At 38.2% G+C, this 69759-nt stretch overlaps 6 protein-coding genes, 1 long non-coding RNA gene and 1 pseudogene across 10 annotated transcripts; 6 read left to right on the top strand and 2 right to left on the bottom strand.

The window, feature by feature from the left end:
* The window catches only part of LOC133744098 (alpha-glucan water dikinase 2-like), a 5969-nt pseudogene extending 5527 nt beyond the window's left edge, over positions 1 to 442 (top strand).
* A 3204-nt stretch (positions 443 to 3646) lies between these two features.
* Positions 3647 to 8857, top strand: LOC133744092 (disease resistance protein RUN1-like). Its single transcript, XM_062172222.1, has 5 exons — positions 3647 to 4479; positions 4660 to 5761; positions 6042 to 6350; positions 6475 to 7301; positions 8663 to 8857. The coding sequence occupies exons 1-4, from the start codon at positions 3920 to 3922 to the stop codon at positions 6955 to 6957; spliced, it is 2454 nt and encodes an 817-aa protein (XP_062028206.1). The 5' UTR covers positions 3647 to 3919; the 3' UTR covers positions 6958 to 7301; positions 8663 to 8857.
* A 2012-nt stretch (positions 8858 to 10869) lies between these two features.
* On the top strand, positions 10870 to 12600 carry LOC133744099 (RNA polymerase II C-terminal domain phosphatase-like 4). Its single transcript, XM_062172231.1, has 4 exons — positions 10870 to 11042; positions 11507 to 11692; positions 11775 to 11815; positions 11948 to 12600. The coding sequence occupies exons 1-4, from the start codon at positions 10899 to 10901 to the stop codon at positions 12159 to 12161; spliced, it is 585 nt and encodes a 194-aa protein (XP_062028215.1). The 5' UTR covers positions 10870 to 10898; the 3' UTR covers positions 12162 to 12600.
* A 9389-nt stretch (positions 12601 to 21989) lies between these two features.
* On the top strand, positions 21990 to 37708 carry LOC133745707 (E3 ubiquitin-protein ligase UPL1-like). Of its 2 annotated transcripts, none has more exons than XM_062173825.1 (17): positions 21990 to 22211; positions 22407 to 22545; positions 24267 to 24362; positions 24446 to 24652; positions 24802 to 31345; positions 31433 to 32532; positions 32619 to 32915; positions 33000 to 33195; positions 33874 to 34145; positions 34261 to 34544; positions 34786 to 35902; positions 35987 to 36133; positions 36234 to 36314; positions 36398 to 36623; positions 36720 to 36859; positions 37150 to 37256; positions 37427 to 37708. In XM_062173825.1, the coding sequence occupies exons 2-17, from the start codon at positions 22450 to 22452 to the stop codon at positions 37527 to 37529; spliced, it is 11013 nt and encodes a 3670-aa protein (XP_062029809.1). In that variant the 5' UTR covers positions 21990 to 22211; positions 22407 to 22449; the 3' UTR covers positions 37530 to 37708. The 2 variants fall into 2 exon arrangements, with proteins under 2 accessions (XP_062029809.1, XP_062029808.1); XM_062173824.1 differs by having other exon boundaries at positions 33000 to 33204.
* A 760-nt stretch (positions 37709 to 38468) lies between these two features.
* LOC133707076 (kinesin-like protein KIN-14R) lies at positions 38469 to 44709 on the bottom strand. The gene is made up of 19 exons (XM_062132610.1): positions 44481 to 44709; positions 43938 to 44245; positions 43664 to 43832; positions 43495 to 43565; positions 43225 to 43408; positions 42942 to 43051; positions 42757 to 42856; positions 42592 to 42678; positions 42297 to 42473; positions 41887 to 42160; positions 41588 to 41749; positions 41276 to 41491; positions 41160 to 41197; positions 40879 to 41042; positions 40410 to 40649; positions 40248 to 40313; positions 39824 to 39898; positions 39232 to 39300; positions 38469 to 39156 (listed from the first exon to the last, which is right to left on the bottom strand). The coding sequence occupies exons 1-19, from the start codon at positions 44686 to 44688 to the stop codon at positions 38692 to 38694; spliced, it is 3183 nt and encodes a 1060-aa protein (XP_061988594.1). The 5' UTR covers positions 44689 to 44709; the 3' UTR covers positions 38469 to 38691.
* A 1450-nt stretch (positions 44710 to 46159) lies between these two features.
* LOC133745195 (HVA22-like protein a) lies at positions 46160 to 49615 on the bottom strand. Of its 3 annotated transcripts, XM_062173216.1 has the most exons (7): positions 49323 to 49615; positions 49076 to 49102; positions 48857 to 48979; positions 47978 to 48233; positions 47567 to 47659; positions 47329 to 47470; positions 46160 to 46722 (listed from the first exon to the last, which is right to left on the bottom strand). In XM_062173216.1, exons 1-7 carry the CDS (start codon positions 49376 to 49378, stop codon positions 46652 to 46654), a joined length of 768 nt encoding a protein of 255 aa, XP_062029200.1. In that variant the 5' UTR covers positions 49379 to 49615; the 3' UTR covers positions 46160 to 46651. The 3 variants fall into 3 exon arrangements, with proteins under 3 accessions (XP_062029200.1, XP_062029198.1, XP_062029199.1); XM_062173214.1 differs by having other exon boundaries at positions 46160 to 47470; positions 49323 to 49612; XM_062173215.1 differs by lacking the exon at positions 47567 to 47659 and having other exon boundaries at positions 46160 to 47470; positions 49323 to 49612.
* A 3985-nt stretch (positions 49616 to 53600) lies between these two features.
* Positions 53601 to 54255, top strand: LOC133742692 (uncharacterized). Its single transcript, XR_009862678.1, has 2 exons — positions 53601 to 53757; positions 53855 to 54255. It is a non-coding gene; the product is annotated as an uncharacterized LOC133742692 (long non-coding RNA).
* Positions 54256 to 68304: 14049 nt separating this feature from the next.
* Positions 68305 to 69174, top strand: LOC133744318 (SART-1 family protein DOT2). Its single transcript, XM_062172450.1, has one exon. The coding sequence runs from the start codon at positions 68314 to 68316 to the stop codon at positions 69172 to 69174; it is 861 nt and encodes a 286-aa protein (XP_062028434.1). The 5' UTR covers positions 68305 to 68313.
* Positions 69175 to 69759: the final 585 nt, after the last annotated feature.

Raw genomic sequence — 69759 nt, 5'->3', positions numbered from 1 at the left:
ATGACCAGTTCCTTGTTGATGATGTAGATGATGTGGAGCAATTAAATGAATTAGCCATAAGGCGTGATTCGTTTGGTCCATGAAGTAGAATTATAATAACTACAAGAGATCAACATTTGCTGGAGGAATGAATAAAGAAGAAGCTCTTGAGCTCTTTAGTCGGCATGCATTTCAAAATAATTGTCCTGAGGCAGAATTTTTGGAACTCTCAAGAAGTGTGGTTACCTACTTTGGAGGTTTACCACTGGCTCTTGAAATTTTAGGGTCTTTTCCCTTTGGAAGGAAGGGCATAAGAGATTGGAAAAACACATGGAAGAAATTGCAAAAAATATTCAGAAAAAGCTCAGAATAAGTTCTGATGCAATTGGTGAGAACCAGAAGAACTTATTCCTCTATGTATCTTGTTTCTTCATTGGAATGGACAAAAACTATGTCATAAAAATACTCGAGGGCTGTGGTCTTTCTGCAATAATAGATATCAGTGTCCTCATTCAGTGTTGCCTTGTAGTTGTTAGTGAAAAAAACAAACTCACAATGCACAATTTGCTTCGCGACATGGGCGTCAGGAAGTATACCCCAAAGACCCTGAAAAATGTAGTAAGAGTGTGGCGTCAGGAAGATGTACTAGATGTCAATATATCTGTAAGTACTTCCCACTCAAGACAAGCATATGCATCCCATATCCAATACTAAAGATAAGTTGCAAATTTCATTTATGCAAAAGCATATAGCACTCCATCGCATTTCAGTGCTCCACATCATTATTATTGTACAGAATCCAGTCGGCATTCATGACTCTTCGACATGAGCATAAATCAGTTTTCACATGCAAACAAGATTTTCTTACTTATTGCCTTCTGTTAACAGGGAACTAAAAAGATTAAAGCGCTTGCTCTAAATCTGCAAAGATCTCCGAAAAAGAGTTTCAGAACAAAACCATTTACAAAGATGAAACTGAAATTTCTCCAACTCAACTATGTAGAGCTGATTGGAGACTATGACCATCTTTCTAAACATTTGTGATGGCTCTGCTGGCATGGATTCTCTCTAAAGTTCATAGGAATTGATTTTCTTCCTCAAGGAAACCTGGTTTCTATGGACCTGCAGTACAGCAATCTCGTACAAGTTTGGGAGCATCCCAGGGTAGATTAAGCTGAACCGAACTTTTGAACTGTTTCTTTCTTATCTTTTTGAATTTTGATTTTCGTTTTCTATTGGTCTTGTTTAACAGGTGCTCGAGAAGTTGAAGATTCTTGATCTCAGTCATTCACATTACCCGACACAATCACCAGACTTTTTAAAACTCCCAAATCTTGAGTATTTGATCATGAAAGGCTGCAAGAGTTTGTCAGAGATGCACCAGTATTGCCGATGGTAAAAGACTTGCTTTGGTAAAACCTTAAAGACTGCAAAATGCTCAAGGACCTTCCAAAGGATTTCTATGAGTTGAGAGATATTGAAACTCTTGTTCTTTCTGGCTGTTCAAGATTTGAGAATTTTGTCAAGGACATAAGGGAGATGACATCACTGAAAACTATTGTTGTAAGTGGCACAGCCAAAAGTCAAGTACCACCCTCTATGGGAAGATTGAAAAACCTGAACTACTCATTGGAAAGCAGTAATGTTCATTACCTTCCAGAACCCAGTGGCCTTTCCCACCTTGAACGTCCATGTTTCTGTAATTGCACAAACCTTCCTGCAAGTGGAGATTTACCAACTAGGTCGAAGGACTTGGAATCAGATCACTGCACTGCACTTGCAATAATTCCAAATTCAAACTCTCTCTCTCCCCCCCCCCCTCCCCTCTCCCTCCCTCCCTCCTGCAACAGGAGACGGTGGGAAATGATTTTCCAAAGCAGTTCACGTATTGATATTGTATCTGCTTAATATGATATAAGGATTGACTGCAACGGGAGACGGTGGCATTTGTTTGCTGGGAAATTATTTTCCAAAGGCAGTTCACATATGTCAGAGAAAGTGACCAAGTCTTTTTCCAAGTGCCTCAAACTAATTTACAAGCTTTCACTGTCTGCGTAGTTTTTTCTTCTTGTTTTGACGAGGGCATGTCTCCAAGTGGTATATCCATTTTTGTTACAAGTTATACCAAGCTCATGCCATTAGCTTTGTTGTCAAGCCAACTCATCTCACTGAAATAACTTCACATGAAGTTATTTGGCGAGTAAATTTGTTAAATGATGAGTTCAATTTGGAAGGTGATGACTTTGTGGAAGTTGAAGTTGCAATTGGATCTGGTTTCAGAGTGAAGAAAATTGGGTTCAGTCTTGTATGGGATCCCAAACTTATCAGTGAAAATACCATTTGAGTGTGAGCCTATCCCATACGAATATTTTCCAAGTGATGCTGGTAATCAGTCAGGACCTAGCCATGAGTCATCTGATCAGCACTTTGAGTAATATCACATGCAGCAGCAAGCTTTTTGCCGCATAGTTTGTTCTCATCTTTGTTTGTTGTGTTTATTTTTCTTCCCCCAGTAGTTTAATTCCAGTATCGAAATGAGTACAGAAGAGAGAAAAAGCAGTGAAAGAGCTGAAAGGGAAGGTAGAGATTCAAGCAATAATTGAATTAATGCTCAAAACCAGAGAAGCTGCCGGGAAACTGATGATCAAGTTATGCAAAGTATTTATATTCCAGTCAGATCCAGAAAATATCTATATTCCGGATGGATATAGGTGCTGTTTGTTGACTATTTTACTTGTGTAATTTCTGTGTGTTTGCTAGGAAAACTGAATTGAGAAGAGAAGCAAACGCAGAGTTTGAAATTTTGTATTTTGATGTGTTTGGTTTGTAGAAAAGTAGAAAACAAAATGGGAATGTATAACTAATTTCAAGTAAGGTCAATCCATGGCTCCAACGCAGACAAACTCGGATGAAGGATCTTTGTTCTGTCACTAGCTATGAATGTGTTATTGTTTGAAGTAATGGATGGGGGTGCTTATACCTTACAAATAGTATCTCCTTGTATTCATAAGTCTCATTTCCTAATGCAGTTTCTTTACTACTGCCCCGTTGCTCCCTGTCTGTCTATAAACAGTAATACACCAAATCAGGTGCTGGGTTTTGGGAATGTTTAATTTATATTTTGATTCAAAGTCTGTATTTCGATAACAAAAAGTTTTGTTTATTGTAGTATATTTGTAGTGTCATGAATCAAACTACATATGGTGTCTACTATTGCAAATTGCCATACTGTCTTTTGCAGTTTTGCCTTTCTTAAGATATCTTGTTAAAACATTGATGTAAAATTATGTGGTTTGACCACTTCCAACAAGAGGAAGGGAACCCTGCTTTCTGGGAGGTGACCAGATTCCGATTATTATCTGCACATATCTCGGCTTAATTACCTTTTCCTTGATATGTGGTAAAAGTGTAAAACCGTTAAATCTCTATGCTGCTTGTATATCTAAATGACTAAATACTTGGCACTTGTTCATGCACGCATGTATGGACGCATAACTTCTACATTAATAATTACTTGTTTAAATTTAATTTTCAATTCCTAATTTCCTATAGAGTTGACTTTTCAATTTAATCACTCCCTTTTGATAATAGGATACTTGGATTTGAACTGCCACGCATATTAGGAACTCCATGGGAGAGCTTATTGCTACAGTGTCCAACAAGTCATTTCGTGGAAATCCAAGCAAAACAGAAGTCTGAAATTGGCCAAGAATAATAATTCCTGGATCGAAACAGAAGGTTCCTCGAACAAGTGAAATATAAGAGAAGAAACGCATAGAAAATTGTAGCCACAAACTCTGGAAAAAATATCTCGACTTGACTTTGACCTTGCTTTCTTACCGGTTTAGGGCGAGCATGTGAGAAGCAAAGCAAATTGTTTGTCATTTGACTCATTTCTCAAATCTGAACCACTGCATTCCATAGCCCTTCAATCACTCCAATGAAGCCATCGTCATCACCCTCATTGCCGCGGCCAATGAAGCTGCGGCCAGTGAAGCTGCGGCCGCCTCAGCCACTGCCGCCGCCGCCGCCGCCGCCGCCATCCCCATGGCCGTCCTACGATGTGTTCTTGAGCTTCAGAGGTGAAGACACACGAAGGACCTTCACGGACCACCTCTACGCGGCACTAGTTCGTGCGGGAGTCAGCACGTTTAGGGATGCCGAGGGTCTAAGAAGGGGAGAACACATAGAAACGGAATTGGTGCGGATAATCCAAGGGTGTAGGATCTCTCTCATCGTCTTCTCAGAAAATTACGCGGATTCGAGGTGGTGTCTCCAGGAGCTGGTACACATCATGGAGTGTAGAAAAACACAAAGGCAACGGGTTTTCCCAATATTCTATCATGTCGATCCTTCACATGTCAGAAACCAGACCGGTAGTTTTGGCAAGCCATTTGAGAAACATGAAGCCACAGTACATCAAGGTAGAGATAAGATAGCTAGGTGGAGAGCTGCTCTTAGAGGAGCCGCGGATTTGGCTGGCTTCGATATTGCTGATAGGTAATACTCTTCTTTTTTCCTTTTATATATATATATATATATATATATATATATATATATATATATATATATATATTACTTCCTATCGTTTCAGTTTGGTCCTTCTTTTCTCCTATAAACTTTAGTCAATGTGGTGATTTCTTTATGCTTCTTAGTTCTGCTTCTGAATCTAATTGACAGGCATGAAGCAGAGTTTATCAATAGCATTGTTGACGAGATATGCAGTCAGCTGACCACCCCATACTTGAATTTAGCTGTCTACCCAGTTGGAATAGAGTCTCGTGTTGAAGATATTAGCAAGTGTTTAGGTGTTGGATTAGATAATGATGTTCGCATGGTTGGAATTTGGGGTATGGGCGGAATTGGGAAAACAACAGTTGCCAAAGCCATCTATAACAAATTTTATCATGACTTTGACAGTAGAAGTTTCCTAGCAGATGTTAGGGAAACAGCAAAGGACTCAAGTGGTAAGATTGCTCTGCAAGAAAGACTTCTTTCTGATGTCTTAAAACCAGCCAAGATAGTGGTAGGTGATGTTTCCAGAGGCATCAATGTGATCAGACAACGACTTAGAAGCAAAAAGGTACTTGTCATTGTTGACGATGTAGATCGTGAGGACCAATTGAATGCATTGGCAATAAGGCGTGAGTCCTTTGGTCCGGGAAGTATAATTGTCATAACAACAAGAGATCGACATTTGCTAGAACTAGTGAAAGTGGATACAATACATCGGACTCAAGAAATGAATGAAAAAGAAGCTCTTGAGCTCTTCAGTCGGCATGCCTTTCAAAATTATTCTCCTGATGTAGACTATTTCGAACTCTCAGGAAGAGTGGTTCGTTATTGTGGAGGTTTACCGCTGGCTCTTGAAGTTTTAGGGTCTTTCCTCTTCAGAAGGAGCATAGAAGATTGGAATAGCACACTGAAGAAATTGGAAAAAATTCCTGATGGCACAATTCAGTCAAAGCTCAGAATAAGCTTTGATGCACTTGAGGAGTGGCAGAGGCACATATTCCTCCACATATGTTGTTTCTTCATTGGAATGGACAAAAACCATGTCATAAAAATACTGGAAGGCTGTGGTCTTGCTGCAGGTGTAGCAATTAGTGTCCTCTCTGAACGTTGCCTCGTAACTGTTAATGAAAAAGACAAGGTAATGATGCATGATTTGCTTCGAGACATGGGCAGAGAAATTGTTCGTGAAGAATCCCCGAACCACCCTGAAAGACGTAGTAGATTGTGGCGTCAGGAAGATGTAATAGATGTTTTGAGAGATGAATCTGTAAGTACTCCCAGCCCAATCAAGACAAGCATAGGCATCCTATTCCTATCTCTAATACTAATGGTGAAGGAGTAGTGCTCAATTACGCAAAGCCGTTCTATCTCCAACTCTAATAGTACTGCATCATTAATTGCATATTCTAGTGTCCGTAATCCACTCATTTCATTGTGGTAGTAAGAAAGTTAAAATGCATTCATGACTCTGCCGCACGCCTGTGGATAAATCATCTTCTCACATGCGAATAATCCTTTTTTATTAATTTAGTGCCTTCTGTTAACAGGGAACTGAAGAGACTGAAGGACTCGCTCTAAATTGGCAAAGATCATCTCGCATCTTGAATGTGAGTATAGGAGCATTTAGAAACATGAGGGGACTGAAATTGCTCCAACTCAAGTATGTACTACTCACTGGAGACTGCAACAAGCTTCCCAAAAAGTTAAGATGGCTCTGCTTGCGAGGATCCTCTCTATATGGCTTTTGGGATGCAAGTTACCTGGTTTCTATGGACCTGCCGTACAGCGAATCTTTTCCTTCCCTGGTTTCTATGGACCTGCGGTACAGCGGATATTTTCCTTCTGATATATTATGGGTATATTAAGAAAAACTTTCAAACATCTTCCTTCTGGTTTAATACGTTACATCACGCTCTGCTTTTCTTCTTTGTGGATTTTTGATTTTTTTTTCCTTCTTCTTCTTTTGGTGTTGTCTAACAGCGGTTTGGGAGATTGGAGATACTTAATCTCAGTCATTCACAGCACCTAACAACATCACCATACTTTTCACAAGTCCCAAATCTACAGTATTTGATCCTTAAATACTGTGTGAATTTGACAGAGATTCACAGGTCCATTGGACTTGTTTCTCAACTTGCCTTGCTAAATCTTAAAGGCTGCACTAAGCTCAAATACCTTCCGGAGGGTTTTTATATGTTGCGTTCTGTTAGGAGTCTTGTTCTTTCTGGCTGTTCGAAATTTGAGAAATTGAGCAAGCATATAGGAAAAATGGATTCTTTGAGAACTCTTGTTATAAGTGGCACAGCCATAAGTGAAGTACCATCCTCTATAGATAAGATGAGGAACCTGGACTTTTCATCTCGACAAGGCCTGAAGGGACTAAAACGATTTACCCAGGACGAGACATCAGGACCTAGCGAGGATGAGACAGCACGACCTAGGCAGCGTTTGAGGAGCTTGTAAGCTTCTTAAAGTTTAAGGAATGGACAAGCTGGTGTTTGGTATAAGTTGAAAACACTTGCTTTTCTATTAAGTCGAGGCTTTTTTAGAGCCATAAGCAGAGCTGCAGAAGCCAATGAAGAGTAACTTAATGGGAAGCGGCTTATCCAGTTATCCTACTGTAGCGGAACAAAGTAAATGAAACTCTAAAAATACCAGCTCAGCGTCTCATCCATTTCTCTTTGTGATATCCTACTGCGCGACAGATCTCGCCGACTCATCTCACTCTCAGATTTCGGTCTGTTCTGCCATGTCTCATGGATGAGAACGCTCAAACGGTGACTAATCACCAAGCCATTCAAATCTCAGTAAGTTCATCAATCGTGGTTCTTCTGGTACATTTTGTTTTTGAGATTTCAATTTTAATTTCTTTTTGCCGATAAATTAGGTTTTCATTGTGCTTTTGATTCGGGATTATCAACAATAGATTGTTTCATTTGTGGGTTTGATTTTTCATCTTATAAATAGGTGAGTGGCTTCTTTCATGTAACAGAGTTTTTCAATTTCCAGCAAATTTTGTAACTTTTTCTAGTGTTAGAGTGTACATTTGATTAGAATTTTAGATTTGGGAATTCTATGAATTTATTCAGCGAAATTTGTTGATTCCAGGCAGATCCAATACAAGTCATTTTCTTCTTGTTATTCTTCCAGTTTTGTTCGAGGAAGTTATAGGTATGAGGGATTGGGTAGAATGCATACCAAGTCGATTGTGCAATGATTTCCTACTCTTCAGCTCTTTCCCTAACTGTTCCTGTTTAATTAGTTACTTCCAAGATCATTTTCAATTAAACTCTTATTTGTTGATCTTTATGTGTTGTTTAGCCTAGTAGGAGCATCACGTTTTTCAAGTTTTTGAAAGAGTATTTCTTTTGAAGCCCTGAACTTTAAAATAGCCTTCCTACAATTTGAACCAGTTAATAGTTGAGAATTAGCCTCTGCTTATATCACCTCCCTATCAAAACCATTGTTGTACCTCTATAAGAACAACCTGTATTGTATCCTTCTATATAAGTGTGTGTTTGATGCAGCTTCAATTATGAAATAGAAATTGAGGCATAAATCTGGGGAGTATTAGTTCTGGAATAAGTGTGTCTTATAAAGCATTAGTTTTGTAATAATTAGATAATAACAGGCTGTATGTTGAGACATTAAGCTTTGATTTGAGATCTGTACTCTGTTTAAATTTGATTTTGTCCTAAAATAAATGCAACATTAATCATAAAATAAATGCTAGGCTTCTTGATTTCCTCCGCGCTTGACTGCTTTCTTTCACCCAAATCGATTTCTACGCTTCTTTCATTCCCGTAGTATTAATCGAATTGCTAGCTTCTTATCACTTGATATGTCTTTGTTTGGTACCAATTTGGTTGTTCATGACCTAGTTGCTCTTTGAGCATTGTGCAATAATGCATTGATCAGCTGTGAAAGCATATAAGTTGCTACCTTTCTACATTCTTTATTGTTCTTATTTTCTACAAGTAGAAATATTGGTATTTTTGCGGCCATAAGTGTTGAGAAGTTATGTCCTTTTGTTTTGGGGGGTTAAATATAGTAGAAATCTTGATCCTTTTTCTGTGGTGTTTTTTTGAGGTACTTTATGTGTATCTTCTATTTACGTCGACTTTGAGGTGAACATTTGTTAAAGTATTCGATTCCCTGTACAATTTAGATGAGTCTGGCCGAGTCTCCAGTACACTCTTCTAGCATTGATGACTTTGCTGGGTTGCTTGAGAGAGAACTACAGTCCGGTTCTTTGGAGTCATCACCAGGGGACGAAGATGAAGAAGATAAAGAAGCTGATGGTGATGGTGATGGTGATGGTGATGATGATGATGATGGCAGTGATGTTGAAACTGAGAGCAGGTGTGGAGATTTTCTTTGTCTCGTGTTTAATGCAGTAGGAGAGTCTATTAGATACTACAATTTGTGTAAAACTATAAGTCAAAGTTCTATTTGAAGCGGTTTAGATATGATTTGTGACTTGCATTACAGGATAAAAAGGCGCAAAGGAGATAATTTGGAAAGCGTAGAGGAAACTAATGGGTCGATTTCACAAGGACGTCCAGAACAAAAGTCAGGTAACATATTGATATCTTTTGGATTCTGTTGTGTTTTTGTTTTATAACCCCAAACACTGGAAGAGGACTTCTTGATACTGTACAAAGTGTTCTGAACTGTCTCAGATGACGCATACCTAAGACCAACTTAGTTGGTGAGGGAGCTTTTGTTCAAAGACTTACTACAGTGCTCCTATTCTCTCATTTTTGTTATGTTTATCTACCTATTGGTCTATTTTCCTGTATATTAAAAATTGGTGAAAGCTGAAAAGTTGAGTGCAGTTATTGTTGGCTATATATATATATATATAGATGTATAACAGATGTTCAAATATGAATCAAGTTTATTGGTTGTTTGTCTAAAGACTTGATGAACTGCTTTGCTGTTGGCCTTGTTTGTTTTGATGAAAAACGTTGTTTGGTAGATTTTTGAAATTTACACTTTAGAACATTTTTATGCTTCAGTTATGATGATGAAAAAGTTTTATGGTATTTCATAACAATGCCAGAAGAAGAAGAAGAAGAAAAAAAAAAAACTAAGGAAATGCTTATTTTCTGGCAAAAGTGTTCCGGAGGAAATGTCTTTCCTGTTTAAGAAAACACAAAAGTTTTTTCCATTGAGAAACTTTTCCACTAGTATTTTTTTTTTTCTCTCTAAGAGACAAGCAGATTATTTGGGAAAAGTGAATGTACCATGTATTCAGGTATTAGTATGCGATTCAACCCCCACAAAAATGAGTGTGTTTGCTTGTGTGTGTGTAGCTGAGAAGGCTAGAGAGTAGAGAGTACATGTCTAATAACCATCAAGTTTTCATTGCTTTGAACACAGGATATTATAACTAATAAACATCCAAGTTTTAAATTGCTTCAAATATGATTTTTTCTCAACCTCAAAGAATATAGTTACTCTTGTCCTATTTTTGAACTCTTCTTGCAATTATGTGCAGAAGCATCTGCAACGGAGGATATGTGTGCACATCCTGGGTCATGTGGAGATATGTGTTTTCTTTGTGGCTAGAGGTTGATTGAGCAGTCCGGTGTGACATTTGGGTACATACACAAGGTGTGACATTTGGGTACATACACAAGGTACTGCCTGGATGACCAGTTGAAATTCGAAATGTTTGAGTGCTTTGGTTTACTGGAAGTATACATGCATATGGTTTTCCATAATTTAGTTTGTACGGCACTATTCTTTCACATTAGCTGTCACCTGTGATTCATGATTTACTGAAGCCCTCATGCAAAAAATAAACTTACTGTTTGGAAACAATCATAACCATTGCATGCATTCATTATTTGTCCTAGTCAGGTCTGACTTGTTAAGTTGTTATTCGTTTACTAATCGCCTGATGCAATAATAAATTTACTATAGAAAATATACCTATCCAGCATGTATCCATTTCCATATATTGTAGCTTTATTTTCCATTATTAGATATTGGAAGTGATACAGTGTGCTACATTTTCTTGTGCAGGGATTGAGACTTAATAATGATGAAATCGACCGGTTATGCAACACAGACATTAAGAAATCGCTAAATAATAAGAAACTTTATTTGGTACTGGATCTTGATCATACACTGCTAAATTCCACCCAGCTGAATCATATGACGGCAGAAGAAGAATATTTGATGAGCCCACCAGATTCGCTGCCAGGTATTTTATGTAGTCTTTTGAAGTCTTTCTTCTTGTGTAGCATCTTTAGTGCTTCATTTTTACACATTTCTTGGTTGCTTGGGTGCATGCTTGTATATTTAGGCCCTTCGTTAGGACATTTTTGAAGGAAGCCAGTGAAATGTTTGAAATGTATCTGTACACTATGGGTGATTGAGCATATGCATTGGAAATGGCCAAGTTGCTTGATCCCAAAAAAGAGTACTTTGGTGATAGGGTGATATCACATGATGATGGTACCCAAAAATATCCAAAGGGTCTAGATATTGTGGTTGGGCAAGAAAGTGCTGTTTTGATACTGGATGATACAGAAAATGCAAGTTTTTCCTTGTTAATACTGGAAATTTTAAAGTGCGTTCATATCCAGTTAACCTTGTTAAAGGGGAGCCAATTTTTGTGGTTTAAACAGAATTTCCCTTGAAGAACTTTGTTTGAAATTGTCATAATAGCATCTTCCACCCATGGGTTGCCCAGCTAGTTATATTACCTCTCATTGAACTAGCTTAACTGCTTAATGTTATAACAATATATATTTTTTAAAAAGAAAAGTTCAGAAAATGAACTTTTTATTATAGATTTTATGTTTGGATAGAGTCACAAATTTTAATGATCTCTGCATGTTTTATATTAAACAATTCTTTTTCGAGCAGTTTGATAGAATATGTTAAAACAAATTTTATACAAGTAAATTATGTTTTGGATACACTAGCTATCATTTTAATGATGTGTGAATTTGTTAATCTTCTGATAGGTTCTCGATGTTGCTATCTGTTATTGTAGGCATGGATAAAGCACAAGGACAATCTAATTTTGATGGAAAGATATCATTTCTTTAGATCTAGTTGTGCCCAATTTGGGTTCACTTGTGAGTCTCTTTCAGAGTTGAAGAGTGATGAGAGTGAGCCTGAAGGAGCTCTTGCAAATGTTCTTGACCTTCTTAAGCGAATCCACAAGATTTTCTTCTATGTAAGTACATCTTGCTGTCTCTATTGATTAAAGTATGTGGTGTTGTTGTGTACTAATCCATTGTTGGTGAACTATCTTGTAGGAATTGGGAGGCAATCTTATAGATAGAGACGTAAGGCAGGTGAATATTGCGTTAACTAAAACTTCACCTCTTTCCTTTCTTTCTTATGTTTGATATATATTATTGGAGAGCTTTGCCTCTACTACTTTCAGTTCTGACAATGATATTAATAGGATATCGGTATTCTTGTATGTTCTGAAAACTGTTAGGAAGGAAGTCTTGAAGGGGTGCAAAGTTGTTTTCAGCCGTATAATTCCTTCAAAAGTCCAGGCTGATAATCATCACCTGTGGAAGATGGCGGAGCAGCTGGGAGCCATATGTTCAACCGAAGTGGATTCATCAGTGACCCATGTAGTTGCATTATGTGGCGAAAGCAACCTGAAGACAAGTTTCCTGTCACTGAAATGAAATCGAAAACCCAAAGCCAGTGATTTGCTATATTTTGGATATGACTAACCCTGTCCTTGTTGTGGATAAGTTGAGGTAGAAACTTGGGCGGTAGATCTTTTCTCACAAAAGTGAGTTTGATACTTATTCAAAACTAGAGCACCAGAGAGCAGCTGCTTTTACTCTGAATTTGTATATAGATACACACAACCCGATTTGTCTGACAAGAAGAGAAGATATGTTAAGGCAGTAGGAGGGTATGGTGGTGTGCACATTTTTAGCTACTTTGTTTCTCCGCAGCTGCTGATCTGTCATCATTACAGCTCTTGTAGTTCTAACAGTTCACCGACTCATGTCTATAGATTGTACAAGAATTACTGAATCAGTAGCAACACCTTTTTGCTATCATAATATTGATTAGAATAATATTTTCTTCAATTTAATGGCTGGTTTGTAAACGTGTTTATTGAACAGATAAATCATCAAATATGGCCGATGTGTTTTTTCTTTAAAGGGTTTATATTATGGATGGACTTCTTCATCCTCCATCCAGTTGAAGTTTCTTAATCTCAGTCATTCGCATGACCTAAAACAATCACCAGACTTTTCAAAACTCCCAAATCTTCAGTACGTATCTGATCCTGAAGGACTGTTTGTGTGAAATTCACCGGTTCATTGGAGATCTTAAAAACCTTGCCTTGGTAAATCTCAAATACTGCATAAGGCTGAAGGATCTTCCAAGGAGTTTCTATGAGTTGAAAGCTATTGAAACGCTTGTTCTCTCTGAAAGTTCAAAATTTGAGAAATTGGACGCCGGCATTGGGAAGATGGTTGACAACTCTTCTTTTAAATAATACAGCCATAACAGCATTGCCAGGCACCATAGGAAGATTGAAGAACCTGAAACTTTTCTCTACTTAGCCTTGAAAATAGTTGCAAATATTCTCCTCTGGCTTCCTTAAGAGCATTACTGTTTCCTGGCTGCAATTTAACTCATGATGCAATTCCTAAGGATCTTGAAAGTCTGTCTCACGTAAAATGTTACATCTCCAACGCAGTAGTTTTTAAGGCCTTTCCAAACCTCACCTGTTGAATAATTGCAAGTTCATGTAGCCGGAGATTGATTACCAAGTAGTTTGAAGATTGAAGCGGATCACTGCAATATGCATTGGAAAGATTTATGCCAAACTTAACAGAAATGTAGAATATGAGATCATTGCCTGTAATCCGCAAAGAATGATGATCGACCTTTATAATGCACCAAGGTGTTTCTTCTTCGATGCTGATATTTTTGTGTTTCTTCATTTAGTGGGGAAAAAGTCTTCTAGTTTAGGGTGTGCTTCTCTCCCTATATTTCAACTTCTGCAAAAAGCCTTCTACAGGACTTTAAATTTCATTTTGTTTTCATTAGAGTGTCTCTATCTCTGGCTCTTTGGTATCATGTTGCTTTCATAGTCGACTTGATATTTTATCTTAAGAGGTTAAAGGCTGGGTTAAAGGGTATTCTGTGATTTCTATCTACACTCATCAATTGGTTTAATCCAATTTGTAAGGGAAGTTTCATAACAGTCTTTGTAATAACAATTTTTTTTTTAATCAATGGTAGTTTTTTCGTAATCACAATTTCAACCGGCTCAATTATTTTAGAACATTTTTCTCCCTCAAATGTGATTATTTCAGTCCCAAGTTTCCTACCCTGTAATTTTTGCCTAAATCATTGACCAAGTAAATCTAAGGTTGCTTGTGGATATATTACGCTTCGAATTTTCAGCAGCTCAAGAATATACCAATACAAAACAAACGAAAAGCTACAAGAGATAGGAAGAAAAAGCACTTCTATTTGGGATGGGCATCAACGAATATTCCAATTGCATTTTATATGTAGCGTCCCCTTCCTGCTGCTGGAGTGCTGGTCCATGACATATACCTTGTATTCTCTTTTTCTTTTCTTTCTTTTGAACATTGCCTTGTATATAATATATAGTTACCCATTTTCCTCTAATCTTCCACTTGCTTTTATTTTATTTTTTTAAATGATTAACTCTTTGCACGTCTTTACACATCTGTTGCCACGATTCAAACCCTAGGTGTGTTTGGCGATAGCATCGTGACAGATTTAAAGCTACGGTTTTTTTCCACATTTCTTTAAATGAAACTAAAAGCGAAACACACCGTATGAATGTGGATAGGGTATGAGAGAAAACTACGTGGGTAGCTATTTTGTAGAACGTGGTGGAAAAAATTGTTCCACTTTTTTTTTTTTTAATGATTTTGTGGGTGATTTTTTAGTGAAGAATTTCCTTAACAATGTATTTTTTTTTTTTTAATATGGCCTTGTATAATATGTAGTTACCCTTTTTCCTCTAATCTTCCCCTTTTTTTGAATAGAAGTTGAATTCATTAAATCAACAGCCAAAAGACTAGAGTCTACCATAACTTACATAAGCAAAAGTCGGCAAGAAAATCCGAACTAAATTATCTAAGCTAGAGCAGATCATTAAAATCTCTGGGACGCTCACATTTAAGCAAGCTTATAGAAGAATGAAAAAACATCGCCTCCTACGGAAAAGAAATCATTCAACTAGCCCCCACTTGCCAATCACGCAATTGTGGTACAAGCAAGCACTAGAAACGTCATAGAAGACTCATAGAAGTTAATCCAACCTTCCACAAGCTCATACCCTAATACATTAGGGCCCCGACTGCCTTAACCTGAGCCTAAGTCGATACACCCGAGCCCAAATCAATTCTTGCTTAGCAGGCCAGCTCCCCTGCCTCATCAGCCCAAGATTGAGCCCGAGCCCAAGCCCAAAGACCCAGGCCCAACCCCAAGCAAGAAGGGCAGCAGCCCTAACCCGCATTGGCCAACTTGTTTCTGCCGCCATCTGCCGAGTCCGCCCCTCCGACTGCTGGACGGTCCACCGCAACATCAAATCCGACTAACAAACTGAGCAGAGATCGCAGACGACATCCCGGTCGAAAGTCTGCCCACCACTGAAACCGGTGAAGCAAGCCTCGTCTAAGTCTGCAAAATCAAATCGCTCTGCCTTGATCTTGTTACCCCTGCCGAGCTTTACCGCAATCAGGCAAGCCAAGGTTTGCTAGATCCAATCCGGATCACACAAACCCCACGCCAAGACCCGTCTGCACTCTGCGCCTACCTCTCCGACGCTACCCACCGCTTGAGAAAGAAAACCAAACAAAAGAAACACCATGCCTGGCCCAAGACCAATGCTAGACACGGTCAGACGTTGCGCCGCCGTCTGCTTGAACCCTAGGTCTAGGTTCGCTCTACTTTTTTTTTTTTACCCTTTGTTTTTTCCTCTAATCTTCCCCTTGCTTTTATTATAATTTTTTTATTTATTAATCAACTTCTTGCACGTCTTTAAACATTTGTTGTTGTTGCATATCCAAATCCTATGATGATGAATGTGGTACACTGAGGTGGCAAACAGAAATAGGTTGTGGTGTCAGAGGCGAAAGGTTTTGCAGTAGCACTATGGCAAATTTACAACTATAGTTTTTTTTTTTTTTAAGAAATGAGAAAGGGGATAAGGCGCGTATGAGAGAAACTCTCTCTCAACTTCTACCCTAGCCACAATGGCTAGATTTCGAGTTCCCAACATTTTCTTCCCAAATCTATCTTCTTCCTTTCCCTCTCATTCTCTCTTATTGTTTCTTCACTCCTCGATTTCCTTTCATCTTCATTTCCAATTTGATTTCTTCCCAACCAGGTTTTCTTAACTTAGTGGTTTTCTTTCACCTGTCTCTCTTTCCTGTTAATTCAAATTGCAATGGCGGCAATTGATGATATGGCAGCTTGTATAATGGTGGCTTTGGCTATCTTGGGTGATTAGGCTTCAAGGTGGAAAAGGACGAGGGGTCTGATGTGTTGCTTGTTGCATGGTTGCTCATTGGATCCAACGGTTCTTGACCCAGATCATTTCATGTTACCCATTTCCAATATCTGGCCCATTTCTCATAAGGTGGCGATAAGGAAATGTCCTAATAGAAGGTTTCATTGTCAATTCAACGATCCAATTGATAAGCATAAGGTTCTAGTCAAGGATCCATAGTTCTACAAGCCGGTGATGGTGGTGTTAGGTGACTATGATGGCATCAACGATATTCAGGTGGTCCCACTCAACCGACTACTGGTTTGAGTAGAGGTTCGGGCTATGTCGTCAGCCATCATGTAGACTCGTTAGGCTCAATGCATTAGAACCTCATTGAGCATTTTTCTTCATTTAGATCAGCAGCGGTTAGATTGTGAGGAGGTGATGCGAGTACTGGTGGTGATAGACCTTAACTAATCATTGCGACGCCACGATAGGTACCAATTTTTTCCCTCCTACTCTAAGAATATGGATTTTGTATTCTTACATGTATGTAGTTTGTGTGGGGTATGTGGGCGGTTTGGGCAATGCGTCGCTGGCTGTTAAAGTCTTTCTTCACCAGTGATAGCGACTGGTTCAGTTGATCCACTAAGCGAGGCAGCAGGTGTTTGGACCCAAAATGAGCATTTTGGCCTGACAAGGCGTGTCTTGGAGAAATTGAGCCAAAGTCAGTGGCTCAAGCTATATATTGTCGACAAGTTCGAAATATATTATTTAGAGGCTAAATAAAGCCTACTATGGAAGATTATGCGAGCTGCAAGAAAAGGAAATGATGGAAGCATGGAAATGAAAAGTCAACTTTAGCACATTTTCCTACTTCGGCTAGGAGAAACCGAGCTAAACAAGGAAGGAGGAGTGGCAGACTGACCAAATGAACTCCAAATGAGCTGAAACTCTGCAGATCCATTCTATACAGCCCAAGGATCATTTCTTATGAAGAGTGCCAGAGCTAGTTTTGAGTGGAAGCCTTCAAACAATCAGTCCAATTTTCTGCAGAAGCAAAACTGGAAAACTGGACCTCTTACAGGTCCAGCAGCATTTTCGGCCCAACCACATGGAAGAAAGCTCTGAAAATTTGCCACAATGATCTACACTCATTGTGGATCATTTGATATGAAGAAGTCGAAGGCCCATTTTGAGTTCTTGGTGGAGATATAGCTGCAGAAAAATTGGAGCAGTAAGTGCTTAAACCTAACATTCCATTAGTGTTTAAGTGCTCAAATCTAACATTCCATTAATGTTTAAGTGCTAAAACCTAACCCATTATGAGTTGTTTAAGGCCAAATAGTGTTGCTTGGTAGCCTATATATAGAGGCTACAACAAGTATCATAAGAGAACAACACAATTCAACAAACATCTCTAAGATGATCTAAGTTCTCTCTAGAGCAACCTCTCTAAGAGCAACTCCTCTCCTTCTCTTTCTCTTACCGGTGATCACACTCCTAGTCCTAGTCTTCTCAGAAGCCGACTTTCAGTGCCACCAAACCCTCTGTCAACGTACTTTGGTCCTAGTCTCCTCGGGAGCCGACGGTAGTGCCGCGACCAAAACGACACAACAACAACACAATTCAACAAACATCTCTAAGATGATCTAAGTTCTCTCTAGAGCAACCTCTCTAAGAGAAACTCCTCTCCTTCTCTTTCTCTTATCGGTGATCACACTCCTAGTCCTAATCTTCTCAGAAGCCGACTTTCAGTGCCACCAAACCCTCTGTCAACGTACTTCGGTCCTAGTCTCCTCGGGAGCCGATTGTAGTACCACGACCACAACGGTTACGGAACCAGCCAAGCAAGGGTAACGCCCTCGCAAACCAGCCAAGCTAAAGTCACGCTTTAGCAAGTTCTCTCTACTTCCCAGTGGTTCTCGCTCTGCTCGATCTACAACATCGAGTATCGATTGTGATTTTCAAGAAGCTCAGTAAAAGTCCTCGCCACGAGGCATAAAGAATCCCACGACGAGGTTGGTGCTCTCCTCGTCTACAATCGCTTGATAGAAGTCAGGTCAAGGGACACCCCCGACGACCGCACCCGAACGGTGCTGGCACGGCCGCGCAGAAAAGAGACTGTTGACCAGCTGCAACAAAATTGGAGCCAAACAGCAGGTTCCGGCATCATCGGGCCTTCGCCTCACCACTTGTAGTCTTATTGTTGGGGTCCCTCTACAGACCCCAATATTGTCTCACATATACCTATGGATGGAAATCCACCACTACACTTACCAGCACCGGCTATCTTGGCAGCCACTATTAGGCAGTTTCAGCTGGCGAAGCCAATAGCCTTCTCAGTGCCTTTTGCCCAAGCCTTTTGTAATCGTCCAGTCTCACACCTCTTGATCTACCCTAAGAAAAGTCTAGGGATTGCATATTAAGGAATTTAGGTTGTGTATACAAAGTTTCTCCCAAATTTGGATTCCAATACCAAGTAATTGAACAAATCAAGTACAAAATTAGAGATTAATATTCAGTTGGGTCATTGTATCATATCAAAATGAAACTTTTTCTTATTGAATGGATCAAAACTAATATGTATATGATAGGTTAACGAGTTTAGACTCGATTTCAAGAACTACATGATCATCCCTTCAAAACTCCATAACATCAACAATAAGAATAACCAACAAAAGCATTCCATGAATCTAAAGAAGAAAACATCTATTAATTGTGTCTGATGATGCTTGTCTAAGGTTTTACTAAAATTCTTTGGAGAAAAAACTGTAAATGGCATGGGCATACTTAGCCTTTTTTTTTTTTTTTATCTTATTTTCTTTTTGTAGAAATGGACCTTTTTTCTTATCAAAATGTAATAACTTTATTAATCTTAGTAAAGATAACAATGCAATGGAGATAAAATTCTCAATAGGGAACCCCTACTAATACCTCAAGGATTTACATAATTACATCAATAGGATCATAGCCAAGGTAGCCTAATATCTTTGCAGAAGAAATCCTGCACTAAAGTCAAAGTTCATCTTCCCAGACCATAAACTAATTGATAAAGTCAAAGTTCATCTTCCCAGACCATAAACTAATTGATTGCCTCTTTTACGGACATGCTTCTAAGTAACTAACTATTTCAAACTCTTTCATAAATTTCCTAACACCACCAAAAACACTTCCAATGTCACTATCCATAACAGTCAGTGATAACTTACCTTTGGGACTTCCACAAATGAAATTTTTTCATCAAATATCGTCTAGATCTTAATTTTTGCCCTGCATTGATTCAGAAGCTTCTTTTCTAGTCTAGAGTTCTACTATAATCATAATTTGAAGATCATGTTTAACTTTTCATTTATTTTAGCAACTGCACTAGACTCCTAAATGGTTTTTCATTTTAACTTTGAGCTTTCTGACTCCAAAATATAGAAAGCGAAATTAGGCTTCTCCATAGTTTTGTTAATTTATAACATTGATTTTAAGTTGTTGTGTATAATGTATAAATAATATAAACTATTTTTCTTTATTCAAAAAGTAATTTTAATTCAAAACTAACTAGATAGACTCACCAATGAAAATATATTTAAAAGTGGCTAGCCAAAATAGCTTTTTAGCTACTTTGCTATTTTGTCTAAAATTTGACCAAGGAAAATAGTTGGTATTGCTAAAGAGCATCTTGCTATACATGCACCAACCCAAATCCCTTGTATCTCTATGGGTCTTCTTTTTCATCAAGAATTTAGGGAGGTAGATCATGGATGTGGAAATGACTACTAAGTCACAGACGAACATTCCAAAGTGTAATGATCATCTCATGCAGTCATACCAACGAGGTAAAATGACAAAAAAGTTAAGGAATGTCGTTTGCGGTAGTGGACTCCATCAATAAAAAGTCTTGGATAAACATCACAGATTTTATATAATGCTATACATATTGGCACCGATCAAATAAAAGAGGTTGAATGGGGAAGAATGATTATTGGGAAAAACTTTTTGAGCCTAATGCTATACAGTTAATTTTGTCTCACCTAAAAATAACTTTACACGTTTGGTCACCATCTTTTGAAGTTTTAACCGAAATGACTAATTTATGTTAATGATTAGGGAAAATTTTGATTGTATCTCACAAAGCCTTTTTTTGTTTTTTAGACTTGCGAGGGAGGATCATGGTCAGCCATCACTGATCACAAGTAGGCTGACCCGAACCAGCCCGAATCAATTATGGGTCAGGATTAGAGCCCGAATCAATTATGGGTCAGGATTAGATTTAAACAATTCAAAAACGTAACAAACTCCAAACCCAAACACGTACCACGAAGTCCAAAGGACAGTGTTGATGATAATAACTCTGTACTGTAATAGAAGCCCGTAGTCCAAGGGACTGCGATTTCAATCTTATAAAGTTAGGGGGGTGTGTGTGTTTGGTGGGGTGGTAAGGCTTTGGTCTCATATATAATAGGTCAGGAGTTCGAGCCCCATCAAGGGTGGGAATGGGGTGGGGTTTTTTTTTTTTTTTTTTTTAAAAAAATCTTATAAAGTTAGGGGTGGGTTCAAAAACCAAAAACTGAAAAAACCGAGTTGAAAGTTGAACTGAAACAAAAAAAATCAAACTTAATCGAAAATGTTCGGTTTCATTTTCGATGTGTCAAGAATCGAACCGAACTTGTCAAAACGATGTTGTTTTGACTTTTGAGTTAGAAACTCAATTTTTGAATTTTGATGTCTCTTAATCTCTCATTCTCGTCATTTGGTGGAGAGGATATTCAGTAAGTTTTCAATTTCAATTAATATTGATGTCTTTCTAGTATGAAAATTATGTATTTAACAAAATATATGTATGTATGTATATATACATATATATATATATATAGAAGCCTTCCAATGAGGGATCCCTTTTTTAGGTATTTTATAGGGATAGGCATTTTACCAACTTTTGGATCATATTTTCACATCTCAACCGTTCAGTTTTTAGGTCCTAATGTGTAGATCACTTCTACAAATTTTCAGCCAAATCGGTGATCGTTAAGGCATCCAAAACTGCAATTTACACGAACGGACCGAATCTGTCGAACCGGAACCGTTCGTGTTTATAATGGTAAATTGCAGTTTTGGATGCCTTAACGATCATCAAATTGGCTGAAATTTTGCAGAAGTGATCTACACATTAGGACCTAAAAACTGAACGGTTGAGATGTGAAAATATGATCCCAAAGTTGGTAAAATGCCTATCCCTATAAAATACCAAAAAAAGGGATCCCTTAGAGGAAGGGCCCTGTATATATATATATATATATATATATATATATATATATATATATATATATATATATATATATATGATTTTTATTTAAAAAAAAAAATGAACTGGACTAGACGAGTTCTGTTCAATTCAATTTTGAACTCTTAAAATAAAAAATTCAAACCAAACTAAATCAAAATTTCTTCTCGGTCCAGTTCTCGGTTCTGACCTAAAACCGAACCAATTTGGGTTGAACTCACTATAAAAATTTTTTTGGACAAACAACACGTACCTATAGAACCTAGTGCTACACATATTGACACCGAACAAATAAAAGAGGTCGAATGGGGGAAGAAAATTTTGCTGGAAAAACTTTTGGAACCTAATGCTAGACAATTTATTTTCCCTCATCTAAGAATAACTTTACATTTTTGGTCACTTTTTTCTAATTTTTTAACTCAATTGATTGTTTTATGTTACCGATTAGACTTACAACTTGAGATTATGGCCGATCATGCGGTGATCTCAGCAAGGTCAACTAGACCGACCCGAACCAGCCCGAATCAATCATGGGTCAGGATTGGATTCAAACAATTCAAAAATCCAACCAAAGTCCAAACCCAAACCCGTAACACGAAGTCCAAAGCACCGTGGCTGTATAGTTGAGTGGCGGTGACGAGAACCGGCATAGAAGGTTGAAGTCCAATGGACTCTGTGTGATCTCACTCGTATAAAATAGCCCCCCTCTTCTTGTTTCCCAAGGGCTGTTCCGAAATAAAAACAAAAAAGAGTAAAACTAAATTCACCAAAAACCACTAGAGCGAAGAAGAAGAGAACCACCAAGACCTACGCAAACCCCTTTTCTCCTTCGTCTCTCTCTCTCTCTTCTCCAAATCCCTTTCTCTTTCTCTTTCTCTCTCTTCTGCTCTGCGACGCCCTTCGAGGCTTCCACCGCCGGATGTGTATGCATCCGTCGCCGCTCTCTCCGTCCTGTCTCAGGTACTCCGGCCGCTCTCTCTCTCTTTCTTTCTCTCTCTATCGGTGTTTGTATTTGCCTGATCTACTTTTTCAATCAAAAGCTTCAAGCTTGGTGGTTTTTAGGGATTTCGGGGGTTTATCTCATCGCCGATTCCCTATCTCTGCCTCTGTGGTTCAGTTTTTGGTTTAATTTTGTGGTGTTTGTTTGGATTTTAGGATTTGAAGTAGTCTCTGCAGTAGAGAAAGCTGCGGTGGAGATATGACTACTGTAAGATCAAGCTTGCCGTCCAGGATTCGGCAGCTTCTGTCCGCCGACGGTGCTCTCGGGCCGTCTATCAAACTCGACTCCGAGCCGGTGAGTTGCTTCCCTTTCGCTTTCGGTTTGGGTTTGGTTTTTTTACATGGAGGAGACTCCGATGCTGTGTTGTGCATAGCTTGTGCGAATTTTCTACTCTTTTTTTGTTTTAGTGATTTAGAGATTAGGGTTTCATATGTTAGGGTTTCTGATTGGGAAAAGCTTGTTAGGATTTTGCTGACCCTCTTTCGGTCCATCTGTTTAGTTAGTTGGAGTTGGTCAAGTGTTTGGGGTCCTTAAGATATGTGATTGTGCTTACTGGTTGGGTTCTATTAGTGATGTGGTGTTTACAGAATAATTGGAATGTTTGGCTGGTAATGGATAAGCGAGTTTTCAATGGTCTATCTTTTGTTTGGTAGCTTTTTTTTTTAAATTTAAAATAATGCTTTTGTTCCCTGCATTGCTTAGTACTATTAGGGTTTTATACCATGCGGTGGAACTCTTGGTTAATATTCAATGTAATATCGGCCTCTTTATAATTTCCTTTTTGTGTTAGCATTAGATACATGTCATTTGTTTTCTAAATTTTTGGGTTAACTTGTGGAGAATATGTATGTTGGAAAGTTTTGAGAACCTGTGTGTTTGATGTCTGTACCTGTGTGTTTGATGTCTGTTTGGAAAGGATAGCCACCTTTTAGAATTATTCATGCTACACAGATTAATAAGTCTGTCTGCTGAACATCTGCTCCCTTAGTTGATGTACTCTTGGAATTTGCATTACTAGAACTTGTACTTTTCAAGGGTCATTGTTGGCTCCTATATCCCCAAGGCAGTTTTGACCTGAAAATAATCTGTAAATTCCCCACAGACTTGCAAGGAAGGCATATTCCCTGCTTTTAGGACTGATATTCCAAAACTGTAGTATCCCTTTTATGTCTGACTCTTTGTTCTGTATATTCTACCTCCATCTTCTTTCATGTATAGATAAATGTTGCTAAATAAATTTGAAAATGCATACAAGTCATTGTAGGTTTAGAGGAATGACCATTGTTGCTTAACATGTACTTTTCTGGCCACCTAACATGTACTTAGGGTTTGACAATCAGGAATCTATGATAACTGAAGATTTTTTTGGTTTAATGATAAGAGTTTAAATCATCATGAGTTTACTTACCAGTTTTTAAACACTAACTAGAAATTATGCATCCTGAAATTTCAATGAGAGTCACTGTCAGGAAAGTATGTTATTGTCACTCTCAGGACACTCTCAGTCAATTGAATGGTTTAAGAAACATAAGTTAAATGCATAGCAGAGTTCCTTTCCTGAAAAACACATTTTTTGGGTATAATTCATTCTGAAGTTGAGACTTTAGTTGGTGAGACAGTTAAAAGTTTGTTTTATTGCATTCCTTTTGAGTTTCTGATACTTCTTTAGTATGATAAGTCCTTGATCTTTGTTCTGATTTTCTTTTTTGAAGTCCCTTTTAAACCGTGGTATTTTTTTGTTTTGTTTTAAAGTGATGGGCTTTTTGTTGTCAAGCAAGGATTTGATAAGTGACGATAATCAAATTAGAGCATATCCATAAAAAAAAAAAATAGATAGTTACCTGGACAGGAAGATTTGTTCTCTCATGCTTGAACTTTGACAGGAAGATTTTTCTATTTTTTTTCCTAGCGTATTACTGATACGATTTATCATATACTGTTATGTAGCTCAGTTCTGAAGTACTTATTTTTTCCTATGTTAATGTGACATTTTGACTTCATTTCATTGGTTGCAGTCTCCTAAGATCAAAGCCTTTATCAATAAGGTGATACAGTGTCCATTACAAGATATAGCTATTCCTCTTTCCGGTTTCCACTGGGAGTACAGTAAGGTGATACCATGCTCTGCTTCTTCTTCATTAAGTATGATATTTTTATCTCTATTGTGCTGCTTACTTGTTTTATTTGACTTCAGGGTAATTTCAACCATTGGAGGCCGCTTTTTCTGCATTTTGATACATATTTCAAGACATACTTGTCTGGTAGAAATGACCTACTCTTGTCCGATAAAATCTTAGAAGATGATACTCCATTCCCAAAACATGCAGTACTACAAATTTTGAGAGTGATGCAAACAATTTTAGAGAATTGCCATAACAAGAGTTCTTTTGATGGCTTAGAGGTATGTTGTTGGAGCAAGGAATATGCGTGTCGCAACTAGATATATGCATTTTCTTTTCTCAATCCTTTTTTTTTTTTGCTTCCGGTGCTATTTTATTGTAGCCTTCTGTATTTTTTCTCTAATTTATCTGTATATGCTTTTCTTTTCAGCATTTCAAGCTGCTACTTGCATCAACAGATCCAGAAGTTCTTATAGCAACACTCGAAACACTTTCTGCGCTTGTGAAAATATATCCCTCTAAGATGCATGTCAGTGGAAAGATGATCGGCTGTGGTTCTGTAAACAGCTATCTCCTGTCGCTTGCACAGGGCTGGGGAAGCAAGGAAGAAGGGTTGGGTCTATTTTCATGTGTCATGGCAAACGAGACTGCCCAAGATGACGGGCTGAATTTGTTCCCATCTGATGTAGAAAATGATTCTGACAAATCTCAGCACCGAATAGGTTCTACCCTTTATTTTGAATTGCATGGGAATGCCCAAAGTACAGAGGAGAGCAGTAGCAATGTAAATAGTACTTCCAGTTTGGGGGTTATAAACATGCCAGATTTGCATTTGCAGAAGGAGGATGATTTAAAGCTGATGAAACAGTGCATAGAGGACTACAGGGTACCTCCTGAGATTCGGTTCTCACTCCTGACAAGAATCAGATATGCTCGTGCCTTCCGTTCACCAAGAATCTGCAGGTTGTACAGCAGGATTTGCCTTCTTGCATTTATTGTGCTTGTTCAATCTAGTGATGCACATGAAGAACTTGTATCATTCTTTGCTAATGAGCCAGAGTATACTAATGAACTGATTAGAATTGTGCGGTCGGAAGAATCAGTTTCTGGAACCATCAGAACACATGCAATGCTTGCCTTGGGAGCTCAATTAGCTGCTTATTCCGCATCTCATGAGCGGGCACGAATTTTGAGTGGATCTAGTATCAGTTTTGCAGGAGGGAATCGTATGATACTTCTGAATGTACTCCAGAGAGCAGTTTTATCACTTAAAACCTCCAATGATCCAACTTCTCTTGCTTTTGTTGAAGCTCTGCTTCAGTTTTATTTGCTCCATGTGGTTTCATCGTCCACTACAGGGAGTAATATTAGAGGGTCAGGCATGGTTCCAACATTCTTGCCTCTTTTGGAGGATTCTGATCCCTTGCACTTGCATCTAGTCTGTTTCGCTGTGAAAACTCTGCAAAAGCTCATGGATTACAGTAGTTCAGCTGTGTCTCTCTTTAAAGAGTTAGGGGGAGTTGAACTGTTGGCTCAGAGACTACAGATAGAGGTACATAGGGTGATAGGCTTGGTCGGCGATAATGATAATTCAATGGTCATTGGTGAAAGCTCCAGATATAATGAAGACCAGTTGTACTCCCAGAAGAGGCTCATTAAAGCTTCGTTGAAGGCACTTGGGTCTGCTTCATATGCTGCTGGCAATTCTACCAGATCTCAGCATCCTCATGACAGTTCTTTACCTGAAACTCTTTCTCTGATCTTTGGGAACGTTGATAAGTTTGGAGGTGACATTTATCACTCTGCTGTGACAGTTCTGAGTGAAACGATACACAAAGACCCAACTTGTTATTCTGCTTTGCATGATATGGGTCTTCCAGATGCTTTCATATCTTCAGTTGTAGCTGGGGTTCTTCCATCTGCAAAGGCACTTCAGTGTGTGCCTAATGGTCTCGGTGCTATTTGTCTTAACGCCAAAGGCTTGGAGGCTGTGAAGGAAAAGTCGGCCTTACGATTTCTTGTTGACATCTTCACCAGCAAGAAGTATGTAGTAGCAATGAATGGAGCTATTGTCCATTTGACAAATGCTGTGGAAGAGCTTTTGCGCCATGTATCTTCGCTAAGAAGTATTGGTGTTGATATTATGATTGAAATTGTTGAAAAAATTGCTTCCTTCACTGACAACAACAATGCAGGGCTAGCAGGAAAGGCTAGTGGGAGTGGGAGTACTGCTATGGAAATGGATTCTGAAGACAAGGAACAGCCTTTGGTAGGTGCTGTAGATTCGGCTGCAGATGGTATCAGTAATGATCAGTTCATTCAATTATCCATTTTCCATTTGATGGTACTGGTCCACAGAACAATGGAGAATGCTGAAATATGTCGGTTATTTGTTGAAAAGTCTGGAATTGATGCTTTACTGAAGCTTTTGTTACAGCCAACTGTTGTACAATCATCTGATGGAATGTCTATTGCTCTACATAGCACCATGGTTTTCAAAGATTTCACTCAAAATCACTCTGCTGCACTTGCCCGTGCATTTTGCTCTTCCCTTAGGGGCCACCTAAAGAAAGCTTTGTCGGAATTTGGTGCAGCTTCAGGGTCTTTCTTACTGGAACCTAAGATGACTTCAGATGGTGGGATCTTTCCTTCACTGTTTCTCGTTGAGTTCCTTTTGTTTATTGCTGCCTCAAAGGAAAACCGCTGGGTAACTGCATTGCTTACAGAACTTGGAAATGATAGCAAGGATGTGCTGGAAGATATTGGGCGTGTCCATCGGGAAGTTCTATGGCAGATTGCTCTTCTAGAAGATACCAAGTCTGAAATGGAGGATGAAAGTGCTGGTTCTACCACTGAGTCGCAACAGTCAGAAATGAATGCAAGTGACTCTGAAGAGCAAAGGTTCAACTCTTTTAGGCAGTTTCTTGATCCATTGATGAGAAGAAGGCAATCTGGATGGAGCATTGAATCGCAATTTCTTGATCTTATTAACCTGTATCGTGATCTCGGTCGCGCCACTAGTTCTCAAAGAACACATTCTGATGGTCCGTCAAATCTGCGGATTGGATCTAGTCATCATTCTGGTTCTTCAGATGCTGGTAGAAGGGAGTATGACCAGCAGAGCTCCTACTATACTTCTTGCTGTGACATGGTAAGATCACTTTCTTTTCACATAAGTCATTTGTTTCAAGAGCTGGGAAAGGTCATGTACCAACCTTCTCGTCGACGGGATGATATTGTGAATGTTTCTGCTGCTGCAAAATCCGTGGCTTCTACATTTGCATCTATTGCATTGGATCACATGAGTTTTGGGGGGCATGCAAGTTCTTCTGGATCTGAGGTGTCTATATCAGCAAAGTGTCGTTACTTCGGTAAAGTTATTGATTTCATTGATGTCAGTCTACTGGAGAGACCAGATTCATGTAACTCTGTTTTCCTCAATTGCTTGTATGGACATGGAGTTATCCAGTCAGTTTTAACAACATTTGAAGCAACCAGTCAATTGCTCTTCACAGTAAATAGGGCTCCTGCATCTCCCATGGAAACTGATGATGGGAACTCAAAGCAGGATGAAAGGGAAGATACTGACCATTCATGGATTTATGGTCCGTTAGCTAGTTATGGAAAACTTATGGACCACCTGGTAACATCGTCTTTCATATTATCTCCTTTTACAAAACAGTTGCTTGCACAGCCCCTTGCAAATGGAACAATTCCTTTTCCACGCGATGCTGAGACCTTTGTAAAGGTCCTCCAATCCTTGGTGCTGAAGGCAGTGCTTCCTGTCTGGACTCATCCCCAATTTGTCGACTGTAGTTATGATTTTATTACTACAGTTATTTCTATAATCAGGCACATATACTCTGGGGTTGAAGTAAAGAATGTCAGTAGCAGTTCCAGTGCCCGTATTGCTGGTCCCCCTCCTAATGAGACAATTATATCAACGATTGTAGAGATGGGCTTCTCCAGGTCTAGGGCAGAAGAAGCTTTGAGACAGGTTGGATCCAATAGTGTGGAGTTGGCTATGGAGTGGTTGTGCTCCCATCAAGAGGAAGTTCAAGAAGACGATGAACTTGCTCGTGCACTTGCCATGTCTTTGGGTAATTCAGAGTCTGACACTAAGGAAGCTGGTGCAATGGAAAGTGCGCCGGAAGAAGAAAAGGTTCAACTTCCTCCTGTTGAGGAGTTGTTGTCTACATGCACAAAGCTTCTGCAGATGAAGGAACCTCTAGCTTTTCCAGTGCGAGACCTGCTTGTGATGATATGCTCCCAAAATGACGGTCAATGTAGGCCTAGTATCATATCATTCATTGTTGATCGCGTCAAAGAATCTAGTTTGAATTCTGACAGTGGAAACAGTAACTTGCTATCCGCTCTTTTTCATGTTCTTGCTTTAATTCTTCACGAAGATGCAGTTGCAAGAGAAATAGCCTCGAAGAATGGATTTGTGAAAATAGCTTCAGATCTACTTTCGCAATGGGACTCTAGTTCAACTGGCATAGCAAAACGAGAAGTGCCCAAGTGGGTAACTACAGCTTTTCTTGCAATAGATCGGCTGTTGCAGGTGGATCAAAAATTGAATTCTGAAATTGCCGAGCAGTTGAAGAGAGATGCTGTTAGTAGCCAGCAAACATCTATTAGCATTGATGAGGACAAGCAAAATAAGTTGCAGTCTGCATTGGGATTATCTTCGAAGCACATAGAAATTAAGGAGCAGAAGAGGCTTATTGAGATTGCTTGTTCATGTATTAGGAATCAGCTTCCTTCTGAAACAATGCATGCAGTTCTGCAGCTGTGCTCTACCCTCACCAAAACACATACAGTTGCTGTTAATTTTCTTGATGCTGGGGGTTTAAGTTTGCTACTATCTTTGCCAACAAGTAGTCTATTTTCTGGTTTTGACAATATTGCTGCGACCATTATCCGTCATGTTCTCGAGGATCCTCAAACTCTTCAGCAGGCAATGGAATTTGAAATAAGGCACAATCTTGTGGCTGCTGCCAACAGACATTCAAATGGAAGGGTTTCTCCCCGCAATTTTCTAGCAAGTTTAAGTTCTGCCATTTCCAGGGATCCAGTGATATTCATGCGTGCTGCTCAGTCTATTTGTCAAGTGGAGATGGTTGGTGAGAGGCCTTGCATTGTTTTGTTGAAAGATCGTGACAAAGATAAAACCAAAGAGAAAGAAAAAGAGAAGGATAAATCTTTGGACAAGGAGAAAACACATATTTCGGATGGGAAAACTGCTCTGGGTAATACAAATCCAGTACCTTCTGGCAATGTACAAGGCAAGGCTCATGATTCAAACTCAAAGAGTGGTAAAGTTCATCGCAAATATCCCCAGAGTTTTGTGAGTGTGATTGAGCTTCTTCTAGATTCTGTGTATACTTATGTTCCTCCTTCAAAAGACAATCTTGTTGTTGATGTGCTCCATGATACCCCGTCATCGACTGACATGGACATTGATGTTGCTGCTGTCAAAGGAAAAGGAAAAGCTATTGCCTCATCTTCTGAAGATGGTGGAGCTGGTGCCCAAGAATCTTCTGCATCACTTGCAAAGGTTGTTTTTATTTTGAAGCTTCTGACAGAGATTCTAGCAATGTATGCTTCATCTGCCCATGTTCTACTTCGGAAAGACGCTGAAATTAGTAGTTGCAGGACCCCTAATCCAAAGGGTTCTACTGCTGTATGCACTGGTGGAATATTTCACCATGTTCTTCACAAGTTTATTCCATATTCGCGGAGTGCCAAGAAGGAAAAGAAAACAGATGGTGATTGGAAGCACAAGTTAGCAAGCAGGGCGAGCCAGTTTTTGGTTGCATCATGTGTTCGTTCTTCCGAGGCGAGGAAAAGGATTTTTACAGAGATCAGTTATATTTTCAATGACTTTGTGGACTCATGTAATGGCTTTCGACCACCTGAAAATGACATACAAGCTTTTGCTGATCTGCTTAATGATGTTCTGGCTGCTCGGACTCCTACTGGTTCATACATCTCCGCAGAAGCATCTGCTACTTTTATAGATGTTGGTCTGGTTGGATCATTGACTCGAACCCTCCAAGTGCTGGACCTGGACCATGCTGACTCACCTAAAGTTGTTACAGGTCTGATCAAAGCTCTAGAACTGGTAACCAAAGAACATGTCCATTTGGCTGATTCAACTGCTGGTAAGGGCGACAGTTCTACAAAACCTCCTGATCAGTCTGGCAGGACAGATAATGTTGGCGGTGGATCCCAGTCCATGGAGACACCATCCCAATCCCAACACAATTCTGCTCCAGCTGAGCGCACTGAGTCTTTTAATGCTGTCCAATCTTATGGTGGTTCTGAGGCTGTCACAGATGATATGGAACATGACCAAGATCTTGAAGGACGTTTTGCTGCTGCTAATGAAGATGAGTATATGCATGAAATTTCAGAGGATACTCGGGGTCTGGAAAACGGCATTGATACAATGGGTATACGGTTTGAAATTCAGCCTCATGAGCAAGAAAATCTTGAGGATGATGATGAGGATGATGAAGATATGTCTGAGGATGATGGAGATGAAGTGGATGATGATGAAGATGAAGATGATGAGGAGCATAATGATCTGGAAGATGAAGTCCATCACTTGCCACATCCTGACACTGATCAAGATGATCATGAGATTGATGATGAAGAGTTTGATGAAGAAGTATTAGAAGAAGATGATGAGGATGAGGAGGATGAGGAGGATGGAGTTATACTGAGGCTGGAGGAAGGCATAAATGGGATTAATGTTTTTGACCATATTGAGGTTTTTGGAAGAGAGCATGGTTTCCCTAATGAAACACTTCATGTGATGCCAGTGGAAGTTTTTGGGTCTAGACGTCAAGGGCGCACTACTTCTATTTACAGTCTTTTGGGCAGAACAGGTGAGAATGCGGCTCCATCAAGGCATCCTCTTTTGGTTGGACCTTTGTCTCTGCATTCGGCCCCTCCTAGGCAACCAGGTAAATATCTTTAAATGCTTTTCATGTGTTGTAACTGTTATATTTTATTTATAGTTAACTTTTCTGATGGTCGTTATTGACTTGCAGAAAATTCTCGTGATGGCATCATACCAGATAGGAACTCTGAGATCACTTCATCAAGATTGGACAGTATTTTCCGATCATTGAGGAATGGGCGCCATGGACACCGTCTGAACTTGTGGATGGATGATAACCAGCAAGGTGGTGGATCAAATGCCGGTGTAGTACCCCAAGGACTTGAGGAGTTGCTTGTTTCCCAATTGAGGCGACCAACACCCGAAAAGACTTCTGAAGAGAATACAACACCAGTAGATTCTCAGAACAAAGAAGAAGTAGTTGAGTTGCAAGAACCGGATGCAGCTGTAAGACCTGAAATGCCTGTTGAAAATGATATAAATAATGATAGTGCTAATGTGCCCCCTGCTGATACAATGGTCAACTCTGGCAATGCTGATTTGGTAACACCAACAGCAAGTGAATCTTTACAAGCAATGGACATGTCTAGCACACATCCACAGTCTGTTGAGATGCAGTTTGAACATACTGATGCAGCTGTGCGGGATGTAGAAGCTGTGAGCCAAGAAAGTGGTGGAAGTGGAGCAACTTTAGGGGAGAGCCTTCGTAGCCTTGATGTTGAAATTGGGAGTGCTGATGGTCATGATGATGGTGCAGATAGGCAAGGATCCTCAGACAGAATGCCACTTGGTGATTCTCAGGCGACTCGAGCAAGGAGAACGAACATATCTTTTGGGAATTCTGCATCTGCAAATGCAAGAGATGTTTCACTTCATAGTGTAACTGAGGTTTCAGAAAATTCTAGCCGGGAAGCAGATCAGGATGGTCCAGCAGCAGAACAGCAACTTAATAGTGATGCTGGTTCTGGGGCAATTGATCCTGCTTTCTTGGATGCTCTTCCTGAGGAGTTGCGAGCTGAAGTCCTCTCTGCACAACAGGGTCAAGTAGCTCCACAGTCAGCCTCTGAGCCACAAAATGCTGGTGATATTGATCCAGAATTCCTTGCTGCCCTTCCCCCGGATATCAGGGCTGAAGTTTTAGCTCAACAGCAAGCCCAAAGGGTACATCAGTCTCAGGAACTGGAAGGTCAACCAGTTGAAATGGACACTGTTTCAATAATTGCAACCTTTCCTGCAGAATTGAGAGAAGAGGTACATTGTTTATCAGGTTGTAGGCAATTTATATTAAAATGTGCAAATAAATTCTTTAATAAATGTACATTTCACTTTCTGTTCAGGTTCTGTTAACTTCATCTGATGCTATACTTGCCAATCTTACACCGGCTCTAGTTGCGGAGGCAAACATGTTGCGCGAAAGATTTGCCAATCGTTATAATCGTACCCTATTTGGTATGTATCCTAGAAACCGTAGGGGTGAGGCGTCAAGACCTGGCATTGGATCCAGCCTGGACAGAATCGGTGGAGGCCTTGCCTCACGTAGGCCTATAGGTGCTAAGGTAGTTGAAGCTGAAGGAGCTCCTTTAGTCGAGGCGGAAGCTCTGCATGCAATGATTCGAGTGCTTCGAATGTTTCAGGTAGGTAGTCATGAGTTTACTATGAGTTTTCATCAATATGAAAATTTCCTTAATATGTGAAACATGATGGATGTAATCTTGCAGCCTCTATATAAAGGTCAGCTGCAGAAGCTTCTGTTGAATTTATGTGCTCATGTTGAAAGCAGAAATTCTGTTGTGAGAATTCTGATGGGCATACTAATGCTTGATACAAGAAAGCCTGGGAATCACTCAACTGATATCGAAACATCGTATCGGCTTTATGGTTGCCAGGGCAATGTGATGTATTCACGCGCCTCAGGTAAAGATGGTAAGATATCCTATATGACAAAATTATTAGAGAAATGAGTTGCCTGTTATTTGTATTAAACCATCAACTAATAATTAGGAATGAAATGAAGTAGTATTGAAACCTTTCTTTGTACGCGCTGAATTTCTGTTAGAATGTTATGACACATGTGCTTTTCTTCTGTCTGGATTACATGAATTTTTTTAGGGGAGAACATGCATATAATTTTCAAAATTGCTCCTGAGGGGGGCATACATTTTATTCTCACTGTTTGAGTAATGAGTATTGTACAGTAAATGATTTTCAAGACATGACTAACAAGATCAGTCATTATATAATACCTTTATAGGTCTGATTAAATTCAAATTTCTTACTAATTGTTATTTTGTGGGTGAGTTTCCTAGGTCTAATGATTAGTTGACATCTAGATAATTCTTCTTGTGATCAGTGCAATAATTTTTAGTAACCTCATCCTTACCATATGATGCTGGGGATTTACTTTACTAGCTTCTGATTTAGCTTCTAACGATTAGTTTACATGTGGACATTTCTTGTGACCAGTGCTTTAAATTTCAGTGGAGAAAATTTGTTACTAATCTCACACTTACCGTGTGACATTTGGGATGTACTTTTGCTAGCTTCTGATTGAGCGAGTTACAGGGCTCTAACATCTTGCCTTTTATGATATAGGAGTTCCACCATTGTTATCTCGCCGCATTCTGGAAACTCTGACATATTTGGCTCGGCATCATCCTAACGTGGCAAAGATTTTGCTTCATTTAAGGTTGCCTCATTCTGCTCTTCAAGAAAGAGAGAATAGTGATAGGGCTCGTGGAAAAGCTGTGATGATTGTGGAGGAGAATGGTCAAAATAATCAGGAAGGATATCTGTCCATAGCCTTGCTTTTGAGCCTCTTGAATCAACCCCTTTATTTGACGAGAAGTATAGCTCATCTTGAACAGGTGGGAATATGGACATATTTAGTTTTTTTTTTTTTTTTTCTCTTTTTGGGGGTTATTTTTCTATGCAATTGGACTTCATAGATTTACATTCATCTCTTTGTTGTCATTTTTGCAGCTACTTAACTTATTGGATGTCATCATTGATAATGCTGAAACCAAGTTACCGGAAAAATCTGGGGTTTCTATTACTGAACAACCCTCGGCTCCTCAAGCTTCTGATGCTGAGATGAATACAGAGTCTGGTGGCACGTCCGTTGATGTTGGAACGCAAAGTAAGGTTGTTGATTCCTCCAAACCCTCCACTTCTGGTGCAGATGATGAATGCCATACTGAAAGTGTTCTGCTGAACCTGCCACAAGCAGAACTTCGCCTTCTATGTTCATTGCTTGCACGAGAAGGGTATAGCATCAACTTTTTTCTATACGACAAAAGCATAATCATTTAGTTATTCCCCACCCCGGCGACCCCCCTCATTTGTTTGTTTGCGAAATTGATTATACTTTAATCATATGTTCAATTAGTGCAACTTATCTGAAGATAACGTTGTTGCTGTTATTATTGTTTAGTAGGTCAATAGCTGCTATGGAAAACTTTTAGTTCCATGCACTTTGGGTATTTGACATTTTCTTTTTCGATCCAGGCTTTCAGATAATGCTTATACTCTTGTGGCTGAGGTAATGAAGAAGTTGGTGGCAATTGTTCCTACTCATTCCAATCTGTTTATTACCGAGCTAGCAGATGCTGTTAGAAATTTGACTAGATCTGCCATGGATGAGTTGCGCAAGTTTGGTGAAGCTGTGAAAGCGCTCCTAAGTACCAAGTCGTCTGATGGAGCTGCTATTTTAAGAGTTCTGCAGGCATTAAGCTCCCTTGTTGCCTCACTGATTGAGAAAGAGAAGGATCCACAGATTCTTGCAGATAAGGAGCACACTACTCTTTCTCAGGTTTGGGATATCAATGCAGCCTTGGAGCCTTTGTGGCTTGAGCTAAGCAGTTGCATAAGTAAGATAGAAAGCTATTCAGAAACCACCCCTGATTTGTTGACTTCATATAGAGCTTCCACATCTAAACCATCTGGTGTAATTCCTCCCCTGCCTGCTGGGACTCAAAATATTTTGCCATACATAGAATCTTTCTTTGTGGTTTGTGAGAAATTGCATCCTGGGCAGCCAGGCCCTGGTAACGACTTCAGCGTTGCTGCAGTTTCTGAGGTTGATGATGCCAGTACATCTGCTAGCCTGCAGAAAACCTCGGGTCCCACTGTGAAAGTGGATGAGAAACATGTTGCTTTTATGAAGTTCTCAGAGAAACATAGGAAGTTGCTAAATGCTTTCATCCGTCAAAATCCTGGTTTGCTAGAAAAGTCTTTCTCGCTGATGCTGAAGGTTCCTCGCTTTATTGATTTTGACAACAAACGTGCTCACTTCAGGTCAAAGATTAAGCATCAACATGATCATCATCACAATCCTCTAAGAATTTCTGTAAGAAGAGCATACATTCTTGAAGATTCATATAACCAGCTTCGCATGCGGCCAACTCTAGATTTGAAGGGGAGATTGACTGTTCACTTTCAAGGAGAGGAAGGAATTGATGCTGGTGGACTCACGAGGGAATGGTATCAGTTGCTGTCCAGGGTCATCTTTGACAAGGGAGCACTACTATTTACAACAGTAGGCAATGAATCAACTTTTCAACCCAACCCTAACTCTGTTTACCAGACAGAACATCTTTCATATTTCAAGTTTGTTGGGCGAGTGGTGAGTACAAGAATTTCTCATGGTCTTAGCTGAACTGAGGTCATTTGATTTGCTAGAAGTTCATTCTCTTCTTTACTATTACAGGTTGGGAAAGCACTTTTCGATGGTCAATTATTGGATGTCCATTTTACTCGATCCTTCTACAAGCACATTTTGGGGGCTAAGGTGACTTATCATGATATTGAGGCCATTGATCCTGATTACTTTAAAAACCTCAAGTGGATGCTCGAGGTATGCAGAATGCATTTAACTTGGATTCACACACACACACACACACAGTTGCCTATATCCAACCAGTGATTAACTCTTCTTTTTTGTCTGTCATGTGCAGAATGATATAAGTGATGTTCTAGACCTTACTTTCAGTATTGATGCAGATGAGGAGAAACTAATATTATATGAAAGAACAGAAGTAATGCAATTTATCTTCGCCTTAAACAGAATTTTTTGTCCCAATACGACTTCTGTGTATTAATTTTTTTGAGCATAATGCAGGTAACTGACTATGAACTGATTCCTGGAGGGCAAAACATTAAAGTTACAGAAGAAAATAAGCACCAATATGTTGACTTAGTTGCGGAGCATCGATTAACAACTGCTATTCGTCCCCAGATAAATGCGTTTTTGGAAGGATTCTCTGAATTAATTCCTAGGGAACTAATATCCATTTTCAATGACAAGGAACTGGAACTATTGATCAGTGGGCTTCCAGATATTGACTGTGAGTTTCTTTTGTCTGAGCTATTGTCCTAATTTTGGCCTTCTATATTTCAGGACGTGCAATTCTCATAACAATTTTGTTTTCCATGTGTTTCAGTGGATGACATGAGGGCAAATACCGAATATTCTGGATACAGCCCTGGATCTCCTGTGATACAGTGGTTTTGGGAGGTTGTCCAAGCTCTTAGTAAGGAGGATAAAGCTCGACTATTGCAGTTTGTGACTGGCACCTCGAAGGTATGGGTCTGCATTCTTTTTGTTTATTTGCTCTATTGCAGGCATGACCTGTGGGTACATTTCTCTCCAGCGGAATCCATTATCCATGCCTTGGAGAATATATGGGGGTTCTAAGTTGAATTGTTTTCTAGGTTTTTAATTCCGCTTTACATATGCATCTAGTCTCTTGATTCAAAATTCATATGTGCTGTGCGATCTCATTACGCTGCATCATGTTATTCTATCACATGTATGCATTGGGAAGTATAATGTGTTGAGCATTTTTTTTTTTTTTTTACCATTTTGTCCAGGTACCTTTAGAAGGTTTTAGTGCACTTCAGGGGATTTCAGGCTCACAGAAGTTCCAGATACACAAAGCATACGGAAGCCCTGATCACTTGCCATCTGCACACACTTGGTAACTTCTCCCATCCCAATTTTTTCCCTTTAATTTGCAAATATGGTTTTACTTTGTCATGGCCATTTCAAGCCCCTTCCCTCCTCCTACACTCATTTATTGTTTCTACTTCCAATCCAATCCACTATTACTTTATCATGGTTCATTAAAGAATTTTCTTGTTAATGCAGTTTCAATCAGTTGGATTTACCAGAGTATCCTTCTAAGCAACATCTTGAAGAGAGATTGCTTCTTGCGATTCACGAAGCCAACGAGGGATTTGGTTTTGGTTAAGAGCGTAGATTGGGGTCATAATGTGGTCGCCATGTAGATAATATAAATCATGGAGAGGGAAGTGGTAAAGGGGCGTATGGGATTTTGCGTTTTTATTTATACATTATAAAACTGTACAGTTGCTTTTTTCAATGAAAATTGCTGTTGGCAGTTATTTTTTGCCAATTTGCTTTCTTTTCTGTTTGATGCTCTCTCTCTATATGGCCTTAATTCTATTTCATTTGCTATCAGAGATAGATGACTTGATTGATCAAAATGCAAAAGCTACATGACCACCTATCCGCATTGCCATTGATCATTGGACCCTTACATTACTTGGCCCAAATTCATTACCTAATATCTAAATTACACCTTTGAACCAGCTACTCGTTTTCAGAGAAATTAAATTTTGCCGACTTGGCAGAGAGGAAAAACCTTCTCTTGACGTATGTTTTGTCGGAAAAGGTGTATCTTGAAAAAGATATTGAGTGTGGTCGAAAGAGATAAAGAAATAAAGAGAAAAAATAATTTTATTTTTACACTATTTTGACCAAAATATTTTCGAAATAGTAGATATTAACGAGTCTTTAAAAGACATAATTGTCAGAATGACTAAAAAGAAAGATGACATCTAAGTTAAATGAGTGACCCAACCCAAGTGTCAAATGAGTCAAAATTTAGAGACAATTTTTGGATTAGGGAGGATATTTCAAGTCTTTTAAACGATTTTGAAATTGAACTGCGAGCCATTAGTCGAAAAAGGCTCTGAATGTGAAAACATGTGGCGATAAAAAATTTAAGAGGTGCCCAAAAAATAAAAAAATAAAAAAATAAAATTTCTAGCCCCCTCCATCAGTGAGGTTTCAACCTTAAGCCTACGTAAGAAATATGTCAAAAGACTTAGTAAAATTCACATAAAAATATTTACAAATAAGAAATAAAAATAAAAGACCTATGAAGTTGTTGCTGGGTCTGCAACTAAATCCACTAGCGTCTGTCATTGTGATTCTGTAGACACAAATGGAATAAGGCACTTGATGCGTGTAAAAAGGCTCTTGTAATGAAATGCCATCATGTTCTATGTAATCACCAAGGCAAACAAATTGCATTCCTCAATCATTTACTTACAAAAAGGTTGAGACAAACACCGATATAGTGTAACTAGTAGGATGATGCTTTGCTTTCATCTTAACCAGATCCTTGACTTGACTGCTGGAACCTGATCTCTATCATTTCTGTTGTTAGGGAATGTTTTGTGAGTAGTACTCGCTGGTTTTATACTTCTCGTGATCCTAGCCAATGCTTTCTGCGTACCGGACTTGCCTTTGTTTGGTTCAGATGAAAACATCTTCCCATCAGTCAATGTAGCTGGCAGTATGAAATTGTTCTCATGTCCTTTGCTTCGGAACTCTCTTTTTCTCCTAATCTCGTGAAGCGATTCAGGAACTTTGAGCAGGGCAGACCCATGGTCTGTCATTTGGTTACTATAGCTGAAGCTCCTTTGACTCAGGGGATTGACATCGGCAACAGTCTCATGCCTGAAGCATTCTTTTGTTTGATTGGGGGTGGCTTCTGAGTTCTCGGTAGAAAATGCTAATGATGCATGTACTTGTTCTTGCTGTCTCAACTTTTCTTCAAGCTCTTTTACCTGAAAATACAGTGGAAATAAATGAGTACATTTGCCATCTCTTTGTACATGCACAACGAAACTTGTAGTAAGAACCTTTTGTTGAAGCAACTGGAACCCTTTGTTATTTTCTTTCATTGCCAACTTTTCTTCAAGCTCCTGAACCTGTCATAACAGAAAGCAATAGATCACAAATTGTAGTTAATTTGGTGGATGTGGTCACATGGAAGACTGCTTTCTCTTTGTCTGTGATTATGGCAATGAACAGGGTCATATAATGGGTACCGGAAAAAATATTTACACCTTACAATTACATGAAATAAGTTGAACGATATGACATGAAATACATAGCACCATATATATTTTTATAGATATATACATAAACAACCGACCCATGAATTTAGGTATCAATGTGCGAGCGATCTTTTTACATTTGCATATGTAGTCATCCACTTAATTTGAGTAAGTTTACATGAGTAACTTTCCATGATATGTGTCATTATTATAGTGAAAGTGAGCATGTCCATTAAGTGCAAAAATAGTCAGAAGGACAAGATCATTTTAGCTGAACAAACATTTGTAAGAACCCTAATTCAGGTCCTTTAGAAGTTGAGATAGGAAACAAAGAGCAGTGAGAGGCCTGAAACTATCTTTGGTAATTATCTAAAGTATTTTGAATGACAATTACCTTCCATTGAGCAACTGCTGAATGATGCTCGAGCTCTTGAGTTTTTTCTTTTAACTTGTTCTCAAGGTCTTTCACCTGTATAGCATAAGCAAGAAGTCAAAATCAACCATTATTAACAAGTACAATAACTTCTGTTACAAGCAACTCCATCAGTAACTCTTCTGAGAACCAGTAAGTACTACGAAATCTTGGTTCAAATCCTTCACTACTGCTTGAAAGATCCCTCTTCTTTGCATTTATTACGGCTCTTTCTTCACGAGTATTATAATTGGAATACTCTTATTACTCCAAAAAAATCCATTTCCTTTCACTTGAAATGATGATCATTTAATGGCTTTTAAAATCTAACTCTTCAAGGGTATTTCATTCTAAATGTGCTAATTATGACTTTAGTTATATAAGTATTTTTCAGTTCTGCAGACACCTTGTTTTGAAGAATTGTGGGATATGCATGCTCACGTTCTTTCTGCTTGTTCTCAAGCTCTTTGACCTTCATAAAAAGAGAAGTCAGATGTTAGCCAACATAGTTATATTGTGTAGAACAAAAGAAGAAAAAAAATTTAACGTCAATCAAGTACCAAGCAACCTTTTTTTGAAGATCCAAGCTGGCTTCTGCCTTTTCATTTGCTTCTAACAACTGGTGTTCCAGTCGTCTGGAAAAATCGATCTTCAACGCAATTTGCTTTTCAAGTTCATTGATCTTATCTTGTTGGCTTCTACACATTTGATAATCACCTTTTGCCTTACCTTCCAGATTCTGAAAGTTTTCTTCTAATTTTCGGAAAGCATCCTCTTTAGATCTCAACTCTTGCTTTAGCTTGTCATTCTTCCAAAAAATAAATCAGGAAACAAAACAATATCAGCAATTTATGAAGTCTCTTGCTTAACATTATGCAGATTTCAGAAGCTTATTGGTTGCTAAGTGGGGACAAGAAAGCACTTGGTCATTCCCTAAAAGTAATTTTTCCCTGATGACTTTCCTTGACTGAGTTAACAAGTTCACTTTGAAAATGGATATTGAAGGGAGAGTTAAAAAACTCTTAACTTATGCTTACCTGGTTTCTTAGCTTTTGAACCTCACCCGTATCCACTTGCTTCCTTGCAGGACCTAATTCAACCCCTCGAACCCGCGCTGCAAAGTTTAGAGAACTTAAAGTCTCATTCAGGTCCTGCTCTGAAGGGCTAATTTGGACAAACATCAGAGTTTTAGCATCTCCACCTGTGGCATATCAAAAGAGAGAAATCTATTATATGCTGATCTCTCATAATTCTATGGCTGATATGCTAATAGTGGATTCAAGCTACAAGCAATATACAATCTTGTGCTGCTGCTTACCCAAGGAGTCTTGAAGTAGATGTGTGAGCTTGGAATTCCTGCAAACACCAATGAAATATCAGATTACAATGAATGGGATATATGTCTGCTATGTGATACAATCATATAACACAAACCTATAGGGAATGTGGCTCTTCTTAGCTGCCAAAGCAGAAATAACATCACCAAGAGCTGATAGAGATCTATTGATGTTTTGAGCTTCCTTGAGGCGTTCCCCTTGAACTTCAGTTTTTGCCAGCCTCTCACTGCCAGCAAGGTCCACAAGCCAAAGCTTGCTCATGGTGCAATCACCAGTCATCAAATTCTTTGCTCTTACCATTATGCAAAGTATGCTAATAGAAGATAGAACAGAGAACATCAGCAACTTAACATAAAAATTTAAAGTACAGAGCACATGTAAGTGATAAGAATTCAGGTCAAATTCTAACCAATGAGATCGGCTGCTATGTTCATTCACATTGTTTGATCCTGTTGTCCTTGCATTGCTTCCAGCTTGCAGAATGCTCCAGACCTCCTTAATGTTCTCAACTTTGGCTTCAATAACTCCAGGTATGTGATGAGTACCTTCAGAAGCTTGCCTCATCTCCAACCTAAAAGCAAATTTACGGTCTATAAGATGACCATACCCAGCCATATCCACATCAAGCTATGAGCCTAGACTATCAGCAAAATTAATACAGCTCATGTGAGATATTTTACTTCTATGGTAAACTGCATTAGAACTTACCTTTTTGAAGTAGAAGAGGTGGCTAGCAAGTCTCTGATTTGCTCGTTATAGACCTCAAGCACGCTAACAGATATGTTGTATGTGAAAGTTTCTTTCCTCTCCTCAGCAGTTATAAACAACTGTTCCAAAGTCCTATAGTTGACCCCTCTGTTAGACTCAGGACCTTCCATTGTGAATGTCTTTCCTGTCCCCGTTTGCCCATATGCAAAGATACAAACATTGTAGCCATCCAATACTGAAACTATCATAGGCGAAGCATCTGCAAATACATCGACTGCAACAGCAAGAAAAATTTTCGAGTCAATTTAAGTAAATTATGATCAACCACTCTCGCAATTCCAAACAAAAGATAGTACTCCAGGTTCATTCATTTTTATCTCAAAAACTTTCTTTCTGTTGTTCATGCTTACCTTGATCATCCTCTGGTGTGTAAACTCGGTCGAATTTGAATATTTTCTTATTGGAGCCACTTGAAATTATCCCAAGCTCTCCATCCTTGGCTGCATCAAAATGTACAACAGTTGCATGCCCAGCCAATGACTCCTCTTTCCTTAATGGGCGACAGCGACAAAACACCCTGATGTTCCCTGAAATGTACAGTTCAGAGTAAATGCAAGAACCAGCTCAAAACACAATCTACCATGACAAAGACAACGTAAATTTTTCAATGATTTAAGAGTAGTACAAGAAGGAAAGCTATTATGCCTTTTGCCTCCTGAATTTGGTTATAAAGTATCTTCCTCTTTGCCTGCTCCTCGCTCAGCTTAAACTTAAGATCCTCACACTGTGTGACTGCAAAATGGACATTGTATTAGATGTGTATATCTAGTTCAAAAATATATTATTCTTCAAACACTGATACAAACTTACCCATTGCTTGAACTGCAGATACCATATTGCTCAATTCTGGAATTGCATCAGCACACTTGTGCACTTCACAATATAGCTGATAATATTCTTGCTTCATTAACTGCAAAGGGATCAACAAGTCATTCCTTTTCCATCCATCCAAGAGGACACTAATGAATGTGAGAACACATGCAAATGATACCTACTTTGACTTCCCTTTCTAATTTGTCAACAACTTCAGTCCACATTCTCTTATCATGTTCATACTGACCAGAGATATCTCTGAGTTTTGCTTCAGTTTCTTCCCTCACTTGATCTGCAAGTAGTATATGTAATCATAAAAAGTTGTCTTTGATGGACCATAAAAGGTATCTGCAGACTGCAGCCTAATGATACTCATGGGAAAGTTATTTTGAGCCATTCACTCTCAAAACTATTTACCTCCACATAACTAAAAGTCACATTACTTGAAGCTGGATCCGGCCTTACCTAGACAATGAATTGTATATAACTTGTTATCAAGTTCCATGGTGACGTCCTGTAGCTGTTTGTTTGCTGTTGTCAGTGACATCCAAGCTTCGTGACATTCATCTGTCTTGAGCTGAAACCGGGTCTTCAGCTCTTCTATCTTCTTTTCATATTTGGCAATAAACTGCATCCTTATATACTTCTCCTGCAGTTTACATCAAATAAGAGCCTTATAAACAAGAAGTCAAGGGCTTGAAAGTTCCAATACTAAAGTGAAGTTATATAACTAACCTGACCAGATGAAATTTCTATCTCAGCAGCACAATTGTTACACACAAGGCTTCCATGTTTCACCTTCGATGCTTCAATCAAGTATTACAATATAAGAGATGAGTCTCAAGAAGAAGTTATGTGGATACATGTTTCATATAACCAACCAAAAACAGTCATCTAAAAATACCTGGTAATCTGGCCCGCTTTATACAAATTCCACTAACTATTGGACTTCCATTCACCCCTTCAAACCTTATTACGATCACCCCATCCTCTCCCACAGACACTTTGACATCTATCACCTGTAGTGCCTTATTTGCTCCGACGACAGAATAGATATCAATTTCGGACAGAACCTACCATTTTCACAAACACCAAAACAGATTGGTTTCAAACTACATATAAAATCAGACCAGAAAAGTAACAAAATTTGATACATCTAGGCAAGCTCATTCACTTGCCTTCTCTTCCTGCATGAAGACATCAAACACCCTCATCCCTTTCGGACCATTGCTGTATATGATCTCCGAAAAATGAAGATCCACAAAATAATCTCCAGGAGACAGATTCTCAAACCGATACGCGAAATTCCCAAACCGTGCAGATTGATAAATGGATTTTACATCAACATCACTCCCTTCAATGGTCTCATCAGTTCTTACAACGTTCCCTCCATGGAAAAACTTGTCAGCCTCGACTCGAAAACCGACATTCCTAGTTTCCATTACAGCCTCCCCTCCAGCATTCACAAACAACACAGGCTTATCATCTGGTTAAAGAACACATCAATGTCAACATCCACTAACCCTAAAAATTAAAATCAAATCAAAATCCTAGCTTTCATTTCTTTCTTATAGAACTAGCGTATTCGTTCATCTTCCTCTTCTGAATTTCACATTTCCGGAAACCTAGCTTCCAAGAAACGAGCGAATTGCATGCAATTTCCGAATTCCGTAACTCAAGAAACGAAATTGAACAAAGAAAAGAGCGAGATTGGTACGGACCTGAGCAAGCGGAGCGTACGAACCCGGTTCGGACCAGTTTCGAACCGGGAATACAGAGCGACGAGAGAGACTGATCGTCGTCGTTGTCGGCCGGTTTAGGAGGGTCGATTTGGCGGCGGAGAGCAGTGGGAGAATGAGAATCGGGGATTAGGGTTTGTGAGGATTGAGGTGAGAGAGAGGCGGTGGTGGAGGAGAGTGGCTCTGCCATTAGAGCTCTTGAAAGGTTTGAAATTTTTGAATGTAAACGACCGTTTATTATATTAGAGAGCGTGGCATTTTGAATATCACCGACAATTGGGGTCAAATGCTTTGAATCTCAACCGCTGAAGTGATCTAACGGCTATCAAATTTGCACCTTGCTTTTTTTTATTTTTTTATTTTTGCAATTTTATTGTATCGAACAGTTTTTCTTTGGAAGTTTAGGGTTTGTGGTATGGAGGAAGGTCCGTTTCACATTTGTACATATCAATCCATAATGGTCTAATAACATAGGAAGGAGGGTCGGTATCAGGTTATACAATAAAAGAGTGGGGGGACATGGAACCGGAATCTTGAAAAGAAATAGAGTGAAAAAGATGAGCTAATTGTATATTTTTGCAATTTTATTTTTTATTTTTTTATTTTTGCAATTTTATTGTATCGAACAGTTTTTCTTTGAAAGTTTAGGGTTGTGGAATGGCGGAAGGTCCGTTTCACATTTGTACATGTGCTAATTGTACATGTCACTATCAAAGTATCAAATCCATAACGGTCTAAAAACATAGGAAGGAGGGTCGGTATCAGGTTATACAATAAAAGAGTGAGGGGACATGGAACATGAATAATAGAGTGAAAAAGATGAAAGTGAATGGTCCTTAGCATTTTTTTTTTTTTTTTGTTAGAAGAGTGGTCCTTAGCATTTAGAATAGCAAGTGCAATATGGTGTGGAGAAAGAAAGCTAGGCATCATGAAAATATCGGGAATGGGATCCCCAGTAGGTTCTCTCGTCTACAACCACAAAAAACTAGAGTCTATGACGATTAGTCCCGAGATTTAGAAAAGATATATGCCAAGCTGTTGTCTCTATCACCACCACCAGCAGCTGTGGAAACCTATTGCTTTTGAAGGATCCATCAGCATGGCATTCATTAGCTTTGACCCACCCGCTTGGCAGAGTCATTAACAAACTTGAAAATCTAAAGAATAAAGGTCCCATCTTTACTTCAAAGAAGGAACAAACCAAGAGGCATACCAACTAAGGAACCATCCAAACGACCAAACCACAAAATGCCTTCAGCTTTGAAGGACTCCAATTCAATTAATTAAGGCAACTGAATCAATCAGGACAACAAGTAATCAAGTCCCTCTGGAATTCAACCACCCATCCAAACAATCATAGTACCTTTTCTTTTAGAGTATTGAGCATACAGAAATTCAATTAAGCCTACTTGTTTACCAAAGTGATGCAACATCTGTTGGCTACGGCATTCTGAATCAGAATAAAACCTGGTAAAGAAAAGTTTACACAAGCAGAAATACATCAAGTGTGATCATGAAACTAGCATCACAAATTCATAGATGATACATGCCTAACCATCTTAGAATATGTGAGCTAATTTGATTTTTTTTTCTTACTTTTGTCCTTTTTTGTGGTTATGGAGAGAGATTAGTAAGCATGAAACTTCATATAAATAGACAATGACCAAATCATGTGTTATATTCCGTCAGGGTAGCAGAAATCCATTTTGAGAAATGAACTCAGCTTCGCTCATACAAGTATGTTCCTAGATAACGTACAGGATATGATACATAACCAACGGCTAAGTATACCACTAAACTATTGCACAACAGATTCACTTTCTACTATTTACATGGTAGTTATAATTTACAAAATTCCGTTAGCAAAATTAAACATTACCTCATATCACCAGGAAAAGTTAGGTCTGAGGTTGTCAATTTTTATGACTTCCACACCACCTTCATTACTGCCAGCATAGGGTGGATTACATTACAAACCATAGGAAACACTCCTACCTCATTTCTCCTGGATCATGATATCAAGGATCGTAACCCTAGTTCTGTTCTCACTTAATCCAAGCAATACCAATGTGCATGTTCCCTTGATTTTTTTCTTTTTTTCTTTTCCAGAGTCTGTTTGTATGTGGTAACCATAGGCAACTTGGAATTAGGAGTCAACCTCTACGATATATCCTGCCATCAGCATCTTCCTTGATAATTTTATTAAGGCTATCAGGAAAATCACCTGGCCAAAAAACGACGTCACTGTCAGAAAGAACCATTTTTGAAAGATGATCAGCAGCCCTATTAGTTTCACGCCATGAATGAGATACACAATGCTTGTCAAATTTCTTTAGAAGTTCCCATATATGCTTCAAACAGCTACTAGCCTTCATACTGTAAGGTTGATCTCGATTAATGCTCTTCACAACACTCATTGAATCAGACTCAACCCATATTACTTTAATCCCAAGACTCGAGGCAAGAACAAGGCCTCTCCATATAGCCCATAATTCCACCAAGAATACATCATCCACTAGAGCTTTAGAGACAAAGGCACATATTGGTTCGCCCTTATAATTACGAAGTAGACCCCCAAAACCAGCATTTCCTGGGTCTACCGATCCATCAGTATTTAATTTTGTCCATCCAACCTGTGGCTTTTTCCATCTACACAATCTAATTGGTCTTAGAATGCCGCTCCATTTTTCCAAGTTGGCTCTAGCAATTTGGTTTAAGTTATCAAGTAAAACCCTTCCATTTGTTCTCTTCAGCTTCAGGGGAGATTTGAATCCACCATTGGGGCCTTGTCTAACTCTTAGCTCTTCTAATTTCAAGACATGTTTCTTACCTTGGAAGTGCATCTTCAAACAATTTTCACTTGTAGCGTTAATTAGACAAAGAGCACAGCTCCACTCCCTCTGAATTTTCTTTGGACTACTTGGCAAAGCACTCTCCCTTACTGTTGTTTCAGAATTGGATGCTGGTAGTCCCTGCAAATGACAATGAAAGTCCCCTCATTAAAAACCTTGATGACTTGAGTCGTAAGAAATGATGTATCTGCAATAAGAATAGTACTCAGCTAGTACCTTGTCCATTTCTTTTTCAGTACAACTGGTCATAAAAGTGGGAGGCCCTTTTTCCATGACGCCTTCACAATTTATAATTTCTAAACTACACACCTGGGATAATGCAAAAGATGGTTCACAGGTATGAGTATGTTTAATTTGTTTTGCTCAAGTCAATGTTGCACTAAATGTAGCCAACTTTTCAGGTACAAGTCAATACAACAAGTAAGGTCATTCAACTAGTAAATTGTACTAATGGGTATATAGTGTTATACACAGAGGTACAATGCAGCCAATTACGAAGTCAAAGTTGTTTACCTGAAGGATCCTTGGGGTATACATAGAGAAACAAGTTAATAAAAAAAAATTCAGGGGATTGGTGTGCAAGAATCATCAAGTTCTCGATGTGCCAACATAAGGTTGCAAGCTTACCTGAAATAGGACAGGTCTCGCTGATTCTTGTGGTTCAACCCTGATAACACTTTTATCAACCACATCAAGATGGCTGTCCTCCCTCGAAAAGATACCTTCTACCCTTGGTATGGACAAGAAGTTCCATTTCCAGATAAATGAATACTCAGCAATATAGGACCTAATAAAATGCCCATACAGATAAGAAGCACCATGGAAGTAGGGTAACACCAGAAGGACCGTAATGACACCCTTTGTATAAGGCGATAGTGGAAGCCTGTCATTGAAAACAATGAAAAAAATTAAATGGTTTTATGCTTAGTAGAAACACATTAGCAAAATAGAATTGAAATTGAGATCTGCAAAGTAAACACATAACACATATGAACCAGCATACATGGACAGATATCAATTAAGTTCACGCGTGAGATTTTGGTGAAACCCATGTATAATCTAAAACCAAGTTGTGGTTTCCACGTAAATCATGGTAATACACTAGAGGTCAAAGCCTGTTCCCAAGTAAAATCCAAATGGGCTGACAAAGAAAGCAGAACATGAAACCCCAGATTACTGCAAACAAGTAAAATCCTTTTTTTAAGAACAATAAGCATCATCAAATACTGCAAAGCATGAACCATGAAAGTACAATGCCTCGTTTGGGGATCAAGTGTGTTGTCCAAAACAGATATAACTTCATAAAATCTTTCTTTTCCAGATAAATACACAAAATTGACCGCTTTAGTGGATTTATCAAAATCAGAGCAAGCTCCCCACATAACAATTTTTTTTTTTTTTTTTTTTGAGAAGCCCAATAGCATTAGTAAAGTGAATATAAAACGAAACATGATGAATTATTTATTTATCAATAAAACACACATAAATCTAAGAACCCAAAATTACCAATAGAAAAGCTTTGCAAGCGTTGACTCTGAGATTTTGTATAAAGCAAACAAAACCCAGTAAGCAAGACATCGCTGATTTCTGGAGTGAGAGTCACTCTGAACTGCCTGAATGGAAGCATACCTGATTGAAACCAAAAATAAAACTCCCTTCAATTCCATAGTAATCATGAATCAACATTTAAAAAAAAATAACTGAAAAATAGAAAGAGTTACTTACAGGGCATAAACCAAACTAAACGAAGGCCTGCACATCAAGAGCAAAACACGAAACAAGCAAAGTCAGGATCTTTTCACTGAAATTTCAAACCTTTCATCAATCACTATGTGCGTGCTAAGTAAAAAAAGTAAAAACCCAGAAAAGTACAATATTTATAGAATGCAATTACCCAAAAAGTCTCTGCATTTCAAGAATTACAGACTGAAAATTAAACTATGCAACAAAAGACGAGGAAAAAAAGGCATACCAGGAAAGAACAGTGAAAAACTTTGCTGAGAGCTTAAGAAAAACTAGCCAACCCATCACTGCAATGTGTGTTCTGTTTCGTTCTGGGCAATTTTTTCTGGCACAAACAGGTTTTACAAGAACAAGAAGCAGTTTGGCTTTTCTTTTTTGGGTTAAAGGAAGTGGGTTTTATTTTTACTGAAAGCTTAATGATGAAGAGATTTAAGAATCGACGAGGCAGTGAGGTAGCGAAGACTAAGAGTCAAACTGAGAAAAGTGATGAACGTTGGAACCTACCACGATGCATAACTATTGGGCCTCCCCATTATTGGTCTTCAGTTTTGAGTTTTGACCCTTGGGATTTCTTGCAATTGACTTTAAGAATTTTTTGTGACATAACAAAAAGAAAATTGCTCTGGTACCATAAAATGCTTTACTTAGTGATATAGATATCTCTTTTGTAAGTAAGATGTCATGAGTTAAGAGGTCATGAGTAAGTGATTAGACATTAGCTTCGGTAGTGATTTTGTATGGTTTGCTTTTATTTCTTTTTCTAGTTGTTCGAGGTAGTTCAGAGGCACTTCCTGAATTTTTCAATAAAAAAAATCAAATTATTAAAAAATAAAAAAATAATTGTTTTTTTAGTCAAGTTTAAAATTTATTTTGAATTTTAAACTTTTATAATTAAAAGATTATACAATTAATAGTCACAAATATTTAAAATGTTATTATTTACACTTTTTATTTATTAAATAATTTAGATGTTTTAAAGTTTTGTCTATCCAAATAGTAATATTTGAAAAAAGCTATGATTCACTTTGATTTTTTCTTCAAAATTTATGTTTTAGAAGTCATATTAACTACATATAAGTACTATAAATGACAAATATCAATCTATGTTTTACATACATATTTTTCATTACATTTCATTTTAAACACGTACGTATCGAAAAAATTGCCGTTTTCATATTTTATGGCCTAATTTTTCAAAGTATTTTTCACTAAAAGTTACCGAATTATTGATGTACATATTTTTAACATTTAATTCTTGTCCCGAATATTACTAACTATGATTAAAAGTTAAGTTGTGAAATCACAATCTATTATTCTCTTTTATAGCTAATATTGAAAAATTTATAATTATGACAAATTTATTGACAAACAAATCATAAAAATAAAACAATTGTAATTTAATTAATGTGGTAAGAGTCACTCTGTGGCGTCCTAAATTGGCGGCGGCGGGGAGGGGGGGGGGGGAGGGGGGGTCGTGGCGGCGTTTTATGTGCGTCTGTTGTGCGGAGGAGGTTAATATTGGGCCTGGGTTGGGCTAGGCCTATTGGGCTTTGGGATGGGGCTCTTCCTTTTTGGGTTCCTCTGGGTTGCTTTTGTTTTAGTTAGGGTTATTTTTTCAGTAAACTTCTGGTGGGTTTTAGCGGGCTTCGGCCCGGTCTATTCATGTTCTAGTTTAGTGGTGTGATAGCAGGAGCTCTTTTATGAGCTTTTGTAGAAGTATTTGATTTTAGCCTACCACAATTGCGTGCTCAGCGTTTGAAATTAAGTAAATTGCCTACATGACAAATTATTTTTTATTAGTATAGACTACTCAGTGCTCAAAACAGTATTAAACGGAGTGGTCTAATTTATCCTATTATACCCAAATTAGGGTCATATATGAAAAGTCCATGAATCACTAGAGTTCACTTTTTCTCTCCTCATGTTTAGAAGGTTCAAGCGTATTCATATGTTAGGAGCTAGTAGGGAGCATGTTCGAAGCAATTAGTTTTTGACTTTCCCCTAAATGCTGTCTAAAGAAGTCAAATAAGGTAATGTATTGAAAATGCCCTTGGACTTGTGTTGTATAATGTGCAGGGACCTTGTTTTAGGTGGAGATGTCAACACCGAGTCCCTCCTTTAAAAGGCAACTCTCTGAGAATGACTCAACCTTTATATTTTAGCCCCAAAGTATTGTTTATCCTACAAGTTAAAAAATTAAGAGTAATGATAGGTGAACGACCTTTTTAGTTACTAAATGCATCTCATCTAATATGACAGCTGATATAGAAGAAAGTTCAACATATCATAGAATTTTATTAAGTGATGTGACTACCACATCAACTGAGATTATGCATGTGGTTTACCTAGCATTATTCAAAAATTAATTTAGTGTTTAATCAAGTCCCCATACAACTTAGATAAAATAAATAGATTATATGTTGTTACTGGAATAGAACCCATCAGAAACCTCTTATTACTTGATCCTTAAGTTATTGGTTTATATATGATCCCTTAATTGAGTTAGAGTTCAAGCAGAGACAGCGAGAGAGAGAGAGAGTCAATTAATCATTTAATCATACTACTTCGTACTCAATATAGCATTAAACCAAGAACAATGAAAAGAAGCAGACAACAAAAAACAATGGGGGATTAAATTAAGAAAACTAATGCCAGTTATTTGTTCTCTTTATTCATGCATATTTATTTTCTTAATTTGGTTAGATCGATATATCGAAGTCATCCAATTTTTCAGCAGCGCTGCAACTTAACTTATGCAGACCCACTAATACAAATCCATTGACCCACAAAGATAGCATTGCAATTCAGGTTAGGGTTAATTGCGAAGAACTCATCAGCACTCAGATCGAACGCCTGCATGATACCAGTGCACTGATTTGTAGGTTTTATCCCATAAACAGAGTCACACTCTGGCTTGCCATTCCCACCTACACCATAAAAATTAAAACAAGCTAGCTCGATCAGCACAACCAGATTTTGATTATCGATCAGCGATCGATAATAAGATAAAACTTTAGGCTTATCTATAGATAATTGCTTACCGCTGATGAGTTTTCTGCTCTCAACGGAGGAGATGATGAGGGAAAGACAGAGCACAAGAGCCACATTGAGGAACATGTTCATCTTGTTGTTGGAGACAGTCAAAGCCATTGTTGCTTTATATGCACGTAACTAATTAACTGCAAAGTTTTCTGTAACAAGTTTACTCTGTGAGTGATTGATCGATGGTTTGAACGACAATGGAGAAGTAAAGCCATATTTATAGTGTATGTGCCGCCTCGGTTGTTACTGGCCGGCCGGCTTTTCAAAAGTAAATTTGTCTAAGCAATCTTTGTGGAATCAGGTTATGGGTATCGGATTGTTGCGATTTAATTAAGCAGGCTTAGCCGCCTCTGTATCTTTGCCTGCAGCCTAAATTTTGTTTTTTTCCCTAAAATCCTGTGTCATTATAATAGAAAATAGATGGCAATAGCCGCATCGATCAGTACTCAAAGATTACACATGTGAACAACCAAATATGATGATCCAATTATATGAAAGATGTGTGATGTTTAAGTTTGTGCAAAAATACAAAACTAAATTGTTATACGTATACCTTTAACGGAGACATTAAAAAGCTTTTCATTATTTTCATGGAGCAGATCGATATAAATTTGTGAAGGGTTTAGCATTTTAGAGTCATCATATTCTTTGAATGCAATTTCACTTTGAATTCGATCTTCTCATATGCAAACACTACATAGCTATTTTTCATGATCCACATGTTCCTCTGCATTGGAGATACATACCAAAGAACAGAGATTGTCTCAAACTAGTTAGCTTAAGGCCTCTATACAAAAGGGAGGAGAAAAAAATGGCTGTGTTGTATTGCATTAATTAGTAGAATATATAATATTGTATGCGAAAATTCTATTGTATGATGATAAACAGAAAAGGATGCTGTGAAGTACGTGTACATTAAGCATGAGTGACACCAAATCATTTGATGACTTTCAAGGGCTAGCTAGGCCAAAAGAGGCAAAAGAAAAATATTACACCGGACTACTGGAGGGGTTCCAACTTGACAGCCTAATTCTAGCTGAATTTCCTCGAAGTTATAATACCTTGCTCGTCTAACCACTCTTATTAATAAAAAAATTAAAAAATTGAGATTACTGTCAAAGTAGTAGACTAAGTAGTTAATTGTATATTTGTTTATACAGTATCCACTTTGTATCATAATTGCTTAGAAGGCAAAGTTAATCCCTTGGTAAAATAATAGTGATAGGCAGTTCTGTATGATTGGCAATTAAATGATCACTATCCAGAGGCCAAGTTAGCTAGACCTACCAAGGCCTGCAGTGATCGAGCAATCCAATGTGATTAAAATTACCGTGGGAATCAAATGCAGTAACATATACACAATTAGTCTGCTTCTTGATTTAAAGAATCAAATTTAGCTAGTGTTGTTAGCTCTATATATACTTTAATTATTCGTCACTCTCTAAACGATAAGTTCAAGCAGAAGTAAACCAAAGTTCCAAAGAAAACAGAGCCTAGCCTTTGCTTCTATACTTAGAGAAACAAGAACATGGCCAAGTCGAGCAACAAAATGGCAATAGCTCTTAACTTGATTCTGGTGGTTTCTCTGATGATTTCTATATCCGAGTGTAAACAACTTGGAGGTACGTAGATTTCTCCATTTTCATCCTAGATAATTTTACAAATATTTGTTTTTGGACATTAATTTCGTTGATCATTAACATAGAAGTGTGCCTGCAGTTGGAGTAGATGGTTTCGACTCTGCAATACCGTCTATGGTGCAGAGTTCGGTGATTCCTGCGAGAGTGTTGTTGAAAAGTTCGGATTAAGCAGTCTAGAGTTCTTCCTTTCCATCAACCCTAATAGCAACTGTGACCCCTTTGAGGGTCAATGGCTTTGTGTTGATGGCAACCCAAACGAATGATTTGCAACGTATTCATCATTTTCAAATGATCGAGCAAAAGTGTTAAACCTAATTGTATTAATAAAGATGATCGAGCTAGCTCTGAGGTGGCCTCCTCAACGTATTATGAGTGTTTCTTAACGTTGTTAAATCTTAGATGGTGTAGTTCATCGCCTTGTCAATGGATAATATTCTATACAAAGCTGCAGCAACTGTTACCTTTGATTGTTCCGTACTGTATTACAGAGGGAAGAGTAGTTGTGCCAAAGGTTGTACCCTTTTTTTTTTTTTTTTTTTTTCAATCAATTATTTACTAACCATTGTATGCACTTATTACTCATTTTCATAGTGATTGACAACAAAACATATACAATGACAAATTATATCATCTTCAACAAACTTAGATAGACTGAAGTTTAGATCGATGTTTTAAGACTAGAATGATCTTAACATATATTGCTTGTGTATATCCCATAAGTCTTCATATATTTGTGGTTATGTGTGCTTTTATGGCCTTGTTTGGTTAAAGCAGATGAGATGAGTAAGTGAGTAACAATATAATGCGTTGCTACTTCAATTTTTTAGCAGATTTCCGAGATCGGCTTGAACATGTTCATTACCTGTATCATAGCTAGTTTGGGAATTGCTTGTCACTACGTTATACCCACCCCACTCATGCTCATATGTTTATGACCTTCATGTGAGAATATACATTAAGTTGCCACAAGATCATTCACAAGAATATAGATACAATTATATATACATCTAGGATAAATGAATTAAAATTGAGACATGTTCCTGTATGATCGATTGAAGTGATTGAAGCAGCCACAAGCACAAGTCTTCTGCAATTCTCTAAGTTTGAGCTTCTCATGAATGGGGCAAGAACTTATGCTCTAAGTCGTAGAGGTTGCAGGGACTTATACATCCTTATATATGAGTTAGGTTTAGCCTTGAACCCCTCCCATAAAGGAAGTTCAATAGGACTCAAACTTCACTCTTAAGAATCCTTATGATATCATATCTTTGTAATTAAGTTAATAATCCAGTAAATAAATTTCTATCCCTTATCAATAGATATACACATTGATTAGGTTACTAGAATTGAGTTCTGTTTCCATATTCATATTATTAGATTAAAATCATTTATCAATTGTTGTCTACTCTAATAAACATGTGATAAGTCCATAAATTTTCTTACACTTCACAGATTTTACAAAAAACTAACATGTTACTCACTCGCAGTGTTATCACTATGTTTTGTACGAGTGATGAAGAGCAGCTTCTTAAAGAACAAAAACATCATAGTCGTAGAGGAGTTAATATCAATGGGTCTTGCATTTATTTGGGAAAAAAAAAAAATTATTACGGCTTCAGTTAATTGAAGAGCAAAGCTTTAAGAAGCACAGAGGATTAGGCTTAGGATTGGGTCAAAGGTACTGCTAGTCCGAGGCGTCTTACCTTACTTAGTGACTTCTTCTTCGTCTTTTTTATAGTAAAAACTAAACTTTTTCCCCACCCCACCTAACTCTGTTGATGAGATGTGGACTGTGATTTCCACTGTGTCAGTTATTTTATATAACCAACAAGCATCTAAGTTCATAGTTGGAATTTAAGAAAACTTTTCTCTCCGTGAGAAACCCTAAACCTAGCGCTGCTTCCTTTTAGCCGCGCGCCTCTACTCGACGTCTTCTTCGACGTCTTCTGCTCTTAGCTTTCATTCATGGCCACCATTGAAGACATGACGGCGAGCTTCGCTTCCTCTCTTGCGCTGGTAGGGGATGATGTGGTGGACATGGCCAAATTGGTCGCAGGACCGGTGCAGCGTTTCTTCTGGGACGCTTTCTGACCACAAAGACGGTGGCTCTCAAGGACGTGCGCCACCACTTTCGGCGTGTGTGGATGCTGGAGAAGGGATTCCAGATTCAGGAAAAACCACAGGACCGTTTCCTTTTCTGTTTTGACGATCGTGGGGATTGCAGAAAGGTCTTGAAGGGAGGAGCCTGTAATCTTAACCGGGCTACTTTGATCTTGCAGGATTATGATGGCGCCACCTCAATCAACAAAGTGGATCTGTCGTCGATCATATATTGGGTACGTATTACCAATATTCCACCTTTGTTTGAGACTAAGGAGAATATTATGAAAATAGCATCTATGGCTGGGAAATATCTTGATATGGATGAGAAGCTTTTTAAGTATGAAAGGGAGATTAGGGTTCGGGTTTCGCATGATATCTCTAAGCCTTTTTTTTCTGACAAAAACAATGAGGTTGGGTCCAGGCATCGAGGAGGAGATCCATTTTTTCTTTGAGAATTTGATTGGCAGGTGCCGAAATTGTGCTCTTATTTTTCATAAAGATGGGAGGTGTACTGCTACTGCACCCTTGCCAACTCAGGGAAGTAGGGCTGGTCCTGTGCTCCAGTTCGCTGAAGGTAGGTTCCAATTGGGCGGGACAACTTTTCAGTTTCAGTCCTCTATTCCATCTCCTGTGGCACGGTCGCTGTTTACGGATGTGCAGTTTGTCAGGCCTAGGAAGGACAAGAGGTCCGTGGTCATTAGGGATGCCGGTTCTAGGGCTTCCGTGAGTACAGATGATACCTTGGCAGTGGTACCAGTGAATGATTCCATGCAAAAGAAGAGGGACAGACCAGTATCTCCGAATGTGTCCCCAAAGAAGATGAAGCATGGTCTGGAGGCAGTACTGGAAGGTAGGCAAGCTTGTTTTTTGCCTCCTAAGAAAGTGAAATTACCGGAATTCCCCACCCGTATTTCTGCTAAGTATTTTGGTCTCATGGAAACTCCGGATGGTTTGATGGTCTCCCAAACTGGGGCAGATAAGGAACATGTGGAGACTAAAAAGAAACGGGGCCGACCTCTTGGAGCCAAGAACAAGAATCCACCAAAAAATAAGACGTCTGATGCTGCTATGGAACCATTAAGGTTGACCTATCCTAATTGCTCTCCTTGCCCTGTTTCTAAGGGTAAGGGAAAGTTTAGTTTTCAGTTTCATTTCTGTTCTAGCTTACAAACTATGGGTTCTTTTTACACCTAGTTAATGAATCTCCTGGAGTACCACAATTGAGTGCATTGACGAAGAGAGATTCACAGTAGTTTTCTCTGTGTTGATGGAATTTTTTTAGTTTGTAGGCTTCTAAATAAGTGAGCTTCATTGTACTAGTCGATGGTACCCGTATTCCCTTAACTGCTTGACCACTGATTTAGGGTACAAGCATATAAGGCTTATTTGTATGTGCCGTTCTGGCTTTGGGATTAAATGAAATCTCTATTACTCTGTCAAAAAAAATATATATATAACCAACAAGCCACAACTTACCGCTGATGATTGGAATTTCATTTTTACCACAACACAAAGTAACATTGAATTTTTTTTTTCCTTATGGTTAACGTTGATTTTGATATTGGGTTCATTAAATCAGGTAGAGAAAAGGAAAGGTGGAATTGAGATATCCTCTTGTCATCAGTTGAGGAGGACCAATATGGACTCGTTTAATTCCATTTTGAACATTTTGAACTTACAAGTACAACTAAAACAGTAAAAATGAAACCAAAGGCAATTAAATTGCCAGATTACAGAAAGAAAAAAAAAAGAGTTAATTATTGTTTACTCCCTATACTTATAGAGTTTCATCGTTTCAGTCATTGACCTTCGAATTTCACTTAAAAAGTCCCTGAACTCCCAATTTCCTCCCAATTGGTCATTTCCGTCTAAATTGTCTGTTAAATTGCTGACGTGGCATTCATTTTACGCCGAAATGTCTATTTTACCCTCAATTGCTTTTTTTAATTTTTTTTTTCTTTTAATCTTTCTCTGTTTTTTTTTTTTTTCCCTTTTGACCTCTTCTTCTTCCATGGATCCCCAAAACCCAATGCCCCTGATAACCCCCTTCGTCTCCTCCATCGATTCTCCTGAGTTCACTCACCTAACCACCTCCCTGACTCGCTCCGCCATCATTGCCCTCGACGCCGAGTGGAAGCCCCTCCGCTCCCACCACCCCACTTACCCAATCGTCCCTCTCCTCCAACTCGCCGGCGACTCGGTCTTCGTCGTCTTCCTGCTCGACTAGACCCTCCTCCAGATCAATTCGCACCTCCAATTCCTTCAACGAGTCCTTCTCCGACGATCGCGACCAGATTTTCGAAGCCCCGAAAGCCCAAGACTTTGAGAACATCTAAGGAGGCTCGGCCAGGTTCTCCACCAATTTCAAAGCTTTCAACTTGGATTCCATGTACGGCGGTGGTGGGCCCACTGATTCCGCCTCCAAGTTCGCCGATTCCGGCCCTGTTTTCGACAAGCATGATACCGGTCTTTGATAAAGCATTGTGAAGACTTCTCCAGAGAAGATAATTCTCTATACCCATCTGTCTTAGGCGACAAACTCCCCCAACTGAATCGTGACCTCAAGAAACAGTTTGAGAATCTCACGGCCAAGAAGTGCAAAGGCAGAACTCCATCTCTTCGTTTTTGGTAAATATTCTTTTTGAGAGAAACTGGTTTGGCGAGTTTTTTGCTCTTGTTGATCCTTGTTGTGTGGCCCCTTCTCTTGTGCTTTCGTTCTTCTTGTTTCTTCTACAATGTATTTAGCTAATTCATTGTTTGTTGACTAGGAATGTCTCCCTAGATCGGTTCATGTTGGTTTTGGTTTGGCTGAGCCGCTTGTGGCCATATAATTAATATGTTGTATTTCCAGTTTTGGTTTTTAATAAAGATGGGCTCGGATTGTTATTCATGCGTTTCCCAGGTACCATATAATGTTAATAATAAATACTCTTCACAGCCATTAGGGTCTTCAGTGGGACTACCTGATCAAAAGACAAATGAAGGTTTTAGGGCTGACTGCCGGGGAGAAGAAGATGGAGAGAGAGCTGGGTTTGTTTTGGAAGAAGAAGATGGAGATAAACAAAGGAGAGAGAGCCTGGAAAGAAGAAAAGGCAAAAAGAAAAAACAGAAAAAAAAGAAGAATAAAATTAATTAAAAAAAAGTGAGGGTATAATAGACTTTTTAGGGGGGAAACGACCGCCACGTCAGCAAGATAACGGAGTCTTTGACGGATGCTTGACGGCAGAGATCAATTGGGAGGAAATTGGGAGTTCAGGGACTTTTTAGGTGAAATTCGAAGGTCAGGGACAGAAACGATGAAACCCTATAAGTATAGGGAGTACCCAGTATTTAATCCAAAAAAAAAACTGTACGCTCTCAAATCCCGTGAAACAAAAATTGCACTCAATTAAGAGTTCTCATGTCTTCCGTGAAGCAAATGTGTAGCTAATAGATTAGCTGATCTTGCTAGTACAAATTATCTTAATGATGTATGGATAAAGGAGGCTCCTGTTTTTATTCAGGATGTCCTCTATGAGGATTTTTGTAACTGCACTCGAGGTCAAGGCCCTATGTCCCCCTCGATGCATATTTTTAATACAACAAGTCAGACATGGGGATGAGCCTCCCAGCTTGGTTAGGTTTCAAACCCCTTTCAAAAAAAAAAAAATTGCAAATCACTTAATAAAGTTCAAAACCAAGATTCAAGCCCATACACCTAGAATTACTCCACAAAAGTTCGATTCTCATTTTGTATTCTTCGTCAATTGGATTCCCAAAGAACTTATGCTGATCCGTCACAAGTCTCACAAGTCACAACCTTACAGTCATTGGTAATATAATCAAATGTGAACCCATGAGAAGCATCATACCCACCAACAGTCTTAAAGTTAACGCCAGGCTTGGGAAGGATTACCACCTTTCTGATAAAGGGATTCCATATCGTGAAGTTGTAACCATACTGGTACATATATATCATCAGCGAGGCATACCAGCCCATTACAAATGTCGACCACATAATTAAACAATCATTATACATTTTCCTAGTTTCCTTTGATATACCAAATGGAATTCATTCATATGGAAGAAATTTTATATCTTGCAGTAGAGACCCTGTGCAGTAGTAGGAGGTGCCATGGCGGTTATTCAAGTTGATTGTGCGGCTGATGTGGGCACCAATAAAGCTTGAGTTTAATCATAGACCTCCATGACTTGCACACTGAGGTGCATTTGTTGGACTTAATGAGCAAATATATAATCCAAGGATCAAATCACGAAACATAAACACACATAAGAATCGATATGAACATGAACTAGTGCTACATGGTTTGAACACAATACCTGATTCTTGAATTGAAGACATGATCACGTGTAGTTACTTAGGTCAAGGTCTTCTGCTCTTCTCTAATCTCAAGCTCCTTCAATGGGGCAGGACTTATGCTTATTGTTGCAGAGAGAACAGGGACCCCAAGCACTTAATTTATATCAGATGATTAATCCTAAGAATCCTCCCATAAAGATATTTCTTAAGAATCAAGTCATCCCAATAAGTGTCCTAATGTATCACTGATTTACAGATTTCCTTGTAATCTAAGTAATGAATCCCTAACCAATAAAGCTTGATATATTTAGCTTATTCGGTCTCTAGGTATAGTACTCCTCTTATATCTCCTATTAATTAGAATATCGTTTTATCTAGGACAGTTTACTTAATCATAGATAATGATGAGTTCACTTCAAGTTCTAACAATCTCCCACTTGAACCATCATAGTCTATGCACTGTACTGAACCAAAACTTATTCCAACAATAGCTAAAGTGTGCACTGAGATACAAGCGTGCTTAGATTCATTCAATTCAGTCAAAACACAGTATCCAATACTGAATCTAGAAATAAGCAAGTTCAAAAGAGCAAGCTTGTTCAAGACCACAAGTAAAAGCTACTGCATTTCACATGAACTATTTTAACTTCCTGATATGATACAATCAAGCAACAAAATATATCATTCTGCAGACATTGCTTGACAACAGTCCAAACTTAATCATTTTTGACTATCAAAACATAATGCAAACATATTTAACCAAACACCAGTGGATTGTAGTTTGCTTCCAGACTGAATATATGCATATACCAATCCACCTGATCAAAGAACTGGTAAAATAACAGCAATCTCAATATTCAAAACAAAAGAATGAATAAATAAGCTGTAAATATCACTTGAATAATACCTCAATTTATTAATTCCAAAATATAGTACAATTAATTTCTGTAACATAACTAAACACAGAAATTTAAAACTGAGCCAAAAAAAAACTAACTTAAAACAATTTTTCTTAAAACATTTTGCTCCCACTGAACTCAAGCATCACTCAGACTCGACAAAATCCCCATGTTCTTGGAATGTTCTTTAAAAACTGCAACTGATAAGGCTTTTGTAAATGGATCTGCTAGCTGATCTTCAGTCTTGATTCCAGAGATCTCAACTTCCCCATCTTTCACTCTCTTCCTGATGCTATAAAACTTTAAGTCTATATGCTTGGAATTATTTGACCTCTTGCTATTCTTACTGAAAAATACTGCAGCTTCATTATCACAGAACACCTTCAATTTTCCATTAACAAGTTCACTTAACACTTTAGTCTCTAAAATGAAATTTCTGATCCATAGTCCTTCACATACACCTTCATATATAGCAATCATTTCTGCCTGCATTGTGGAAGTAGCTATTAAAGACTGTTTCATTGTCTTCCAAGCTACTGCTCCACCTGCAAGCATGTACACATAACCACAAGTGGACTTCATAGATGCAGGATAGTTTCCAGCAAAATCAAAATCTGTAAAGCCAACCAGTTCTAATCTATTCACACGTTTATACACCAGCATATGATTTTTGGTTCTTTGCAGATACCTCAAAACTTTCTTGCCAGCTGTCCAATGTTCATGTCCAGGATTTGACTGAAATCTGGACAACATTCCAACTGAAAATGACAGGTCTGGCCTTGTACAGACTTGTGCATACATTAGACTCCCTACTAGCCTGGCATATGGTATCGATTCCATTTCAGTTTTCTCAATATCAGTTTTAGGACACTGATTCTTTGTTAGCTTATCTCCCTTAGACATTGGTACTTCACCATTAGCACAGGTTTCCATTCCAAATCTTTTAAGGATCTTCGAAATGTAACTTTGTTGAGACAATCCCAACAGTCCCTGCTTCCTATCTCTCTTAATCTCAATTCCTAGTACATATGATGCTTCTCCTAGATCTTTCATGTCAAAGTTCTTTGACAGGAAAGCTTTAGTATCTTTTAGCAATTTAATATTGCTGCTAGCAAGGAGAATATCATCTACATACAGGATAAGAAAGATAAAATTATTTCCAACTACTCTGAGATAAACACATTCATCAACAAGGTTTTCTGTAAAACCAAAAGATGAAATTACTGAGTCAAATTTCTTATACCATTGCCTACTAGCTTGTTTGAGTCCATAAATAGATTTCTTAAGTTTACAGACCATGCTTTCTTTTCCTGGTTCAATAAAACCTTCAGGTTGTGCCATGAAGATCTCCTCCTCCAGCTCCCCATTTAGGAAAGCCGTTTTTACATCCATTTGATGTAACTCCATATCATAATGAGCTACTAGAGCCATTATGATTCTAAAGGAATCTTTAGTTGAAACAGGTGAGAAGGTTTCTGTAAAATCTATTCCTTCCTTTTGTGTAAAACCCTTAGCAACTAGTCTAGCTTTATGTCTCTCTATGTTACCTCCTGCATCTCTTTTGGTTTTAAAAATCCACTTGCAGCCAATAGGTTTTTGATTTTCTTTTGGCCTCACGAGTTCCCACACTCCATTCTTGTGCATGGAATCAAGCTCTGCAATCATAGCTTGAGTCCATGCATCAGAGTCTTCACTTCCAATTGCTTGTTTGAAAGAGGTGGGGTCATTGTCATCTGACAATGTGGCTTCTACTTCATTCAAATAAACTTCATAAATGTCACATTCACCACCATATTTTGGTTTTCTGGCTCTTTGGGATCTTCTAGGTTCCTGAACTGGATTTTGAGTTGGTTCTTGCTCAGGTTGTGGTTCAAGTTCAGGTTGAGGTTCAGCTGCCGGTTCAAAAACAATTTCAGGTCCAGCCATTTCCAAATCTAAGTTTCCTGGTTCTAAGATCACATTATCTTCATTTGGGACTGAATTTTGATCTAGGTTTTCTACTGCATCCAAGCTTAATGAACTTCCTTGACTGCTAGGCATAACTGCAACATTATCCACATTTTCTGCAACTTCTTCAAAATCAGAAGATAAATCTTCAAAAATTGTATTGCAGACACTTTCACTTAAGAATTTAACTTGGTGTGTCTCAAAAATTCTAGGTGAATGATGTGATGCATAGAGTCTATAACCCTTTGATTTTTCACAGTAGCCTATAAAATGACAACTCACAGATTTTGGATCGAGTTTACTTAAATTTGGATTGTAAATTCTTGCCTCAGCTTTACAACCCCATACATGGCAGTGATGTAAACTAGGTTGCCTACCACACCACATTTCAAATGGTGTTTTATCCAAAGATTTGCTTGGGGACCTGTTGCAAAGATAGTTTGTAGTTTTCAATGCTTCTCCCCAAAGCATTTTAGGCAATCCAGAAGTACACATCATACTTCTTACCCTATTCAATAGAGTTCTATTTTTCCTCTCAGCTACACCGTTTTGTTGGGGATTATATGGTGTTGTGTACTGAGCCTTTATGCCTACTTCTTGTAGATATAAAGCAAATGGACCTTTTTGTTGTCCTTGCTCAGTATATTTGCCATAAAACTCTCCCCCCCTATCAGACCTCACAATTTTAATTTTCAAATCCAACTGGTGTTCAACCTCAGTTTTGAAAATTTTAAAAGCCTTAAGTGATTGTGATTTTTCTGATAACAGGTATATGTAGCAATATCTGGAAAAATCATCTATGAATGTGATAAAATAAACGTTTCCACATATAGTTCTATGTCTGAATGGTCCACAAATATCTGTGTGTATCAATTCTAACAGTTTCTTGCTTCTGTTAGCATCTTTCTTTCTTAAGTTTGTCATTTTTCCTTTAAAGCATTCAATACAGTTCTCAAGATCAGTAAAATTGAATTCTGGCAGTGTTTTATTCTTAACAAGTGTTTGCAATCTATCTTTTGAAATGTGGCCTAGTCTCCTGTGCCATAAATATGCTGATTTTTCATCATGTAAGATTCTTTTAACACCAGTAATGATGTTATTACTTGATGTGTTATCACTGTTTTCAACAAGTAAAGTTTCTTGTTGAGGCAATGAACAATTCAATTTCAAATAGTCATTTATCATAACACCAGAACCAAACACTGAATAATCATTAAGCAAAAAATCAAGAGAACTCTTGAAAATTTTTATTCCACTAGAACCAATGTAAAAGTTACATCCATTCTTGACCAAAAGACTAATAGAAAGCAAATTCCTCTTAATTGAGGGAATGTAATAAACACTATCTAAAACCAGAAAATTTCCTAACCCCAAATCTAATCTTAATGTCCCTACTGCCTTCACTGCAACCCTCATTCCATTGCCAACGCAGATGTTGACTTCATCACTTCTTGGCTTCCTCTTCTTTATGAATCCCTGCAATGAATTTGTAATATGTAAGGGACTGCCAGAGTCTAACCAATATGAATGAGGTTCTATGTTAACAAAATTAACTTCTAAAGAAATGGTTTCTAAAAGATTAACAGAATTAATCTTACCCTTTTTCACAAGCCATGCTTTAAATCCTGAACAGTCCTTCTTCATGTGTCCTATTTTCTTACAAAAATAGCACTTGAACTTGAAAGGCTTATTGGCTTTTGCTGCAGTGTTTCCAGATGGCTTGGTAATGGTCTTAGTGGCTTTAAGCTTATTCTTCTTCCACTTTGGCTTTTCTACTAGGTTTATTGCAGTTGCAGGTTCCTTTTCTTTCTTCATCCTCTCTTCCTCATCAACACAAATTGAGATCAGCTCATCTACGGTCCAGGTTCCCATCTGAGAGTTATAACTGGTTCTAAGTCCACTGAAACTGCTAGGTAAGGAATGCAGTGCAACATGCACCACCTGGTCATCATTGACTCCCATAAGTAGCTCTCTAAGCCTAGCATTTATGTTGATAAGCTTCAATAGGTGCTCTCTAACTCCCCCAGTACCACTGTACCTAAGATCATGGAAAGCCTTAGATAGTCTTGCAGCTTCAGCTTTTTCACTCTCCTTAAATTTTCTTTCTATTGCCTCCATATAGTCAGTGGCTAATTCAGGCTCCTCAATACTACCTCTCACTGTGTCAGACATGGTATTCCTCATAACATTTTTGGCCATCCTGTTAGCCCTATACCAAGCTCTAGCCTCCTTTCTATCCTCTGCAGTACTTTCTTCAGAAGGGTTCAGGTTGGTCATCAGTGAAACAAAGATCCATATTTTCATGCATCATCAAATAGTGTTCCAGAGAATTCTTCCAAGCTCTAAAATTAGTGCCGTTCAGAATTAGAACATTGTTCAAATTCATGTAAAGATTTCCTAGGGAGCAAAACAAGAAAAATAATGTAAGTTTTAGTTTCAAAAAAATAAAACTGAAAATCTTGACATAAACCATTCTGCACATTAAGTGTTATTTCTTAAGCAGTTCATAAAACACACAGCAGAACAATGTCAGAGATCAAAAGCAAACTAAACACCCCAATATCAATATCAGGCAACACTTTTATAGCAGAAGACAAGATATTCTGAAGTTTCTTGATCATTGGACCACAATAAGTGAGTTCAAGTTATATTAAAGACAGTCATCATCTTAGTGACAGAAGAAAAGTCTTTAAAATCCATATATGAACTCAAAAACATGTACAATGCTGTTTTACAATTTAAATTTTATAATTCAAAACTTCTTTGGAAGACATAATTTATATGATTTAAAGAGTAAAACACAAACTGATCATTCTTTAAACTTAATGAGTTCCTTGTAAATATTAACAGAAAATTGCTTTGTGCAACATGTATCTACTAATATTCACTGAAAAAAACACAGACCCCAGTGAGGTTTCAAAACATATCTTAATCCAAAATAATTTTGGTCACTGTATTGATAACCTGCAATTTTCTTAAAGAACGCAGAACATACATATAGGAAGATCTTAATTCTAATCATACACGTCATATTTCAATTGCAGATATAGAATCCTCACAACATATCAAAACACAATCTTCAATACATGTTCACAGATATACCAGCATACGATTCAAAAATCACTCAATCACAGAACAACCATAGTATGTAAATTTCATCCGGTCACCATCTACTCTAGCCTAGGTGCACGCCGGGAATGCTTCTAGTGTTCTTGTGCTTCAACATAGATCAAAAAATACTTTGAATCGAAATAAAATTTCCAGAAAAGCCTAACCTTGAATCCTTACAATTTGCTGCATAATTTGTTAGCGGAAGCATGAATCTTTTAATCGAAAACAGCAAGCAATCAATTCGGTTTCTTAATCCGCAGTGTTTGGAGTCACGAATTCCATAGAGGACATAAACGTCCTCTGCGCTTTCAATCCCAGACCAAGAACCCTAATTCCCAAATCGTATATAACCGTTAGAGTATAACGGTCATCTGCAGAGGGATTCTGAATGAAGTTTGGGTCCGGGTCAGCGCCTGCGGGTTTTGGGCCGAAAAGATTTCTTAAATTTGGCCCACTCGTGGCCTGTTTCTTTAGCAAGGCTTAGGTTTGAAATATTGTAATTTTTCTGAAAATAAAACTTTGGTTCTTCTAAATTTTTGATTAATCAAAAAACGATTTATGTTTGTGAAAACCTTTTGGCTCTGATACCAATTGTTGGACTGAATGAGCAAATATATAATCCAAGGATCAAATCACGAAACATAAACACACATAAGAATCGATATGAACATGAACTAGTGCTACATGGTTTGAACACAATACCTGATTCTTGAATTGAAGACATGATCACGTGTAGTTACTTAGGTCAAGGTCTTCTGCTCTTCTCTAATCTCAAGCTCCTTCAATGGGGCAGGACTTATGCTTATTGTTGCAGAGAGAACAGGGACCCCAAGCACTTAATTTATATCAGATGATTAATCCTAAGAATCCTCCCATAAAGATATTTCTTAAGAATCAAGTCATCCCAATAAGTGTCCTAATGTATCACTGATTTACAGATTTCCTTGTAATCTAAGTAATGAATCCCTAACCAATAAAGCTTGATATATTTAGCTTATTCGGTCTCTAGGTATAGTACTCCTCTTATATCTCCTATTAATTAGAATATCGTTTTATCTAGGACAGTTTACGTAATCATAGATAATGATGAGTTCACTTCAAGTTCTAACAGCATTTTGACCAAAGATTTTATGTTATAAGTTATAACAACTTCCTGAGGAAGATAGTTGACATTGCTTCGATTTCAGTCGTAAGCTGCAATTGCAGAGAGACAAAGTGAGATAGGATGTTTGTTTTAATCTTCCTTCAATAAAGTTCTAAGGATTTTTATTCAAAAAAAAAAAAACAAAATCTAAGAATTTTGAAATCAGTTACTTTCTTGGTCTAGGCTGTACAAATTTGATCTAAAACTAGCACAAAAACTAACCACATTGACAATAATATAGTCTTTCACACAACAAAACTAGGAGAAAGAGGCATGGGATGATGGAATTGACTAGTTTCCGGCTAATTGAGTTTTTGACGGTGCTGCGGATAATTATTAAAGTCTAATTTCTGTTTAATTTGGGCTGGGCGAATTAAAGCCCAACCAATGAAACTAGGCCTTGATCCAGTGTGTAACGGCCCGTTCCAAACCTAACAAGGTCCAAACAAGTTAATTAGATGCGTTAACAATCTTCTAGTTGGATCTCCTCAAAAAAAAAAATAATAATAATAATAAATAAATAAAACAATCTTTTATATTGAACATTTATTTCATGGAAATATGTTATCTGCTTTCTTTTTTTTTTTTGGAAAAAAAAAAAAAAAACCTTAGGCCACCCATTCTTATAGATGCTAGTGAAAATCGAACTCATGACTTTTTATAATGTTGGAATGAAACTATGCTATCGAACGTATGAATAAAAGAGAGTTTGAAATTTGAATATACATGTCAAAATTGGTTTGCCCAGACTTTTCAAGTTATTTTCCAACAAAACGTGATATAAATTCCTTAGATTAGAGCCCACGTACTTTTTAGCTTTCCAAATTACTAGAACTGAAACGTGGACTTTCCCAGTTACTTCGGGCTTTACCTGTCGATATAGTATATACATATACAACCGACCCTTTGGTCTCAATAAATTATTTGCACCTCAAAGACTTAAAGCCCCTTCATCTCCTTATTTACACTTTCTCCGTTTTCAAACCCAAACAAGTCCCTTCTCTTAGGTTTTAGATAGCGTTGTTGAAACAGACATGGAAAGCTCACAATCAAGGTCTCAAAAATCATGCAAGTACCGCACTAGGATGAACAATAGCCAATTAGAAGAGAACGATTGTTGTGATGATGGTCTCGTCTTTTCTGATGATATTGATTATCATGAGGAGAGAACAAGGAAACTCAATATTCTTAAAAAGAAAGAAGAGACCGTGAGCGGTGTAAAGTCAATCGCACTCCATGCCGCCACCGCAATCCCCTCCGGCGAGTCATCTTCCCCCAAGGTTGTCTTATCATACATGGACACCTTTGTCTGCGGCCTCCAGCTTGATCATCATGATGAATATTCTCACAACCATAAGCCTCAGTTTCTAAAGCAAGAAGCTGATTGTGAGAAATTAGAAGCAAAAGACGATGCTGATGAATCAGAATTAAATGAAGATGGAAATCGAGTGGTAATCAAGGATGAGAAAAAATTTCCGGCTGATGGAACTATACGTGAAGCTGCGATTGGAAAAGGGTTATCTGGTGCCCTAAATTTGCTCAGAGATCGAAGAACCCTAACAGAAGAAGAGGAGGGCAAGAAAAAGAGAAAGCTCGAGACGATAAGTCGTCATCATGTAGCTAAACCTAAAAGGTTACATGATTATCAGGAAAAGGATATCCGAATTGAGAGAACCGATGAGTTTGGGGGAAGCTTGACAGAGAAGGAAGCTTATAAGAGATTTTGTCATACCTTTCATGGGAAAAAATCTGGGGCAAGGAAGCAAGAAAAGCGCATAAAAAAATGCCAGAGCGAACAGAAACTGGAGAAGGATACACCATCACTCTTTGCGGAGAGGATGAAGGAGACTCAAGCTCGACTCCAGACACCCTATATTGTCCTCAGAGGAAAATAAATCTTAACTGATCGGTTAGGGGTTTTTTGGGACTCTCCTTCTTTTTCTTCGATTTAGGGTATGGTTATACTTATCAGTATTATATTGTCTTTCTTGATTATGTTTGTTTCTGTTTGTATTTTCTAATAATGATCTGACACACAAATTTTTGTTCTTGTACATTTTGCTTTTGGGTTCTGATCGAAGGGGATGCAAACTTCAATTGGTGATAGCTGGCCTTCCATGAAGGAAAGAGATCTATTTCTTTCATGAAAGGTAGAGTTCATCTGTAAGCGTATATTTCGTACTTCTCTGGAGTCTCTTTTACATGCAAAACTCTTGCCAAGAAATAGTTCTTTATAATCCTATTGAGTCTGTTCAAGCTTTCTACTCCTAGAGAAACTGAACTGTTGAACCTAGGTATCCCCAGAGATTAAACAAGGGAATTCCAAGAAAACAATATGATCATGATCCTAGAGCAAAATCCAAACACCCAATAGCTAAGTATGTGTCTACCCATAAGTTGTCCGAGTCGTATGCACTAATCAATTATCCACGTACTGCGGCTATTCCTAGAAATGTCAGTAACATTAATTCAAAGACTTA

The sequence above is a fragment of the Rosa rugosa genome, chromosome 4 (assembly GCF_958449725.1).
Source record: "Rosa rugosa chromosome 4, drRosRugo1.1, whole genome shotgun sequence".
NCBI classification, from domain to species: Eukaryota; Viridiplantae; Streptophyta; class Magnoliopsida; order Rosales; family Rosaceae; genus Rosa; species Rosa rugosa.
Note: the sequence above shows the minus strand (reverse complement) of the source record. Positions and strands in the feature narration are given on the sequence as shown.

What these genes read in the sequence shown, in the direction of transcription:
- LOC133744092 (XM_062172222.1), top strand. Translation starts at nt 3,920, where the DNA reads ATGAAGCCATCGTCATCACCCTCATTGCCGCGGCCAATGAAGCTGCGG. An exon ending in GGCTTCGATATTGCTGATAG is followed by an intron (nt 4,480 to 4,659) that starts GTAATACTCTTC and finishes TCTAATTGACAG; the next exon opens with GCATGAAGCAGAGTTTATCA. An exon ending in ATGTTTTGAGAGATGAATCT is followed by an intron (nt 5,762 to 6,041) that starts GTAAGTACTCCC and finishes TTCTGTTAACAG; the next exon opens with GGAACTGAAGAGACTGAAGG.
- LOC133744099 (XM_062172231.1), top strand. Translation starts at nt 10,899, where the DNA reads ATGGCCAAGTTGCTTGATCCCAAAAAAGAGTACTTTGGTGATAGGGTG. An exon ending in TACTGGATGATACAGAAAAT is followed by an intron (nt 11,043 to 11,506) that starts GCAAGTTTTTCC and finishes CTGTTATTGTAG; the next exon opens with GCATGGATAAAGCACAAGGA. An exon ending in GATAGAGACGTAAGGCAGGT is followed by an intron (nt 11,816 to 11,947) that starts GAATATTGCGTT and finishes ATTCTTGTATGT; the next exon opens with TCTGAAAACTGTTAGGAAGG.
- LOC133745707 (XM_062173824.1), top strand. Translation starts at nt 22,450, where the DNA reads ATGACTACTGTAAGATCAAGCTTGCCGTCCAGGATTCGGCAGCTTCTG. An exon ending in TGGGCTTCCAGATATTGACT is followed by an intron (nt 36,624 to 36,719) that starts GTGAGTTTCTTT and finishes CATGTGTTTCAG; the next exon opens with TGGATGACATGAGGGCAAAT. An exon ending in TTGCCATCTGCACACACTTG is followed by an intron (nt 37,257 to 37,426) that starts GTAACTTCTCCC and finishes TTGTTAATGCAG; the next exon opens with TTTCAATCAGTTGGATTTAC.
- LOC133707076 (XM_062132610.1), bottom strand. Translation starts at nt 44,688, where the DNA reads ATGGCAGAGCCACTCTCCTCCACCACCGCCTCTCTCTCACCTCAATCC. An exon ending in CCAAATTCAGGAGGCAAAAG is followed by an intron (nt 42,474 to 42,591) that starts GCATAATAGCTT and finishes TGTACATTTCAG; the next exon opens with GGAACATCAGGGTGTTTTGT. An exon ending in ACCTCTTCTACTTCAAAAAG is followed by an intron (nt 41,750 to 41,886) that starts GTAAGTTCTAAT and finishes ATTTGCTTTTAG; the next exon opens with GTTGGAGATGAGGCAAGCTT.
- LOC133745195 (XM_062173214.1), bottom strand. Translation starts at nt 49,378, where the DNA reads ATGGGTTGGCTAGTTTTTCTTAAGCTCTCAGCAAAGTTTTTCACTGTT. An exon ending in TTTAGTTTGGTTTATGCCCT is followed by an intron (nt 48,980 to 49,075) that starts GTAAGTAACTCT and finishes GGTTTCAATCAG; the next exon opens with GTATGCTTCCATTCAGGCAG. An exon ending in CGAGACCTGTCCTATTTCAG is followed by an intron (nt 47,660 to 47,977) that starts GTAAGCTTGCAA and finishes GCATTATCCCAG; the next exon opens with GTGTGTAGTTTAGAAATTAT.
- LOC133744318 (XM_062172450.1), top strand. Translation starts at nt 68,314, where the DNA reads ATGGAAAGCTCACAATCAAGGTCTCAAAAATCATGCAAGTACCGCACT.